The 71,866-nt window shown below is 41.7% G+C and overlaps 4 protein-coding genes across 4 annotated transcripts in view; 1 reads left to right on the top strand and 3 right to left on the bottom strand.

Moving 5' to 3' along the window:
• The first annotated feature begins 4,695 nt into the window (after positions 1-4,695).
• On the top strand, positions 4,696-5,265 carry ASCL4 (achaete-scute family bHLH transcription factor 4). Its single transcript, XM_085321662.1, has one exon. The coding sequence runs from the start codon at positions 4,699-4,701 to the stop codon at positions 5,263-5,265; it is 567 nt and encodes a 188-aa protein (XP_085177788.1). The 5' UTR covers positions 4,696-4,698.
• A 23,858-nt stretch (positions 5,266-29,123) lies between these two features.
• RTCB (RNA 2',3'-cyclic phosphate and 5'-OH ligase) lies at positions 29,124-41,887 on the bottom strand. The gene is made up of 12 exons (XM_085321635.1): positions 41,657-41,887; positions 41,478-41,556; positions 41,086-41,153; positions 38,342-38,441; positions 36,949-37,105; positions 36,210-36,366; positions 34,961-35,120; positions 33,772-33,947; positions 32,986-33,174; positions 32,398-32,508; positions 31,361-31,480; positions 29,124-30,250 (listed from the first exon to the last, which is right to left on the bottom strand). Exons 1-12 carry the CDS (start codon positions 41,747-41,749, stop codon positions 30,143-30,145), a joined length of 1,518 nt encoding a protein of 505 aa, XP_085177761.1. The 5' UTR covers positions 41,750-41,887; the 3' UTR covers positions 29,124-30,142.
• A 1,008-nt stretch (positions 41,888-42,895) lies between these two features.
• Positions 42,896-60,555, bottom strand: LOC146586203 (BPI fold-containing family C protein-like). The gene is made up of 15 exons (XM_085321660.1): positions 60,450-60,555; positions 59,864-59,975; positions 57,955-58,083; positions 55,363-55,518; positions 54,478-54,541; positions 53,627-53,687; positions 52,614-52,705; positions 50,534-50,707; positions 49,717-49,770; positions 48,307-48,477; positions 47,693-47,760; positions 46,249-46,291; positions 45,362-45,425; positions 44,456-44,532; positions 42,896-42,937 (listed from the first exon to the last, which is right to left on the bottom strand). Exons 1-15 carry the CDS (start codon positions 60,553-60,555, stop codon positions 42,896-42,898), a joined length of 1,413 nt encoding a protein of 470 aa, XP_085177786.1.
• A 7,491-nt stretch (positions 60,556-68,046) lies between these two features.
• Positions 68,047-71,866, bottom strand: part of LOC146586202 (BPI fold-containing family C protein-like) — a 20,275-nt gene continuing 16,455 nt past the window's right edge. The window contains 4 exon segments of the mRNA XM_085321636.1: positions 68,047-68,175; positions 68,712-68,788; positions 69,863-69,929; positions 70,923-70,965. Of these exon segments, the coding sequence (XP_085177762.1) occupies positions 68,047-68,175; positions 68,712-68,788; positions 69,863-69,929; positions 70,923-70,965 (316 nt within the window).

Genomic DNA, 71,866 nt, shown 5'->3' with positions numbered 1-71,866 from the left:
ACTGAACGAGAAATTAATCTGTGTCCACAGAGATATATTCTGCATGTCCAAGGTATTGTGATAAAACATATTTCAGAAATACTACTTCTGAAAGGAAATACATTTTTTATAGTAAACACTTRTATCTGAAACCTTCATAAGACAACTGCACTGTGTCCCCGAAAACTTAGATATGCTACCTCTGTAGCAGTACTTGCTGCATAAGGAACAAATCAGTGCACTATTTTTCAAGTTGTCTTGTCTTCAGATCCTGGAGACATACTGAAGCATAATGGAGACTTTCAGAGTCACARGGGAAAAAAATGCAGTAAGCAAACTCCAGTACTTCGTAGCATGAGTGGAAATCCCTGTTGGACCATGTATACATCTCATAAAACAGTCACTAGTTCTCTTCTGCTGCTATTGTGAACCTGCCATTGGTTTGTTTCTCAGGGTGAGCAGGACTACACTGGACAGAGATTAAGCAGAAAAACAGTAGTTGAGGCCACCTCTTTAACATCAAAAACAAACAAACAAACAAACAAAAGAATTCCTTTTCACCTTTCATCATCTGGTCAGCACCTTGCAGGCTCACCTGTACCTTGGTGATGGTCACAGTATAAAACCCTCCTTCAATTAGATAACTCTTACTTCTAGGTATAAAACCGGGGAGAGATGGCCCATACTGAAGGAAAAAACAATATTAGAAATGCATGGAACTCTTCAGTCTTTTATTCATGAGCCTCAGTCTAACTTGTTATTACTGTAATTCTGTGGTGTGCAGATAACGAGAAGCTCTTAATTTCTCATCTTTTGTAGGTGGATAAATTGCAACATCCTAGACAATCTATGATACACATAATAAATACTAGAATTCAATATAATTATAATGCAGCCAGATATAAGAAATGAATAATTTTAGGAGGGTTTCTTTAAATCCTGATGTATTTTATTTTTCCTCCTTGGTAATATGTTCACAGATAAAATAGCTGAGACATCTCTTGGGAAACAGGTGGACCTGCACGGTTCAGCTGACTCTTGTGTTTCTGCTACAGCATTTCCACTGATGATTTTCATTTCAGAGAAGAGTCAAAGGAGCATGGTGTCATGGCGAATCTGTTGCTTTGAGTAATTCAAAGTCATTCAGATTCATCAGTGTTGGTAGTCTTATACATGATTCTTGTGRGAGTCAGAAAAAAATGGAAGTAAAGTAGTAATATAGGTAGTTGAGGGTTCTTTTGTAAGTATAACACTGCAAAGATTACATTCTTTTTCTCGTAAATATTGTGTTGGGATATATGCAACCGCAACTAAATTATATCTGRAAAGAATATGCCTCAATCATTTATTTGTATCTATGTGGGCAATGTTTTCTATTAGTTTTGGCTGGATAATTAAGAGTACATCATGAAGGAGAAAGAAGAAAACCTGTTAGAGTGACATAAGCAATAGAGAACGTAAGGAATGACCCAGTGTCCCRGTTAAACTTTATATTGAAAAAAAAGCAAAACATATAAATAGAAACAGCACTACTTCCAGAACCTCAGAGCCTAAATATCATCTTGCAACAGTTCTGTAGTGGGACTTTTTTGCCATTATACAAGAGTGAACAAAGCTTGATCTCTAAATRCGCAACCAAGCCCTCTGCTTCCTTTCAGCTTGGAGGATGTGGTGTTCTGGGATCAAAGCTTCAYGCAGGCAGACTTGTTAAGGAAGGGGAGTTAATCTGAGAAACAGTCCAAGAAAGAAGATCAAAGGCTTTTCTTAGAAGGCAAGCATAATCCATTTCATCTTAACCTACTCTTAAGAGGAAAGCACCTTAGCCTTACACTATAGTGGGTCAGTCCTGCTTACTTTCACTGAGTCAGCGTGCACGCACAGATGCGTTGAGAAGGGCCTGCTTTGGGCAGAGGTCCAGACAAGAAATRTGTGTTACTTTAATCCTGCTCAGTCTCTCCAAAAGGACCTGCAGTGGGTGTGTGGGGCATTGGTTGCCTGCCCAGGGGAGACCCCCCCTTCCAGGACAGAAGTATTAGCTTGTCAAGAAGATAACACATTCAACAAAAGCTCATGGCAGGATTTTCATTTTTCTCTTGTGCAGAAACAAAATGTGCCTACAGACTCCATTTGATATGAGGTCAACTCTTTCAGTCATTCAGATTAACAAATARCATTTACCCGTAACATTTTTTCATGTATTTCTGTGAAGAATTACCAACATGGATTTTTCTGTAGGAAAAACAGGTGTCTGTTTGTTGCAGGTGGAATTCTGATGCTCTGGAAGGTGCAGGTGACCTACATTTACAGTAAACATGGAAAAGAGGTCTGGTGGCAAAGAATAGTGCATTTGTCTTACCAAACAGAAACATTRTCCTCTCTCTTGAACAAGGCTAAACTTTTGGTAAAGTCTCAGAGAGACGTCTTGCATTTGAGACACCCAAGAGGAATGCTTCAATATTGTCACTGCAAAAATCATAGAAACTGGGAAAGTGCTGCCTATGATAGATAACAGCATTTCAAATCAAATAACAATGCAACCAAATGTCATTTTCCTACTTCAGGCATCTACATACAAGTCAACATCCTCTTTACTTTAAGAAGACTTCTAAATCCTAGCCTACCTCAGTGAATGAGCTATTCTCATCTAACAAATCATTTCTGAAAACATTTCTACTTGAGACCTTTCTGACAGCAAAAGTTACAGTGCAAGTCATGCTGAGAAGCCCATGATGTTCGATGGTTTTCACAGATTTTTTAATGGCATGAAGAGTCCCTCGATCATTTGTTCTGAAGTGAATTGCATATACTATGGAGCCTTCTCCAGAATTCCTGCTTTGCACCCCTATGTTCCCTCTAAGCTATGGCATATATTTTAGAAAGACATTTAGTTGTGACTGAAAAAGGTCTCAACCCCTCGTGAAATGTAATAGCTGACTCTCAGGTAACGCTACAAAACCTTCAGCTAGAAACACCAGCTCTTGCTAAGTGATGCCAGTGAAGGAGGTGAAAGTAGATGGATACTGAACTATTTTGATGCTGATCCAACCGCTAGCATAAATCAGAGTCCAAAATTGTTTTCACTTACGTATTTCTAGAACCGTCTCTATGTTTATCGTACTTTGAAGATTAAAATCTAGGTTGTTCTTATATCATTGCTTTCTGAAGCTGCAGAACAGGCCAGCAAAGATACAAAAGCTGCCTTGAAAATGCAAACTGACATCATTGCTGCTGGTTTCTGACTCAGCAGAGACATAGATGTATTTCTTACAGTGGAGGATGTTGTTTCAGTTATTCACCGTTCTGAGACAGTTTGGCATGAAACACTGAGAAGGGCGGAAACTTTCACTTTGAGCAAAAGAACAGTTTTAATAGAGCCTACATGCCTGTACCTTTTCACGTTCTTCCCACAGCTCTCCCAGACCAAAAGTTCAACTCACCAAACTGAGCAGATTTGTTTCACTGCAAACATATTTCTGGAAAGATTTTGTAACTATGGAACCCTTAAATATACTCCATTTACTGCAGAAGATGATCCTAACACATCTTAGACATCTTAGAAGCACAAGTTGGGACATTATGCCCTTACACTGGCAAAAATCCTTGTCTTCTATCCACCTCTTCTCTTTGGCAAGCAAATTGGAGGATACAGCACAGGTCTGGCACAGTCAAGAGGAATTTTCCGCTCCCAAATTAAAGCAGTATGCAGGGTCCATCTGGTAAGCCAGTATCTGTGTAAACAGCTAGTAATACCTACACTTCTGTCTGGAGGCAAGCAATCAGAGCATAACTGTTACATTTGTTTTCTTGAGGCAGGTGTTCATAGTAATGACCAGAACATCTTTGCAATGAATGACTTGGGCAAAATGTTGAAGATTTTTGAAAACACATATTTTCAACTTATGAAACTCATACTTCTTGAAAAAGCCTCTGTTCGGGTGAAAAAAGCAGTCTCTTATGCTTGCACGTATTCATTCTTGATCTGACTTGACTTGCAACCACAAGAGAGCACTCTTTCCTTTGATGATTTCTTAGCTTCCCCAGAAAGCTAGAGAGATGCCATATAAGTTTTGCAAACTGCATGTGAGCTGTTTCAGTTAGACCAGAGCAGCAGAAACAACAAAGCTTGCAGTTGTCTTTTGGATTTCATTGTGAAAAGCCTTTGGGTAGTTTTCAGATGACAGAAGATCCTTGGTTCCTGAAAGGGAGGAGTTCTGCCAAAACTTTGAAGATCCATGTAAACTTTGCAAATTACCCATCTTTTGGAGACAATTATATCAAACGATACTGTGGATTACAATACATGAGACGTGTTTAGAGCCTGGAAGATTATTTATGTTTGGCATTAACTCTTATGGTCATAATTTCAAGTGGAGAGAAAAGGAATACACAGGAACTCTCTTTTTATCTTTTGAAATATGAAGATCAGAGGAAAAGCAAGGTTGAAAGTGTGGAGTGATGGTCCTCAAAACCTGTCTATAAATTAGCTGGCATCCTACATCTATAAAAACAACAAGGCTTCACGCTGATTTTCAGGCACAGAGTGGACCTCATGAATCATTAGCTGTACTAGAAGAATTGAATTGTTTTATACCACAGGAGGAAATTGCAGCCTGCAGGGTAGAGTACCTGTACAAATGTTTGCTCTTTACTTGGACTGATACGAAATTTGGAAGCCAAATTCGGGAACTGACAATTGCACTGGTGAAAAAAAGAAAAAGCATGGACAGCAGCAAAGATGATGATGGACTACTGAACCGGATTGCATTTTCAGGAGCTATGTCCCTGGCCAACAGCCATGGGACTCCCCACGGGGTCCCCCTGAGGGAGCCCTTTGGAGTTCCCTTCCACCTGGACCCGTCTTACTGGGACCAAGCCTACAGCGGGCACGCAGGTCGCATTTCCTATATCCCGTTCCCGGGATACGTGGGCATCTATGACTACTCCTTTGAGCCTGCCTTCATTCGAAAGAGGAATGAGAGGGAAAGGCAGCGGGTGCGCTGCGTGAACGARGGCTACACGCGCCTGAGAGAGCACCTGCCCAAGGAATTTGCTGACAAGCGCCTGAGCAAAGTGGAGACCCTGAGAGCTGCCATAAATTACATCAAACACCTGCAGAGCTTGCTGGACTGTCATCCCTTAGGGTCTGGCGGTAAGGAAACGCTTTCCGCCAAGGAGATCACGGAAGCTCCCAGTCCTGGTCCCTCCAGGGAGTGCAACAGTGACGGGGAATCTAAAACCTCTTCAGCGTCGTCCCCCTACAGTGAATTTGAGGAGCCGGGCAGCTAGGAAACATCTTCTCGGGAAACAGAAGCCTTCAAGATCGACTGAAAACTGAATCTAAAACCTTGGGGATTTTGTTACAGATTAAAATGAATACCAAGAAAGGAAACAAGCTAGGAAGAAATAAAGGTATTTTCAGTCTGTCAGGGGACTTTTAATTTTGTCTGCATGAAACCTAAGGATGCTTTGTAAGCAAGCAGATTTCTCTCAAATTGCTTCAGCTGTGCTACTAAACTTTCTTTAGATTGTAAAAACTGAAGCAATTTTTACCATCCAGCTTTTACTCTGCTTATTTTCTTTTGCCTTGTACTTAGTGAGACAAACAGATAATTTAATTTCAGGAAATCCTCCTCCCCTCTCTCCTGCTCCCTCCTATAACTTTTATTATCTATTTTTCCTGACTGATAACCTGAGATACACTGGGTCATAAACAATTGGACTAGGAAAGGTAAGATTTAGATAAAAAATTCTTTCCCTAAAATTTTTAGAAAACTCACAGAAATGCTTCTATTTCCAAAGTTTTTTTTTCCTTATAAATAAGCCTATATTTGTGAATGGATTTCTTTTGTGGCATYTTCCAAAGTGAAAGAAACGACTCATGCTTTGGAAAGTGGGCTATACGGAGATTATTTGAAGGATTCTTTTCAGGAAAAGAAAGTAAAAGTCTGGTGCTTTCATACCAATCAATACAAGAAAGTGGTAAATAGTTTTTTAGAACTGCACCTATAAAAGCAAAGTTCCACTAATGATACCAAAGAAATGTTTCCRGCCTCTTTCTTTCTTTTATGAAAACTGAGTTTGCAGACAAAATATTATTGATTGTGGCTTTTTGACAGGTCAGAGTTTATACACTTAGAAATATGTTCCTGTAGTAGTGGTTAGGTACTGCTGTGTACAAAAAGGGAAACATTAAATATATCAGTTTACATCTGCATGAAAATGTAGGTATTTCTCTCTTTTTTTTTTTAAGAATATTGTATTTTTTAAAAGACTTTTTAAGATTAATATTTCAAAATCTATGAAATGCTGTTAATTTGGATCATGTCTGCTTAAAATGAGATGCAGATTTTTTCTCCAAATTTCTCTAAAATCTTCCTTTTCTCCAAGGCCACATTTAACCAAACACGAAACTATCTGCCTATATTTAAGTATCTGTCATCCTGAATTAGGGAAAAACTGCTCTTTTCCCATATGCTTCTCACTTATCTTTCAAACTTCTTTTTAGGCCTCATATTGGAGAAATGGTTTCATATCTTTTTTTGTTCCTRTCATGATATGCTGACTGAAAATCTGAAAAAAAAACTCATGTAAAAATATGAACAAATACTGATCAAATACCTCAAAGCATGTCCATGAATTTCATTTAAATAAAAAGTGGAATTAATCCTGACTCTGTTTTTTTTTTTTCCCCACTTTCTATTGATAATCATGAACAGGGCAGCAGTGTTTGCAGGAATAACAAATTTTCAGGAAAGAATGAAGAAAATTATTAGGAAGCAAATATGAACTGCTAATTATGCAACCTGTAAGGATTTTTAAATCTAGAAAAGGGAGCAGAAAGAAAGGTCTGTGCTGTAGGCATCTAATCAAAATTATTAGGTATGAAAGTACTCCACTGCTSATTTCTAGGAAACTACTCTGAAAGATCTGATTGTACACTTTTAGCTATTGACTGCCTACATTCAAGCTCATGCAGCAAAAGTTTCAGTCTAACTATCACTGAGGCTCCGAACCCATTTTTTTTCCAAAATTTTCAGCCAATAATCTTGAAAAGCAAATACATTTTAGGCAAATYGCACAATTCACAAATGGAAAGGGTCTAAATGAGTTATCCAAATGGCTTGCTACAAACAGCAGCACTGTTAAAAATGTCAATGCAAGTCACATGCTTCGTTCTTTATGTAGTAGCGAGGTTCCTTTTATAATGATTTTTTTTTCCGATAAGGGCAGTTACTTTTGTGCGATCTGTTTCCAGGGCTCTTAGAGTGTATGTCCAGTTTCCTGGACAATTATCTCTAAGGATCCAAAGTTGAAGCACTTATTTTGAGGTGCACAAGTGTTTGCTATTTAAAGAAAGCAGAGGAGGGTAAGGTAGTAATCTGAATTTCTGSTTGGGTTCCATTACTTTTGGTTTTTCTTCTTCCCTTTGTGGTCTCTCTCTGGCTCAGTTTTTGGACTTTTGGAAATATAGTAATGCTAGTGATAACTTTATTAGTAAGACTGAATTGCATTCCTCCTGCAAAGCAAAGGATAAATCGCTGTTACCTATGAAAAATGTACGCTTCCTCGGAGTACCAGAGATGAATTCGATGAGGCAGAGTTGTTTGCAAAGCTCCCTGAAGATGAAAAGCAGTTAACATAGGTATAATTACAATAAATTAGCCAAATCAAACCTAGCCACAAAAATAAAAATGACCGTAAGGTCCATTACTTTGCGGGCAGAAGGCATCAGATAACACCCCACAGAAATGTTTAGGTCAGATGGTTATCRCAGACATTTGGCCCTTACAGGAGTATCCGAGAGCCGTGCTCTGATTTCCCCACCCCAGAGAGAGGGTAGCGTGTGCTGCCTTCTCTGCAGCCAGCCAGGTCAGGCGGCTCAGCCGCCTTTCAGCTTCGTTTCGTGCAGGATGTRGCTCAGTGGGAGTCTAACTGAGTGGGGACCATCCCCTCTGCGGTGCCCTTCCCGCGGGAGACGCGGCGGACCCAGGGCGCTTCCAGGTGGTTCTCTTTTATCTGTTGTTTAGCCAAAATATTCTGCGGTCAGAACCAAACCTGGATTTTGTGAAATAACATTCGGGAAAAGACTTTTGTGATTCAGGTCAAGGAGACAAGTTAAAAATCTACATTTTAGTGAAACTGTAGATTGTTTTCCTTTTTTTTTTATTTTAAGACTGTACAGTTCATTCTCTTTAAAATATCTGAAAGTTTTCTTAAAATATGTCCTGATACAGCCTCAGTGCTGAAGGTTCAAGAGCTAGAATTTTATATGTAGATTAATTTTATTTTAAAGGAAAACTAATTTCTGGGTGAAAAGGAAATTCTTTCCGTGGGAAAAGTCTGTCACAGGTTAAACTACTCATAGGAGAGAACATTCTACATTTTGTTTCTCACAACTTCTGTTGTCATACAAACCTCTTGCATAGTTTTAGCCCTTTTAGCACAAGAAAGTAGGAAACAACAAAAATTTCCCAAATATGGATCAGTTTCCTACATACATCAACAAAGATTTTAAGTAAATGCTACATTTCAAAAGCTTTCTTAAGCTGTTTCTGTCTAGAGAAAGGTTTTCAAAGCTTCCAAAGTGTATCATTCTCGACTTTGAAAGCAGACAATGATCCAACTTGTCACCTGGAGAATCAAAGTTTTAATAAAAATGTTGACCAGAAGAATTGTCTCCATGTGGCGCAATTATTATTTACAAGGAAGATGAACATTGATATCCCTAGGCARCCTTGCTGCAGCTTTATCAAACTCCTGCACACCAAATGCAGACACTTTAATCTTTCTATCAAATGTGAAAAAAAAGCATACTTCTGAAGTCTTTCCTCTTCTGCCATTAAATTACAAATCCATTTGCTCCTTGATATTATCAGCATTTTAAAGATGTGTAATCCTGGCCATGGGATTGCTTTTAATCCTCTAATAGCTATTTAGCTGATTTCTTCAGTAAAAGCCCATCCACACTCCTTTCACGTCATATTATCCAGTGTCAATAAATGGCCAAAGGAAACCAGAAGATTCTGTAGAAAAGTAATGTTCAGACAGTAAAGCAATCAGGGCCAATTTATCCCTCTGGAATGAATGAACAGGGAATATTCACACAAAAATAAAGAATTTCTGAAGACATTTGTCACTAACATGCTAAGGAAGAAGGCAAAAAAGATCCAAATCATTTTGAAGAGTGGCTCAGGCAGTACCAACGGGAGAGCCCTGCTGAAGTTAGGTGATGTCAATCAATGTAGCTGAGCAAGGGCTATACAAATACGGATTAAGCAGATATACCCCAAGCAAGTATCTCAGTCATGATCCTCAGCACATGGTTAAATTGCTGTAGAGAGAGCAAGAAATAGATTTACTCCAGACAAACAGAGAGGAGTAAAGCAGTGAGACTAGCAATACTTAGCTCTCAAACGTGGCTGTCCAGCGGTAGGTCTCAAAGCCCTATAAAAGGAACATGAACAACATTATCAACCTGAAGATGTGTTCGTAGGTAAAAATGTCATAAATGCTCACTTATACTTCCCGCATGATTTTTATATGTTTTGTCTACTTTTCTGTGAATGTGTCCATTGGCAGAGCAGTAGAAAAGTTCTGTTAGATGAGCAAGCCTTGCTGGGAGAACAAAGTAGAGGAGAGAAGATGTTTCTAAAGGTGAATGTTTCTCTCCGTACCTCTTTTACRCTGAAATTAATGGGGGATCAAAAATAGAGAAAGGCTAGGCAGTGGTGCTGTTTAAATGAGCACATACGGCTAAGTGCTTTTGTTTGCAATTTACAGCAGTTTGCAAGGTGGCACTGCTCAGAAGACACTCCAGAACTGTCTGAAAACATTGTGACTAGAATTCATTTGACTCAACTGAAAACATACTTCTTTCGAGGACTGATGGCAATGATCTCRAGCCAAGACCAGGAAATGCAGTAGGAACCACTGTGCTCACTTAATGTGCTGCGCGCGAGGCTTGTTAGTGCTCAGGAGTGAAAGGATCACCTCTTTGGCCATCAGACTGCCCTTCTCCCTTCCCACTCATATCTACGTTGCACAGGTATTCCTGATGCCTGACTCTGGTGTCTGAAGATTTMGTAATTAAGAAAAACATCCTTTATACTATCTAATGTGGCAACAGTAGCATTGACCTCTCAAGTGCCTTTTCTCCCATGTGAAAACCTACCATTGCTAACTGGCATACTTAGCACAGCTAGCTTGTGSGTCATAGGCTGGGTCACCTGGTAGTGCTCACGTAGCGGTGGGATCAAGGAGAGGCAAATGATGGCAGCATAGGAGAAGGCTGTTGCTTAGCACAGGAAGGAGACATTTACCTAGCTGTGGATCGGGGATTGAGATGGGAGCCAGCTGTACTAACTACCGCTCTCTAAGGATGGGATTTGACAAGTCCTGTTTTAACATCCACTGTTTAGTAGGTTTGCCCTGAAAAAAATTTTGTTTAAAAGTCAAGAAGTGGGCTTCTTGACTTRGGAAAAGACAAAAGTTACTGTTTGCAATGAGGTAGGACTCAGCTCTGCTAGGGTCTTACCATGAGCGCTTTACAAGAACAAACCTCTCTCAGAAATCAGCTGGGTGTTTTTCTCTGGATTAAACTCTAAGTGAAAGGCATCTGGTAGCACATTTATGTTTGATTATCATGCTTGTTGCCAGAACTCATCCCTCCTTGGCCTGAGCATGCAACATGCACTCAGGGTACAATCAATAAGAAGGCAGCTACTTRGGAATATATGAAAGCTGTGGGTAGTTGCCTCTACCAATACCTGGACTGAGAGTAAGGATGAAGGTTCAGAGCTCCAGTCTGGCAGTGAGGTCCAACCTCAGAAGACAAACTTTTCCCAGATTTGCAAAATGAGTTAAAAAAAATAACAACAAAATATACAGAATAACAACAAAAACCTAACTCCTAAAGCAATAGCTCAGGTATGTGCACAGGCTGAGTTCACTGGATACACTTCAAAGGAAAAGCACAAYAAAAGATAGGTTTAATTGGTTTCCCTTTATTTGTCATGGCTTACAAAAGAACCATTCTTCCCTAACAAACATGGTAGCTGCACGCTCTTGAGATGGAAATGCTGGGGAAGCCCATGGCTGGGCCCTGGAGCATAGCTCTGTCATGGCACTTTTCCTGTGGAGACCACGAGCCTGTGCATATGCACTCGTGAGTCCTAAACRTAGTAAACCCAGGACAAAGCCCATTAATGATTTTTAGTTTGGTTTTCACTGGAAAAAAAGCTTAGACAACACTCTGACAGAGTGTTGGTGGCCTTAGATCCAAAAGCTTCTGAATCTCTAACTAATTTTCAAGCAACCCTCACAGGCAGAGGGTCTAAAACTACAAATCAAATTTCTAYAATTTTTGTCAAAGTAGGTACTGGGCAGAGGAGGGAAGCCCAGCTGAGGACTTTTGCCTTCAGCTGGTGAGCTGTGGTGCTTGATACTAGGTCAGCTGAARATGTTAATGGCCCCAGATTACCATGCTACCCAACTGCTGTAGGCCACAACCTCTGTGACAGATGCAGAGATCAGGTAATGAATCTGCTTTTTAGTCACTACCATTCATGACTTGGTATTCATATAGCCTGCGGGTTTTTTTCAAGGTCAGTACTCCCATCTGTGAAGTTGGGTGGCTAAAGACTCTGGCTGATTATCACCGTTGTCTTTAGAAATGTCTAAAGGGGCCAATACCCCCATAGCTGGGGAGGTAGGGACAGGGAGCAGCCAGCAAGCCCATATTTCAATCGGAGTTCCCTCCCTCTTCCTTAAAAGCTTTGAAGCCAGGCTTGTTGGACTCACTTTCTCATTTGGGAATGAGTCTGCRTTTGAAGAAACACAAAGAGTTAAATCTGTGTTACTGTGGATCTCARTTTTTAGCCATTATGTGTTAACAGGTGCAGGAAAGGAGAAGATTTATAATAATAAATGTACAAGTGAGTAAAGTACTTTTTAGCCAGGCTTCCTAGAAAAAAGAAGTTAAGGAGTCTAAAAATTTCTGCTGGTTTCCCCGTTGAAAATCTGGAGCTTCCTTGGCTCCATTCAGATTTGACAGGAGACAGAGGTCTCAAAGACATGATCTCCAAGGTCCATGAAGATCAATGGCATCATGATGGAAAAAGACTCCCAATTAGAGGCCTTAGGGAGGAAGAGCTAACACCAAGCTACCTTTCCAATTTGACCTGCTCAATGGCCAGTCAGCCCGTGGGTACCAGCCAGACCATCCTCAGGCACACCTGCTTTGCACTAATTGTAACACATACTACTCCTCACCCAGTCTGCGGAGGACAAGGGATGAAAGTATGTGCATTCTGAGGGAGTTCTGGATTTGTGAGGGGGAAACTGAATAGACTGTGGGAGACTGAAGGGTTGAAAAGGTGGGGACGGTTTACTGCAACAGAGCATGGGAATGTATAGCACAAAACTAAGTCAAGCCACGCTTCATTAGTTCTGCTGTTTACAGAGCAGCTTTTTGTCACAGTGATTTTATCACGATGCTGTGAGGTTCTGGGCATCAATAGAAGATTTTTGTGTTCCAGAGCTGTCAGTCATGGGCACTGAATCCCAACCAATCTCTTCCATCTGCCCTGAGTTCACAAAGAGAACAAGTAGTTACAAATATAYGGAATTTTCAAGTCTTTTAATGTATTTGCTTTACTGTCAGCACTATATTATATTGGACTGCTATCTAGATGGAACTATTTAAATTTAAGAAGCACTGAAGAAGTCACAAACTGCAGCAGAGGGTTTATCCGAAGGGAACACTCACACTGAGGTAGGTGGTCTATACATCGTCATACCCAATAGTGTTAAATCTCACTGGTGCTTAATGAATAAAATTGATAACAAACTGTGTAATGTATAGAAGAAATAAATCAGATATGCATGTGTGCATAGGATGGAATAAGGATGGAAGTGAGGAGGGAGAAATGTGTTTTTGAAGTGTAGCACATTGTGGGGTATCAAATCAACCACATGGCTGAAACCAGGGAAATAGGAACAAATTAGAAAAAACACCTTTTGGGGAGGATTAATTCATGTAAAAAAAAKGACTTAAAGGTAACATATTGACRGACAAACCTTRTGGAGATGTAAAGAGGCTGAGAGATTTTGCATAGTAGAAATGCTAGTAGGAGCAAGCAGAGCAGTGACTTCCATGGGCCAGGACTTACAGGAAGCAGTAGGCAGAGCTGGTGTGAGGCACGACTTCTACCTCCTACCACCCAGTGTGGATGTCTTCCTTCATTTAACCTGTATTTCTCCTTCCCTCAGTTTACTTATCCTACTCCACTTAGAAGAAGTGCTTATGCCCCTGGAGGGCTGGCCTTACGTTTTTAGCCTAGGGGTGCCATGAGTTTAGGGAAGACTCGGCTTTGTCCCTTGAGATATTGCTCACTTTGGCAATCCCTCATAAGCTTGGCCATGAGCTGCTATGTCTGCAGTCTGTCATGGGRGTCCCACAGGGCTGATAGTAGCCCYCAAGCAYGAGTAGCTCCCCAGCCATGTGCGGGATGTGCTTTGGTGCTCGTGGCTCCCTCAGGRCTCAGCTGGGGATTGCTGGCCTGGCTCCAAACAGTGCACTTCAGGTGCAGCACTTTATTCCAAGAGGATTTTTTAGAAACGTGAGTGTCCAGCAGAGAAGATAACAGGAGCCTAGCAGCATGACGAGAGATGTGACAAGAAGCCTTGGATATGAACAGGAGGTTAAGCACAAGAGATATATCTCTTAAATGAGGAGTTGCATCACTGGCACCAGTCTTCTCTCCTCTTCCTCTATTCCCCACCTCAAGAGCCAGGAGTGCTCCTGGAAAGCAGGGGGATGTCATGCTGGACATCACAGAGGAGAAGGAAAGTGCTTGCTCTGTGAACATGGCAGGGAAACAAGGAGCAACGTCTGCAGCACTAGCAGGATCTCAGGCCACCTTTGGGCATCCAACTCTACATAGAAACAAATCCTTTACAAAGAGGAATCAAAGGACTCTAGGCTAAGTATGCTCTTYTGGTTATGATGGAAAGAATAGGAAAAACTGTTCCTTTCTGTTAGTGTTTTTCAACGGGTGAATATAAGTTTATATCACAATGGTAATACCCATTTCTTTCCATTTTACCAATCCCATAGTTCTCTCTTCCCTCCAATCTGCACCTACAGCTATGGCTACTGCTAAAGGGACACAGGTAGAGAGGGGCATGTCCTGACTGTGTATTTCGTGTGCTTCTCATAGCATCACCTGATTTTAGTGTCTCTTCTTGCTTACACCTCTYTACTGTTGATTGCACTAGCTGCTGCCCTTGATGAGGATGGACATGTCTCCCTGCAGCTRGGCAGGGAGTTGTTTCATAAGCAAAATAATAATAATAAAAAAAACCYTAACAGCAACAAAAAAGCAATACAATTCTACCACCAGCCATTGCACAAAGATGGCTGAGACCACAGCATTTACATGACAGCTCATCTGTGTGCCTGCACCTCAAACATGCCCTCTCATCTACCTACCATTGCCTCTCATTCATCTTTTCTAGTTAATCACTGCAAAATWTCTCCAAGGGTATTTCTTATCAAAGTGCTGAGCAGTTGTGAGCAGGTTGTGCTCTAATTGGGGAGCAGAGATGATGATTACAGTGCTTAGCCCACCTGCTGTCAGGACTGCCTGGGAGCCTAGCAATAAACTCAGTTTATTTTACCTCTAAGTTTCCTCTCCTATCTTCTTAGCAGTATGGCCCTTCTCTCAGGTCTGTGCTGAGAACACCCAGAGATCCTGCTCCATCTCCCTGGAAAATACTGTCTAGACTGCCTTTATACCAGTTCACAGGAGCTGGCTGTAGCTGTTGTTGAACCCATCTGGCTGCTTGTTCCTTGTGTGAGTGGAAGCACAGGGCTCTGCTTAGCGTTGGTGTCCCCTTAGCATATAGATAAATGCTTTTGCATGTTACCAACTCTACCTGCATGGTACTTGCATATGTGCTACAGGATACAGTGAGGCTGGTGGGGATGAAGATAGCTCTTTGCAGGTGATGTCTGCTGTATAACCCCAATGACACCACCAGAGTCGTCTTTGCCAAAATTCCCTCCTGCTAACTAATGCAAATCATCACTGAAGCCAGGCAAAAAGCCATAARGAAACCCAAACTCATGCTCAGGCCCTGCCCAGTTCCACAATCAACCCTGTCTGCCCCGAAATCCCTCTGCGTGCAARTGAGGGGTGCTGCTTCCCTGCTCGGCTGCTAGGCTCTGGAGGCGCCTGGTCTCGGTGTGTGTGTGTTTAGTGGAGAACTGCCAGCACATCAGGCAGGAGCCGCAGCTCWGCAAATAGGCCCAAAAGTTTGGCTGAGGCTGGAAGTCCTTTGTTTGTGGAAAAGGCTGAGGTGAAAAAAAAATGGGGTTCCCTCACAGGAGGCAAGAGAGAGAAGCTAAATCTCAGCCTGGATCTCAGCAGCAGCCAGTTCCTGGAGGCTGAGCAGCCAAACATGGCCTTTCCTGGGGCCAATGGCAGAGCCTTCACAGCACCTCAGAAATTTAGGGTGCTCCAGATTTAGTCAGACRTAAATAAGAGCTGTGCTGCTGCCTTCAAAGGGATTGATTCTCTATGGGGAGCTTACACTGCTGGCCTACTGGTCCCACACAACTAGCACTCACCCCACCTRCCTACGGAGCCTCCGAAATTGGAAGCTGAGAGGCCCTGGGGTCCTTGGGAAGAGAAATGGCTCCTGGGGTCCAGATGGCTGGATCACCTTCTGTGGGCACCCATCTCCACATGTGAGACAGTGCTCTGCCAGGCTGGGCAGCATGGAGGAGACATGGCACAAGGTCCATGTGGAGCGAAGAGGTCACTCAAACACAGAGGGGGCTATGAGCTAAGGGATGGGATGTGGGTTGGGGGATGCTAAAGGCTAAGTATGCAGCTCTGCTGCTGACCGTCTGCATGGCCCTGAGGAGCCATTTGCTTTCTCSTTGCCTTGCCTGTGCTTCCTCTTGCTTCCCTGGGAAGTGCTACAGGGAAGTAACTGTCTTTCATTTTATTTGCATGGTGTCTTTTGCAGAGGACTCTCTAGACCAGACACAAGCGACAGTCTTACAGGTCAGGAAGGAAAATAGGCTGATTTACAAGATTACAAKAAGTAGTACCCATGAAGGATCAGCCAGACAGCAGTTAAGGGTTCTGCCTTCCTAAAGTCACCTTTTTAGCATGAGTGGAGTAGGATTGCCCCCTGACGCCCATGCAGACAGACACTCATGCTCTTCCACGCACACCYAACATGGCTGGCTGGTGTTGCACCCCCATTTCACAGGGGCTGTTCCCCATAAAAGCAGAGGCTGTACATCCCTAGCGGCCTGTCTGGACAGATCAAGCGTGCATAAAGCATGTCAGCATGGGTTGTGTTATACAAATGCAAGGCTTTGTGTCTCTGTGTGCAGCATGCTTCATAGCTTTGCGTTTTGCAGCAGTATGAAAGCTTCAAAAGTTCCACTATTTTAACAAGCCCATAAAGAATAAGGTTATTAAATTTTGTTTATAGTACCCTGAGAAGCTCATTCAGTTACCAGCTGGTTCAGTTTTTACTAAGACGAGTTTCATAAGGGCGCCAAGTCCTATTTGCTTGTATTATGGGAGCTTGTACTGAATGCTCAAGATACTGACAATGTGACCAGCACACAAAGGCTGAATTACTCTGCAGTAGGGGTGGTCAACATCAAATCAAAGGCTAATGAAATGTGTTGGATTTGTAATTGAAAAACATGTTCCATTTAAACATTTCTAAATTTATTTCTGGTAAAAATTATTTTTCCACAAATGTTACTGGAGTTTTATTGAGGTCATTGTCTTACAGAACACTTTTCATATTTGCACCTTCTTTGTTAAAAAGTCACAGTTTAAGTCATTTTATTGCCTAATAATTGCCACAAAAATARTGAAGTTACTGCATATCTGGAATAACGGGCATCAAAACCTGTAGCTGGTCAGGAGATGGTCATGCTAAGTGAGGATTATGTGACAGCAAAATAGTCAACATGGTGCAGTGTGGCACAAGCACTTGCAAACAGGAGCTGGACAAGAATAGTTGAAAAAAAAAGGATTTAGATTGCCTGAGTAAAGGGAGAAGCCTGCTGAGGTGCCAGGAAAAGACTCCAAGGTTTCACCCATTTGAGCCTGAGTTAGACTACTGGGAAGGTGGCACTAAGACCGAATTCACTGTCTCATGGATTTTTTCCAAGAAGCAAGTCTAAAGCAGGGTCTCTGGCCAGGCTTTCCTGTGCTGAAGTACAAGGTAAGAAGAAGATGTCCACTCCCAGGAAAGTTACCCATGAATTTTCTTCATGGTTCTTAATTGCAGGAGATAAAGTAAGAGGTTAGTAATCAAGTCTGGCATGCAAGTGTAGGCAGATATACACGCAGCGAAAGTCACAGAGCACCTACTATAGCTGACTGCAAGGGCTGGCAGCTGGGAACGTTGGAGCATGGGGCAGGGTAGGTGGTTATCTGGTAAAAATGCCTGGTATAAATTGGCATTAAAACATGACAATGGAAGGAGCAACCTGTGTCCAGGAATCATCAGGATGATGTATTTTCTTTTATTCCTAAAATCTAATTTTAGGGATAAGAAAATGTTCCAAAATATTTCCAAAACCATTTTTAATGTAAAGGAATACAGTAGAAAATATTATAAAATTTAATTTATATTGAACCCTGCCTGTGAAAGAGGGGCAGCTTTGATTTTATTCTCTTTCTGAAAGCATTTCCCTCTTTTCAGTTAGTCCTAATTTTTAATATTGAGAACAAAGGCCCATGCTTATGCTTAAATATTGATAGTGACTTGATTGCAATGATTAGGAAATTTACTTGCAGCTTACGCAGATCTGAAAGTTTAAGACACGCAGACATCAAGAAAAGTGTGAATGGAAAACTGTTGGACTTATAAATTACTTGAGGAGGTTTAAGGAAAAGTGATTTGCAGGGCTGAGTGAAAAAGTTGAAAAGCTTTGGAGAATCAGAGGGATCTCTGGAAGATTAGATACTTATTTTTTTCTGAGACTCCTTAGGCTGGAACTCTATAGAGATTAGGCTTTATTGAGAAATTTCCAGTACATCTTGGTTTCAGCCAGGTCATAAATATCAAGAAAATTACAACACAGGCACTTCAAAAGAAAAATGTGTGTATAGGACAGACTATAGGACAGAGCTAGAAGTATATTCTGCCTGGTACATTATGGATATGAGACAACACTTATATGATTAAATCATATTCTTCCTTTTCTGTCTTTCTCCTAGATTCAATGAGACAAATTCACGCCCTGAAGAAGGATCTGGCAGCTCCCTCCAAGTCCTGAACCTTATCCAAGTGATAATTATATCTGTCTGAAATTCCAGGAGCCGAGAACTAGCCTCCAGCAACTCAACAAAGGCTTCTCTAGTGCTCTGAGGAAATGATGCCGACACTTCCCTTCCCTTCCTCTCCATCTACCTCCTGCTGAAATGTATTTGCAGTTTCCTGAAGCCTTTAAGGCTTTCAAGAGATCTGGTGGAACCAGAGCTAATATCTCATGGAGTATCATCACATACAAAGACAAAGAAACACCCCCACAGGCATAGTTAATGCAGATAAACCGTAATAGCTTTTTTTTTCTTTCTTCCAGTTGGAAATGTATAATTAATCTCAGTTCAAATTTACATGTTTGATCTGCTTCTTTTAGGCATTAGGCTTTAGATGTCTTTGAAGAAAAGGGAAGATCCTGTGATTTGATCTGGAGTGCCTAAAATATGCTCAGTGTTTATGTGGGCAAATCCTGCGCATCCAGTGCTGGATGGGTGCTGAGGGCACAGGGGAAGGGATAGGAGCCTGTGCTCACCCAGCTGGGCTGGCTTAGCTCARTGGCTGAAATAGGTCCACTGGATGATAATCCAGCAGCTGCTAGGCCAGCCCGGTTTTAAAGACCATCGAGATGCAGATATGGAAATTAATATCTCTGAATGACAGAAAAAAAGTCTGATTCATCTCCTGCTTGTGTTAGTGAAGGTCTATTCACTGGGTTCAATGGGTTTGGATGGTGTCTCTAAAAGACTCTTTATGGTGATTGTGATGGTTGATTAGTCCCTCCTGACCTCTCACTGTATAGAGTAAGAATCTTCCACCTTTTCAGAGTTGTGGTAAAACCTCCCTCAACACAACTTCCTTTATAGAGCCTTGTAGCAATACCTACTCCCATGAAATTCAACCAAGTAAAACCTGAAATTGATGTACTAAGTGGTTCAACTGCTTCCTCAATTTATCTGAAGCCAAAGAAGATCAGCTCCACACAGCACGAGCATCTGCAGAACAACCTGCCATTCTGAAAGGACTCCCATCACACCTTGCCATGCCTTCCTCGCTGACTGCTCGCCACCTTCTCCACCAGATGAGAGTCTCCTACACTAACCAGGATGTGCCTGCAGCTGAGCASTGACAGATCTCCCAGCAGGGCTATAGTTCATAGGCACAGCTCCACATGGGGCCTGCGGCAAGAGGAAGAGGAAGTGCTGCAGGTGAGACGTGCGGGCACCTGTGGGCTGGCGGTGAAAACCTGAGCAGAGGTCTCCTGCCAGCTCTGTCAGCCTTTTGCAGATGCAAGCAGCAGCAGGAGCTAATTCTCCTGCAAACAAAACCTTCAAGTTCTCTCTCCATAGTTTAAAAGAAAAGAAAAGAAAGAGGTAAAGATGAAAACATATCCACTTCAAAAAGGGAAATTTCCATTTGAAGTGCTCAAAATTCAAAGTTCAAGTCAAATCCTCCCCAGCAGCAGCATATTTTTCCTCAGTAGTGTGTATCAATTTCTTCTGACAACAGTTTCATGGCTTGAGGATAAATAAGCCCAGCTTCATTGGTATTATATTTTACAACTACAGACAGACCATGGAGATTAAAATTCTTTGGATGAGTCACCAAAGAAGGGGGAGGTGGGACTGTTGAAAAGCTCATGTTGTGAAACACGGATTGAACACAAAACAAACAGAATTTAGCCTTTCATCCACAGTGCCATGGAGACTGGAATTTCCCTAGCACTAGGAGAAAGGCAAACACATGAGGTGGGTGATGAGGACAGAGGGAAGGAGACACAAGCACAAAGGGTCACACCACTGCAGGCTCATGAAGATTGTCCTGCATACTCATGAAGAGGAGATACATGATTTCTCATCCCTGGCTGGATGCTCACTCAGCCATTAGTTAAAAGCTGGAGAAGCCTCAGAGCTTTTCTCACTCATTCTAGTGCAATATTAATTTTCTGATTCCCTGGTCAAAAAAAGTAATTAAAAAAGAAAATCATTTCTGGTTGATCCAAAAGAATTTCTTTTTGTTTTGTTTTCCCACTGGAACCGAAAGCCTCCCTTAAATTTTTTCTCCTCTGAAGTGCAATGTTTTAGTTTGACCTCAGGATTTTTTGAAGTCTTTCACAAACTGAACTGAAACAAAAGCCAGCATTCTAAGACAAATTATTGAAATGTTTCCTGTTGAACATGTCAATCATTTCCCCTTTTTCCAATCCATTCTCATCTCTCACCTCCTAGATGAAGCAATTTGATGTGTTTGACRTGAATATACAGATTGTTCTAGATGACCCACATATGCTTTATCAGCAAAAAAATCACCCAGCTCCATTCCAACTTGCCCTGGAAAATTGCCCTCACCGGGAGTGTGGCCAGAGGGAGTTGTTTTAGGCCGCTGGAGGAATCCTCTCTGCTTAAGACTCCCTTTAACACAGCTTGAATCCTTTTGTATAAAGGGAACTTGGGCAAGCCAGGAACTTCCACCTGGTTATTTTCTCTTGGAGTATTTTATACGCAAGTTTATTCAATCAGATTGTTACTTTAAACCTCAGCATCCAGCCGAGCCAACTGTTTTCCACACTAGGCTTTCTACTTGCAGGTTAGAGAGACAGGGTACCCTGTTCAGACCCAGCACTATGACACTCAGGSCAAGTCCTCCCTTGAGCCGTTGCTGTTGGCAAAATTGAAGATGTCCAAAAACTTCTCTAAATTGCTTCACATGCAGAACCTGTMTAGGGTATAGATAAAGAAGTTCTCAAATCCTCCAGGATTGCCACAACCCTCCTTCCTGACTCTTCTGCTTCAAGCAATGTTGGTCTTTGCTGATGCAGGCTTATAGAAGCATGGTGGGAATTTCCTTAGAAGAATTCCCTACCTTGGCAGGTCTGCATTAATATTAGGACTACTTAAATTATGAGTCTGTCTGGATTTGCTTTTCCTCAGCACCAGTGGTAGAGCAGGACAGAGCAGTAACTTTGATATTAGTGATTCAAGATGACACAGTCGCTGACCCTTGGCTAGAGCTAAGATCAAAACAGAAAATTTTACAAGCAAAAGAGTAGTTGGCGATTACCTACTGCCYGTGTCTGTCCTGCATCCTCAAAGGGAGCTCAGCTACACGCTTAACAGAGACTCAGGCAAAGCAGCGCACCCACTTACTCAATACATGTACAAGTATTATGGAGTTGCTGTCATACTGCGTACCAGCACTGAGCTTCTCTCAGCTGTGCTGGATGCAGTTGTTTTCAAGCATGAGGCTCACAGCAGCAGTTCCTGAACTAGGCATCAAACCCTCAAGTAGGATCATGAGCCTGGAAATGCAAGTGGTAGGAGAATCACCACTGAGGAAATGAAAGAAATTTAGCGATCACTGGGTCTGTGGTTTCTGGTTTTTGCCTTGGACTGGTGGCTCCCGTTTCTCCCTTGTTGATCTGCTTGCTCTTARCCTCATCGCTGGTTTGTTGGGCAGCAGCAGCACAGCCTGGATGCTCAGCAGGGCACTTGCTTGAGTGACGGTGGCTTTCCCCAGCAGCTCAGTCAGCTTCTGACCATTGCGCATGGTGTACTGCTGGTCGCACGGGACAGTTCTGCCCTCCCAGTACTTCTTATCTTTGCCTAATCCCTCTRCTAGCTTCAGCCTCCTCTCATGCTGTGACCTTCTCTTGCAATGAGAAGTTGATGCGGGATATAGATATCCTCAAAACACAAAGGAATTGAGGCACCTCTTTAGCACTGAACTCAAGGTAAGAGTCTGGCTCGGACGGTCAGACTTTGTTGCCAGAGTACCATGAAAAGTTTTTCTAAATTCTGTGGTGAATATTTGAAACTTTGTGCAGCTTACAAGCTTCTCTGCTTTCAATTTAGTGTGCAGAAGGAACGAACCTGTTTCCTCCAGCTGTCCCAGAAGTCATACGACACGACTCAGGGCTGCTGCACACTTGCAAGGCTGACACTGAGCACAAGACTAGCTGGAGCTGAGGTCTGAAGAGATGCRTCACCCCAAGCATCGCACATATATACAGAAGAGATGGTCCCTGAATCAGAGCTTGGTATGTGAATAGGAAAGACAGATTAAAAAGCTAAAAGAAAGAAAGTGATTATCTCCATTTGCAGATAGGGTACCAAGACATAGGATGATTTAATACTTGGTATAGGTTGGACAAGTCTGTGGTAGGAATAGCCCTGAAAACTGCTCTCTGGAGACATACCTGAATGCCTCAGTCTTATACCTAGTTTTCCTCTCCAGTAATTGTTCTGTGACAGAGGATTCACTTTCTGCCAGAAGAACGGGGAGGAAAGAGGACAGCAATGGTGCTCGTCACTGCTATTGATAATCATCAAATAGTTTGAATTCCTTCCCGGGARACAAGGAAACGAATATTTGTCTCACAAACAAGGCTTCATGTTTCTCAGTCAAGATAAAACTTTTTCCTCATCCATTGACCATTAATGGAAGAGCTCACAGGGTCTGGTAGAAACAGCAGCCATAAGCAYGTATTTTCTGAACTAAAAGGATTTTTTAGGTCTTGCCCAGGTCATCTGAAGTTCTGGGAATGAGACAGAATGAGATGGAAGGAAAAGGAGAGAAGATTTCCCTCCAGAGCAGCATGCAGCTCCTGGCCCTCAAGGAGCTGGGAGAGGAAGGCTCTCGTACGAGCAGGGATTTCCCTCCCTGCTTTCCCCTCTGTGACCCCATCTGGCTGGCATGAGGGAGCTGTAGCCATTCCTTCCACACCAACAACCGTTGCCCTTTCTAAACTCCAATGAGCACCATAAGCAACCTCTGCTCCTTGTTTACTGCTCTGCTTGCCCAGGCAGCTKCATGGGGAACGGTGGCTAGGTAAGGAGAAAGCAAGTCTTCTGGCATCCCCTTCAGCATACTCYTCTTCAACTTCTTACTTGCTCTGGCGGTCTGTCCCACCTGCAGTTGCTCCCCTTTTTGGCGACAGCATGCTCTCTCCTCTTTGATAGCAGAAGTTTCCTCTTGCTGCACACCATGTGGGGGATCCTGGCCTGCAGTMAGAGTGGATAAAACTCTTGTGACAGCACAGCTATGGAAACGCAGGCTAGGGGTAATGCTGCTGGAAAGGACCTCTGGTCCTGGTGGACAGTAGGTTAAATACGAGCCAGCATCATGCCTGGGCAGTGATGAAGGCTAACAGCATCCTGGGCTTTATCAACAGGACCATTGCAAATAGACTGAGGGAAATGATGATCCTCCTCTGCTCAGCACTTGTTACATCACATTTGGAATACTGTATCTGGTTTTGTGGGCCCCTAAAGCAAGGAAGGTTTTCATAGACTTGAGTGAGGCCAGTGAACAGCTGSTCAAGGGCTGGAGCACTTGTCCTGTGAAGGCAGCTGAGGGAGCACCTGGAGAAGAGGTGGCACAGTAAGAGAGTGAGAGAGTGTGGTCATAAACTGAATCAGAAGAGGTTCTGACTGGATGTAACTGAAAAAAAAAAAAAAAAAATCACTGTGAAGATAATTAAGCTAGAAGAGGCTGCCCAGAGAGGTTGAACAGTCTCCATCCTTGTAGGTTTTCAAGACCAGACTGGATAAAACCTTGAGCAACCCAGTCTGATCTCAGAGCTGACCCTGCTCTAAGCAGGAGGTTGGACTAAAGACCTCCTGAGGCCCCCTCCCTGCCGGAGTGTCTTTGCGCAGTCAATATGCCTGGCAGCTACRTGGGGTCTTGGAGGAGAAGAGTGCTTGGTGCAGCCTGGCAGCCCCACAGCTTGTGCTCCTCAGGGGTGCCCYCAAACAAAGGCACCCTGCTGCCAACAGAGTCCCCACTCTCTGGCCTTGTGCTGGGCAAAGGGGTTTCTGTGATCAGAAATGACAGATTGCAGGATTCAATTCCTCAACCACAAATGGGCTACAGGTCATGCAGACACGTATGGGCTTATGGCAGGAAGGAAATGGACAAAATCCTTTCCGGGACAGACTCAAAATGCACAGCCTAAATGAAGAAAGTGCTTATCGTATCCTTTTTTTGTATCTACCTGATGAAAATACGCCTTATGAGAGGTGAATGGAGAAAATCCCTGTAGTAACAGTTACAACATAAATACCTCCTGGGGAAAAGTAATTTACAGTAATAATTTTTTCTCCCTCATCCAAGAGGTGGTTAAGGATTTGGCAGGGAAACAGTGGAGGAACTGATCACTCCATCTATGATTTTAAAGCTTGGTAAGTTGTCTGTGAATGCCACAACTTTATAGCCGAACAATAATAAGCATTAGTCAAAAATAAAATAATCCACTTTTTAATCTTTTTTTTTTTTTTTTTTTTTTTTTTTTTTTTTTAAGCGTAAATAGATTACAATTCTCAAATGTCAAGAGCTCAGTAACCAGGTGATTTTTCAGTAAGACATTCTTCCAGCAGGGAAACCCAGCTTTTTGTTCTACCTGGAATTCTAAAAAGGGTAACAAAAACTTATTGGCAGTACAATACAGATGCTCTTACCTGAGCACTGAAATRGAAATGCAGCCCAGTGCTGCTACTCCAAGACCTGCATACTGTAACCCTGATGGCTCCTGGTCACTTCCCTGCAGGGATCCAGCTGGCCACAGWGTTCCAGAAACCCATTGTAAAGCTTGTAGCATTGGAAGAAAAACTTCCTGGAAAGATGTCAATGAATGAACTCAAGAGTTACAAAGTCTGGTTAGGTTCTGGTGGCTGGTTTAAGTTTTCCCTTGCTGTGGTTGGGGGCTGSTCTCAGTCACCATCAGGCACTGTTCTTCAGGAGCCAGTGGTCCTGCTGCTTTTACAGCGAGCAGAACACTGCATTGCCCATGAAAGCTACTTCTCATTCACAATGGACCATGCACCAAGTAAGGCAAAAAGCAAGTTCAGGGTGCTGGTGCTGACATAGTAGAGGTTAGGCTAAGCTTTAAGCAATCCCTAGCACACTCTAGGCTAAAAAGGATTCAGAGATCCAGATATTTCCTCTTCCATTATTTCAAGTACTATATTTGCTTGCTTTTCATCTTTCCCTTTTCTCCCCTCCAATTTGGTCATAAAATCCTAATGTCTTGTCCTCAAGCATGTATACTCAACTACTGGCAGCCAGCTSTTCTTATTAGGCAACTCTTCACTACTAGTGTGCTCAGGTTTGATAATCTCCTACCACTTAATTAACTCAAGTAATAAGCTGCTGTTCTAATGCATTAAGGTTTGGACCTTATCGTGCACACACCTACAACTGTATCTTCATCTCCAGGAGCTACAGCCCTCCTCCTTCCCCTTGGGTTCGCACAGGCCCCACTGACCATCTAGTCCTCCTAGCTCTTGACACATGGCAGGGAGAACAGGTTCCCCAAGTTTGCACTTCAAAAGGGAAGAGCAGAAAGCCTGACTTCCCACTGCACGCTGCTGGACTGAGAACAGAAGGAGCCCAGTCTCCCTACCTTGATTCCCTACCTCAAAGCAAAGCTTGTGCGGAGAGAAAAGGTGTTGGTGCCTCAGTTTCCCCAGTCACTGAGGCWGGTGTGAAAGAGGAGGAAAACACTTCCCTCCCTTCTGACTGTACCACAAAGACAATACGATTAACATTTATGCCATGTTCACRTGTGCTGGGCAACCCAAGCCCAAGTGGAAAGCATACTGTTGGCTATAGCTCAGTTGGGGGAGTAAAGGCRGGGGGGAGAAATAATTCAGGCTTCACCTCGCATCTCCACAGATAAGGCTCCATCATAAGGCTGACTCAAACACCATAGTATCTAGGTGAGGGTAGCCCAGTCCCTGCACTCTTACTTTTGCTAAGCTAGTAAATGTTAAAGATTAAACACTGGCAAAAAACTCCGTTTGCTGTTCCTGGTCCTAATCTCYGCAATTAAGGCTGGTGATTATTTTGGTTTCTAAGTTTTATATACAACACAAATCAAAGCACAGTCTTTTAAGTTTTGGGAATGAGCTGCAGGAGTATGTCCTCTACAGGCATCAACGTTACTAAAGGCAGCAGCAGCACAGGCTGGTGATTAGTTTAACAGTGCCCAAGAAGCCTAGCTGCACCTTTGCCTTGGCAGTTCACAAGGCTTTTCTGTGCTGTCTGTTCTCATGCCTTCCTCCACTCTCACACCACTCAGCGCTTCCTCAGCTGCAGGAAACAAAAGGACAGGGAATAACCCCCACCCTCCTTATAAACCACAGAGGAAAAAAAAAGTAAAACACACAAACATCTGAAACATGAAGTAATTCTCAGTGTTCTGCGGGTGCCACAGCATTACTATTTTCCTCTCCTTTCCAGTGCAGGAGGCACAAAGCACCTGCAGCAGATGCATTAAGCCCCACATCACCTCTGGCTGGGGAACTGCAAAGCTCCTGTTTCTTTTCTGCCATAAGCCTCCCACTGCCACCTCTCTAGGCAGAAAACCAGAGGCGCTAGCAATCAAAACTGCTCAACCTGGGACAGAGCTCAGAAGTGCAAAGCAAATGCCCGCTACAGCCCACTGCTTGCTTGAAATCTTCCTTCTCAAAGTAAGGGAGCGTGTTGGCACATGCTGCAGGAGGGATATTGCTTTGTCTGATTGCTTTGAAGATTTGGGGGTGGAGAGGGAAGAGAAGAGGCCAGTTAAGTGTGTTTATGTTTGAGAGGAACAAAGGAGAGTGGAGGAGAGGCTGGGTTGCCTGTGCCAGAGATGTGTCAGAGATCACTTGTTCCTCCTGGGCCAGGACAGCCCAGGGACCACCAGCGGAGGAGGAAGCAGCATGTGTCAGGAGCTGTGTTTAAAAGAGGGAGGGGAAAGATGTAACAGAGAACCTCCTTCCCCCAAGACGCTTAGGATGGTGATAAACACGACACACATTAGACGCTGGGCTCCTAAGAGCTGGGGAGCATGATACAGTGCAAATACAGCACAGCAGACACACTGCAAGCATGCACCTTCCAGGGTCCAGTTAACTATCGGCTTTCCTTGAGGGAGGATGAGTTAAGAAGTCAAGGAGGCCTGAAGCAGATGAGTTGATCTGAATCAAAAGATCAGGGCCATCAACTACATCTCAGCTCTGTTGTCCATGAGGGCAAACAGCTCACCAGCCCCCCCTCAATTTTCAGGGCAAAAAAGGGGAACTGCCTTCCCTGGGGGAACACTCCCATGGCCAAGTAACAAACTCAGCGAGCTATTTGTTCTCACTGAAAGCAGAACTCTGCATCCAAGGACCGATTTTATTGCACTTTCTAAAGACAGGTATAACGCAGACACACAGTGCAGTTCCTAAGGTCAGCAAACCTTCTGCTGCAGGTTGTCATGAAGAAAATAACTAAATCAACTACAGTTAGGCAGGAAATATATGAGTATCTGCTGTTGGACAGATGTGTTCAACAGCTCCAAAGACGTGGCATAATCCCAAATCTACCAACCTATGGATTCCTATAGAAAAAAAAAAAAACAAAAAACTTCAGAAGAAATTAAAAACCTCCTCCAATTATCCATCAGAGCTTTTTTGGTTTTTGGAGGAAGGAAGGAAGGTGTATCATATTTTAACAGATATTTCTGAGTTCTCAGGAACCTTCCACGGGAACAGAGATAGCTCAATAACCACACTGTAGAAATATCTCAGCAACACCAAAGTCAGATTCACCTGTATTTCAGCATATGAATTTTAATGCTTCCTCCCTCATCTACATTATTTATCCCAATTACTTTTTTTTTTTTTTTCAAAAAAAAAAGAAGATATAGCTGAAGAAAAGAGCCATTGAGGAGCCCTATTTGGAAAACACGGACAAACTTAAACTGGAACACCATCCCAGTTTAAATCCTATGTTTTAAGTCAGAATTTGTACAGCTGATAACAGAACTAAGAAACATCTTACATGTTTTACTCTTACTTTTGGGAGGGACAAGGAGGGTTAGGAAACCAGCACCTACTTCTGTACCACACAAAACACACCTCAAACTAGTACTGATTTGGTAACAGTAAATGAAAGTTGTCAGCACTTACTGCATYCATGAATGCTAATGCATAACAGTTAATGTTCAGAAGAGACTTAATGAATACATATGAGAGCACCTATGTGAGACAGAGGATTTCTGATTATTTCAAGAAACTGAAATTTGTCTACTGTTGTCATAACAGCAGCAATAGGTAAAAGTTGAAGAAAGTTTGAGAAATACTTCTTTTTTTAAAAAATACAAGTGTTTTAAGAGTTCCCCTGCATTTCACATCAGAGAATCCATAATAGACAGAAAATGTTGAATGAAACTAAAAATCCTGCATAAGACTGAGAAGAACATTTTGTTTTTCAGTCAYTGGTTCCATTTAAAAATGTGCATGATTTTTGATGAAATTCAGCAAGTCTGACTCCGACCTTAGAGATGCTGATCTGGAGCAATTCTACTAAGACAGCAGAAGAATGCAAGACACAGTCTCTTTAAAGTCACAGTCTACTAGTAGTCACTAGTATCTACTAGTAGTCACAGCAATCCCTATTACAGCATGTACTGCTTCTGAACCTATAACAATGCAAATTTTAGACTTAGGAAACCAATAAAGTGACTATGACCACAAAATGCCATTATGCATCCTGAGATCAAAAGGTTTTTGCTGAGATTCTAGACCTGAAAGGATGTTCCCCCCAAAAATGTGATTGACTGTCTAGCCCATCCATCAGTATCTGCATCCTTCCACATGAAGTCCTAGCAGGGCTGCACTCTWGCTTTCAGGTTTTATTTTCCTCCATTCGCCCTCTTGTGTCCATACACAGGCTTACAGTCAAGCTCCATCCCCTACCGAGCTAGGTGGAACCAGCAGTCACAAGACCACAAAGGTGGATTCCAAGCCAGTACACATACTTAACAGGAYAACAGACATTTTGGCAACATAATAACCATGACACAGACACACTACAATGTTTATCTTCCCATTTTATTTGTAAGTCCTCCACATATTCCAATTTTGATGGTCAGCCCCCCCCTCCAGCCTTAGCTAGTGAATGTGAAAAAAAATAATTGACTGAGAACAGTCAAACCATATTGGGCCTGACCTTGCTACTGGACTCAAATCAGAGAGCTGCAGGATGCAGCAATATTCTCTGATCCAAATTTTACATGCTTAGGTCTTTGCAAAACGTTGGATTAGCCCATCTCTATCAGTTGTTAAGTCACAACTTTTAACAGGGCAAACAAAACCTTTCAAAACAACATATTCAATCCTACTTGCATTTCCACARGACTTTGTGGAACACCTTCCTGTACTGAGTCAGTACAGCAGGTGATGTGATAAAGCAGAGATGGTGGGGGAAGAGGAGAGGACTGTGCCTCAAGCCTAGCTAGTTGTTTTCAACTGGGAGACCACTCCCAAGTTGGTATTTCTTACTCAGTTACCACAATACATGCAACAATGTAGACCACACATTGAACCCTCTACAAAAAGAGCAACCTCTCCCTGCCCAAATGGGCTATACCCTACCTTCCAGAGTACTTCTATATGCAGAAAGAGTACCAGACCCTCAGGTGTGGAGGCAGCAGATCTGGTTCATAGGCCCTCTTTGCTGAAGGAGGTGGTCTTGCAGCATAGYAATTAGTGACAACTCGAGCAGCCTGAAGTGCCACCACTGGAATCATCAGGCACAGTTTGTACCATATACAAAACCAGATTTTCTTTTCTTTTTTCTTTCTTTTTTTCTTTTTTTTTTCCCTCTTTCCTCATAAGAGCATCATATAAAAAAGGAGGTGGAAGCAGGGGGGGTATTCATTATATCTAGGAGTGGTTAAAGATAGGGACATCCTCAATTGCCTGTACTTCCAGAACAGGGATGTGATATCTGACCATCCTATAGAGTCCAAGAGGTGTGGGAAGATGATGATTCTAGTCAGTTTTGTGGAAGGCWTGGAGATATCAGTAGGTTTCTGCTGCCTTGTCAGTTCCTAGCCTTTAATAACAGCAATAGGTCTCAATTTAATGGCTTTCTTGCTGATGCCAGCTGCATGGCAGGTGTTTACCACATCTGTCACATTCTTATAAGACTCTGGTGCCTGGAAAGGAGGAAAAGGAGAAAGAAGGAAAAAGAAAAAAAGAGAAACAGAACTATAAACAACCAAGAGCAATAGAATGTAAGCTTTTGATATCCTTTCTTTTCTGTGTAAAAGYAGAACTACATATTAACTGAGGGTCTAGAAGTAAGGGGAAGAAAACTGAGAATCTCAGCAATTTTACATAGCTAAGAGGTCTGTCAGATGCTTGGCTTTAAAAGCAAGGTTCCATGATACTCCACAAAATGCTGATATTTTGGCTTAGTTTTTCTGGTATCTTCAGATAATCCAGCCCACCAGCAGGAGATAACACAGGCCTTAGTATCTGGCAGGAAGTCACTCCAAATATCTGCTTACAGGAGACAGCCTTAAAGATCTTCACAGTCTGTTTGTGACTGGAATAGGGCTTGGACTTTGGAGCTTCTGCCTCAAGCATTCTGACAAGGAAGCTTTTCTTGAATAGAGATTTTAACACAGTGAACATGTTCGTACAACACTAAAACCCATAAGAGCATAGTTATAAATGATTAGCTGGCTTCCACGAGTGAGGCTGTGAACAAAGACGACATTCTATGATTTTACTACAGAAGAACTAGGAGTCACAATATTCATGGTTTCCTAGTCATTCAAAGTTTTCTTCTTGAGGAAATATAGGAATTTGTCTTAAGAGAGCGATCTCTCATACACTGCTAATAAGTTATGGGACGGCTACAGTGTACAGTGAGTTTAAAGCTGGGAGAGCATCACATAAGAAGGAACTGAATCCACAAAACCTAACAGTTTTTGTGATGCTCTTTCATGAAGTCTTCCCAGTATGGAGAGTAAGTTATCCCTAGATAACCAAGAAAACCCAACCAAGCAAAACCACCAACACCACCAAAACCACAACATCCCCTCCCAAACCTGTCAAATACGCATTTTTTTTTTCAGCAGGATTTTGGGGACAGGGAAAACATGATATTAATTCCCAGAAAACAGGACAGCTCTTTAAAGAATCACAGAGCTGTACATTTAGCATACTAGTGATCTCAACACTGCCAAGAATCAAGTCTGAATCATCCAGCCAAGGTGCAAGACTCTGTTTCCCCTCTCAGATAAAGCATTAAAACTTACTTCTTCCATCACCAGTTTGGGAGAAGCAACACGGATGGCAATGCCCATGTCAGCCAGTTTGTCCAATACATCCTGGAAGTCCAAGTTACGTCGAGATTTGGCTCGAGACAGTGCACGGCCCTAGACAATAGTCTTAAGTTAGTTCTGCTTTTTGTAGCCATAGGGAAAAGTCAGAACTCTTTAGTGTTAAAGGAAAACAAAAACAAAACCTAACAGATRCATGCTAGAAGCTAAGCCATGTTCTCAACTGTCTTGAGTGAAATGAAAGAGCATATATCAGAACAACYACTAATGTAAAGTGACTGTATATGCTGACAAGGAGGTAGATTCCTGGGACAGAACCCCTAGAATATTCTTGGGTGAAGTTCAACACCTATTGCTACACTCAGCACATGCTCACAAAGTCAATTTACATTCAAAGCAAATGCAGAATGGTTTGAGGCACAAACACAAATAGTTTTAAGCCACAAAACGGGATATGAATTTAGACTTTAGGTGATGGTCTCCTGCATAACTGCACATCTGGTATGACGACTTGGAAAGTTCCACAGTCCTAACATACTAGTGTGCAAGTTTCTTTTTATCCAAATCACTTGTCAGACAATATTCACAGTCCAGAGTTTTACTGGAGCATTTGCTATCTATTTCTCTTCCTCRAACATCCTTGTCTCAGGCTATAAATAAGAGGGGAGACAACATTTTCTTCTTCTTCTTTTTTTTTTTTTTTTTTTTTTAATATAGGGCCTCAGGACATTCAGTCCTTCTTGTAAACTCAAATATCAGAATTTGGTAATAGGAGCTCATCCTCCAGATCTCCATCTTAATCTTTGCTTTATATAAGGAAGCATCCCATAATTTTATGCAGGAGTAGTCAAAACTAATCAGTAAGAGACAGACTTTCAGCCTACATTTCTCCTGGGCTAGGATTACTGTGGTAAGGTAACCACAGATGAACCTCGCACCAGATGACCCTTGAACAAACCTGTTCTTTGGATATCAATCCCAACCCMACCCCTTCCTGAAATGATTTAACTTACAGCTCCATGACAAGTAGTTCCGAAGGTCTCAGTCATGCCTTGCTCTGTGCCAGTAAGAACGTAGCTACAGGTACCCATAGTCCCACCAATCAGAACAGGCTGTCCAGTCAGCTGTGGATGCAAAATAGCCTTAACTAAACAAGCAGTCAATAAAACTCTTTCTTAATAAATACCTGAGGGGAACTGCATCTCTACAAAAAGGAGGTCAGGCTCACATATCCTCAGAGTATTCCTACTTGTCTTAGGTATCCAGTATCAAGGATTCTGGAGAACTAGCCACACTGAAGGATGCAGGCCAGCATAGGAARAGACTTGTGGCCAACAGAGAGACATGACAAATCACTGCAGCCTGCTCTAGTTATGAAACACTCCTTTGTTTGCAATCTTCCAGCTGTTCTGTATGTGTAGGAAGAGGGAGTCCTGTGTCCCAAAGACTTATACACAGATAAGCAGAACATTGCATCTTATTAGCGTTCCAATGCTATTAGTTCAAAACAGGAACACACAGCATTTAGATCTGTTAGCAATCCTAAAAGTGCCCATTCATCCAAAAGCCTTTTCTGATCTTTCTTCAACAGTTAAACTTACTTGATAATCAACAGCAATAAGTGGATGGTGAGGAGGGAAGGCCCTAGTTGATCCCTTCCTGTGCACCAGCAGTGTCCGCTCTTTTCCATCTACTACATGTTGCTCAACTTTGGCAATGTTGTGAGATACATCATAGATGACGTGCATATCAAGGTCATCTGGGGTTGTGTTGAAGACTTTAGCAAAGGCCTAAAGAGAGAGCAAACAGGGACTTAAAATATAAGAATATATGCTATGTAAATGAGGAAGATTTCTAATACTTTTAGGAATACAAAGARAAAAAAATTCTTGAAAGTATTTCTTACTGATAAACCAGTAACCTGAACACTTGATATTACAAATAAGAATCCTCAAGGAGATTCAGCCATGATGGAAGTGAATGCAGCACTGCTGAGGATCTTGGAACTGRGCTTCACTAAGCCATTTATCTGCCCATTGACAGTTGTAATGCTGGAATTTAATCAGGTATCAACTTCATGAATTTTTACAACTCTGAAAAGATGGGTTCAGCAGTGTGGAAACAATTTTATTGTATCCTCTTCTAGTTTGAGGCAGTATTTCTGAAAATGCCTTAGTGGCTTCTGAAAGTGCAATTCAGTGATGTTAAGAGGTTCTAGACTGATTACAACGACTGCAGCTTTCTGTAAGTCTGTCCAGTAAACAGCATAAAAAGCACAGAAGCAAAAATTATATTCAATATTACAACTACTGAGTTTTTCATGTGTCTAGGATAAAGCAGAACATCTCTACAAGCACCAGAATATTTGCAGAGAACTCTGCTCCTACCTGTCTTGTTAAGAAAGTCATAGAAGAGCGGTTGACCCATGCATAGTTCCCAGCAGCTGCCATTCCCTTAAGGTAATCCTGTCCTTCTGCAGAGGCAATTCTGGCACATGCCAGCTGGCGATCATTCACTATGATTTTGTCTCGTTTCATAGCTTTTTCCATAGCCACCAATGCATCTAGGAAATAAACATATTAAGTAGAAGTCACTTCTTAATACTGTTTCTGTCTATGCAATGAAACATGAATTTCTATTATTTAAAGCTGAACTCATCAGGCTGATGTTCAAACTTACTTTTGCATTTAAGAGGAAGCTGTAAGTATGTGGCAGAATCACATCAGCTGTTCACAAATAGGACACCTCAAGATCATTTTTAGAAAGAAAAGTTAAGGAGTTTGGGTGTACTTTTGGGAATTCTCTGCTTCAGCAAAAGCAGTTCACCTTAGTGATATGCTCTAACAATCTGAACACTTCATCTGGGTCTTAGAACAAGAAATGCAGATTTAATACCTTCTTGTGACCTAAGAATTTACAGACCCTTTTCCTTTTCTGCTGCAGGAATGCCTACCTTTGTTATAACAGAGATTAGGCCTTACCATCCTATGCAAGTATAGATAAAGAGAGCCCCTGACATAGGTTTAGTGAAAACCTCCATCCTCTCTTGATGTTAGAATAATTTAGCTTGGAAGGGACTTCTAGAAGTTACCAGGTCCAACCCCCACCCCTGCTCGAAGCATCTCTAAATAGATCAGGTTGCTCAGGGATTTGTTCAGTCATATTTTGAGCATCTCCACAGATGCATATTCTACAATATGCCTAAGCAACCTAACATTTGACCATCMTCATGGTTAAAAAATCAGGAACAAATAAATAAGAACTCTTTCATCTAAATGGAATTTCCTGCATCCCAATATGAGTCTGTCATCTCTTGTCCTGTCATCATGTGGATGAATGCCAGATCAATACTCTGCAAGACCAGAAACAAGTGACATATTGATTTTAAACTTTGCARTAAGAAGCTTTAAAATACACCCAAAAGCAAGCAAAACTCAAGTCAATCCCTGTCAAAGCAACTCAGATCCAGCAAATACACTGTATGAAACACTATTCAGTGCTGGAGTTTACTGTCAATGAAAACACCTCACTGAAGAGTTTGCCTCACTCCAAGTACCTACATGAGTCAGATCATACCTGTTGCAACTTGGTGACCCAAACCTCTGCTGCCGCTGTGGATCATCACACACACCTGCCCCTTGTGGTCAATGCCCATTTTCCTGGCAGCATATTCGTTGTAAATGTCATCCACAACCTGGATCTCAGCATAATGGTTTCCTGCTCCCAGGGTTCCCAGCTGGCAAACACAACRTATTGATGAGCATCAGTTAGCCAGCCTCTAGGAGTACATGGGAAAGCCACAGAAATGTGACGTAGGGCAAAACACTACAGCAAGGTTTTTAGTTTTAGAAAAGCTTTTCCAGGGGTGGTGGTGGGGAACATATAAACTGAAAGGAAATAGAAAATAGTAGCATCACCATGGTTCCCTTTGATCAGATTTCTAACTATTTTTATTGTTGGAACAAGACTGTCATCAATCTAAAGGACCAGTATCTACAGACTGTGATACTACTTTTTTGTAACTTGCACGTCACTGAGAGGAGGAACAGAGTATTGAGAAACCACCTTCAATTTGTATAGGCAAGGCAGACAGATATAGTCTTATATTTGCTTAGAACTCCAGGAAGAAGTTACAACATCCTGTTAATTAAGTTTTAAAACTTACCAGCAGATTAAAGCAAGGTATTTCATTTCCAAGTCTCATTTTTTTCAGTTGCATAAAAGACAATTACTTATTTGCAAGGAGAATGTGAAAATTGAGGATGTAAGATTATTTTCAGGTTAAAATGCTGTAAAACGCTTGCAGCATCATAATTCATAAACCTCAAGAAGTCACATAAAAAAACAGYAACAGTAGTATTAGTACAGCTATCTCAGAAGTGTTACAGCCTGAGCAAAAAGATACGATTTACAGAATTGGAATCCAATCCTCAAAACACATTCTAAAGTTCTGACTTAGTCACATTCAATCTAAAATCCTTACTTGCTCTGCTGTTTGCTCAGCCAGTTAAGAAGGAGAAAAGTTATAGAAAATTTTACTGTTTCTTTACAAAACGTTATTTGGATGGGGAAATGCCAGCAAATATGAATTCTAGTACCAAGTGTTAGCTGATGAAAAACTGATGGCCTCAGGGACCTTGGGTATATCCATATACTCTGTTCCAGTTCTGTCAAGACTTGCTSAGAACCACATCATCATTTCACCTCTCCTTTTCCCAGTAAGGCTAGACAGTTTCAAGATAAGATACAGTATTAGAGAACTACCTGCTATCTTGTACATATGAACYTTGTGAGCACTCACAATCCTCCTGAAACATAACATTACCTGAGGGAGGCCTCTTTTCTTTGCTCTTGAAGAAACTTTGTTGGGATCAGCCTGCAGCATTCTTCCATACTCCTCACAGTGCTCCTTGTCCTCTGCCCAGGCATAGCCTTCCCGGAGAGACCAGTCTACACCCATTTCTAGAGCCTCTTCCAAATCTCTGCAATTATCAAACACCCACATAAGCATTATCCTTGGATATATTCAAAAGTCAATCGGATTCGGCCCTGAGCAGTCTTATCTAACTTTGCAGTTGGGCCTATCTTGAGAATTAGCCATTCTTTAACCAGGGGCCTGAACCTGAACTGTTCCAATTTTATGATGGGTCCCCCAACTCCTCTAATAAAAACGTGTGGCTTCCTGCCACTTCATGTAACATCTACAAAGACATTAAGATGGAAAAAGCACTGAATAGATTATTACTTTTTCCTTTGTTCTGTGAGGGATACCTTGCTTTCTCTCTCTCACCCCTTTCCAAAAATAGCTCTATATTTAAGGAAGTTTAAGGGAAAGTGTGAACCTTTCAAGAAACCTTAGTTATTTTAGGGTTTTAAGTGAAGGAAGGAAACAYTGACTTCATGCTGTAACAATTATGCCAGTTCCCCTAGTGAAACATGCATGTGAACAGAATGGGAAAAGGTTTAGAATTTGTTTCTCTTTCTTGAAGTCTCCCATTGATGAATCTTTCACCAAAATAAACACCAGAGATATCCCCTCAGCTGACATGAAGTCATTCTCTTACTTGGCATTCATGGGGATGACACCCTTGGAACCAACACCAACAGGAATATGGTCAAACATAGCTTGGGCAAGCTGCTCCTTTACAGGCTGTACATCACTTTCATCCAAATTTGTACGTAGTAAGCGGACACCACAGTTGATGTCAAACCCGACACCGCCTAAAAGTGTAGAAAAAGTCACAATGTTAATAAAGAGTGTATGCTGATGGCAAGCATTTACTGCATTGATCTTCAATCGGTAAGCTTCCTGACAGGGAGTGTGTACTGAATGCTGGGATCTGATACCTTCTGTCTGACACAATACTGGAAATTAGGCAGAACAACTACACTAAGCTTAACATTAATAAGGCTATATGAAGCCCTCAGATTCCAGGACAGCCAAAAATGCAGTCCTGCAGAAAAAGTAAACCTGGATCTCTTAAAAAACTTATTTTTCAGTGTCTCCAGCAAATGCTCTACAAACACAGCTGTACAATTCAGAGCTTTCATGTTAAAAGTTGCTCCAGCAAGAAGACAAAAAAACMAAGACAAAAGAAAAGACACATCTATAGAGTAAATGGTTTACAGAAAGTAAATAGGCATTTCCTGTTTCCCTGCTTAAGGAAAGTGATTTGTGATGGAAATTCGAGCATAGCTACCTCAAATAAGAAGTTCCTAAATCAAGTCTCTGAATCAAGTCCCTGAAAATTATTCCAGTAAAAATTCAGAAAGGACTAAATAATAACTAATTAAAACCAGCAATAAATACTTACTAGGGATATTAAACTTCATTGTTCAGTAGTTAGGCCAATTCTTAGCATTAAAAGGAAAAAGAGTGACTGCACATGGCCTAGCATAGAAGATCAATTACACTATCTGATACTAACCAGCATCASAGAGGGGATACCAGACTAAGACCACCTTGGGTTTGAATTATGTACGAACACTGGAACTGCCTACAGAAACCTGAAACATGGCTATCAGCCACAACTACAAAAGCCTCTCCAGACATCAGTAATGAAAAACTGAAGTGTTTGTTAAAAAGAAAGAAATATTAAGGTAACATTTTTAATAAAGTGTAGAAATATTCTAAACAGAGGTTTTCAAATGTTGAAGAAAAGAACCAATTCTTTATCTGCCTAGCCAAACCCAAGTTCACTGCTTTGTGCCATCTCTTCATGACTGAGGACATCACAAGCCCAAGCTAGAATAACAAGGGCAACCCTGTCCGCAGTGTTTAGGTTTTTCAGGGCAACTAGTGGCTCCATAAAGAATAAGGTTCTGGGTGCAAGAATCTTAATGCTTCTGTATCTTTTTTTTGGCTCTGTACTGTAAATTCCTGGCATCCCAAGAAAATATTTAAGTCACCACAGACATTTCTCAGTGCAGATTAAGTCAGTCCTGAAGTAGCCTTACCTGGTGACACCACTGCTTCAGGATCATTCATATCRAAGGCAGCCATGTTGCCAATGGCAAACCCATAGCCTGAATGGACATCCGGAAGACCTATTGATCTCTGGAAGAGGACAAAGCACATTTTAAAGTCTTATGAAACTCGGTACTGCAGAGAGATTCATTTTAGTTATGCTCGACCTTGTGATGGTGGCTGTCACAGATAAGTATCCAAACTCCCACCATTAAAGGAGACATAATCAAGGGAACCAGAGAAAAGTTCTATTCTCTCTAAAGTAAACACCTAGTGAAGTCAGCTGAGCCCTGTCCTTAGCTGCATTGACCAGATTTCAAGAAACCTTAACAGGAGGTCAAATATCTAAAATGTAGGAAACTTAATGTCAAAGTGAATTTCAGCTTAGCTTTTCTCTGAATTCAGAATTCTTGTATTTAAAACCTACATAGGTAGCAGCTTATGGGTAGTGTGATGCAGAGTCGTAATAGTGAAGATAAAGTTGTCTTTATCAAGTTTATCTAGAGATACCTACAATGTTTAAACAGTGCAAATGTAACAAGAGCARCTGAATGTTATGGAATAAGATCATGTCAGCATTTTCCCGTTTTAGCTGTGTAACTGAGCACTGACCGAAGATTGCGCCCTGTAGGCAAAAAAAAGTCATGTAGCAGATAGGAGTCAAGTCATTTTATTTTGTAAAAGAATTATTTTTACTGATCCTTTTCATACTACTACATTAAAGAAAGTGCATGCTCCTACACAAAATACATGTAGCCTGGCAGACTGAGATTAATACACCACAAGCTCTTAAAAAATACTCAGAATACTGTCAGAAATTTGAACTTTTCAGATGTGTTACCTGTTTAATTGAGTATTAAAACAAAAGAATATTTTTCAGAGGATTACGCACTGAATTCTGCACTGATTCTGCCTCCCCTCATAATCCCAAAGGAATCTCTTGGTTCGAAACAGAGTGAAGACTGAAAATGAGATTATCACAACATTGTTCCTATGAACTACCAGCCAAAACACCAACTTTAACAGGTTAAAGTTATTCTCTCTTATCTCCTTTTTGGTTGATCATTATAATAAAATATTTTTAAATATTTTTAAATATTTTATTTAATATTTATTTTTAAATATTTTAAAACAGCATGACATGCAGCCTTTTACTGCAGCAAGAAATTCTGAAATTTTGCTCAAGTAACCAAACAGACAATAATAAAAAACTCTTCCGTTATTTTTTATTATACAAATAATATTAAATATGAAGAAGACTACTTCCACAGTGTATTTAGAGCTTCTTGAAAAGTGATCAAGTCTACTATGATGTTTCATTTCGAAAATGCATGGGGCAAAGGAATGGAGTGCTGAATACACAGGAAGACTCACTATCAACATCAGAATCATAGTGCAGACAAGATCAGATTAAAAGCAAGGACAAAAAATAGAAAGCTACCAAGCTAAAGCAAGCATTTAACATATACTCTGCCTCAAACTAGAATATACATACCAAGTACGGAGTATGCTCTAACAAAATCAATAACCCTAGTACTACACTTACTTTTCAGTGGGCTTTACCATAACTGTATCCTGGGCAAGCTCTTTCAAGGAAAAGAAAAMTGCCACTGAGCTTTTACCCGTAAATAACGGGAAAGCCTGTATTTCACAAGAAGGGTGACGGAATTAAGAAATGAGAACTCAAATGCACAGCAAGTTTCCCTGATAGTTTACCTCAGGCACATTAATGGTTCAAATTAAACTTGACAGGAGAAGAATCTAATTTAATCTCTACTGCATATAAATAAGAGAAGTGGAAGAGTGGCATCTCCTCAAGACCAAACAGCCTTAGCGAGAAACCTCTTGAGGCTATACATACTTTACAGTCTTTGTCAATATTAAATCATTACATATTCCAACAGACAGAGGGCCAAATGGAATCTTAGCTGCCTTTAAACATTTCTCCTGCCCAAGGAGAATTTCTAGGCTAAATTTTCTACAATGTACCCAGGATGCAGATCTGTTTTCAAAAAACTTCTAATGATTGAGAGCTTAGGAGGAAGTCAGCATTATACTCCTACCATCACATGCTGCAAACATGAGTATACCACAACTGAATAAAGAGCTCCTGTTAACACCAGGAAGAAATGAACACAATGGAGAAATTGAAGAATGAAAAGCTTTGAAAGCTAGGGAAAYACACAACAGAATATCATTTTTCTTCCTTCTTTTATTTAAATCTCATTTGCTCTGATTTCCAATTAATTTGAAGCACTTGAAATTGTTTAAAGGTAGGAAAAAAACATCTCAAGACATATATAAGCATAGAGTTAATAACATCAGGACCAAATAAACAAAGAAACTGGTCCTCTCCCCCTACAACCCCACCACTTTTCCTCTCCTCACTCCTCCATACCTTCCAGGTTAGCAGAGACAACTTAAGAACAGCATAGACTGTATGAGCTGTGGAAAAAGGATGGCTCAAGCAAAATAAACAGCATAAAGCAAAGCTCAAAAGCCTAAATATCAAACAGCAGTTGATGAAGTAAATAAATACTTCCACTTCTGCCAAATTAATTTTGCAAGCTGGTCTTGCAAACACTTCTTACTCAGATACAGGTTCCTAACGCAGAGTATGGACCAAAGCTCATTTCTGTACAGTTTACGTCACAAGACGATTCCTACATGGAAGGCAATAATCACTGGCAAACAAGAACAGAAAAACAGTATTTCTTTTAGAGCACCTACTCACATGAACAATGCCAGGTAATGCAGCCACATTCCCAATCTGTTTCATAGCAGGCAAAAAGCCACCTGCACCTGGAAAAAAAAAAAAAAAGAAAAGAAAAAAAGTTGAAGGATTACATAAAAGACTGCTGATTTACCCCACAGGGATCACCAAAGCCAGCGAAGCATTTTCTAAACAGCTGGCTCCAAATACTGGCAAATTGCTAGCCGGGTTAAAAAAAAAAAAAAAAACAAAAAACAAACAAAAAAAAAAAAAAAACAAAAAAAAACAAAGGAAAGGGCCAACCAACGCTACCCACAGCCCGCAATTCCGTTAAGTGGGAGAGTTCTCCCCCGGCCGCCCCCTCCTCCGCCCGGGGCGGAGGGCCCGGGCCCGCTCCCCGCCGCCGCACGCACCTCCGCCGCGGCAGGCGTTGCGCAGCTCCTCGAACATCAGCTTCTCCAGCGGGTCGTTCACGTAGAAGACGCCTTCCACCTGCGGGCACAGCGGGGACAGCCGGCCCGTCAGCCCGGGCACCGCGCACCCCCCCCCGCGGGCCCCTGTTCAGCCCGCCCCCACCCCGCCACGCACGCACATGCATGTTGGGCACGAAGCCCTTCTTGATCCGCCAGCAGTTCTTGTCGAGCTTGTCCAGGTACTGCAGCTCATCGTTGTAGCTGCGGCTCATGGCGGCGCCGGCCCCGTGTCGAGGGGCTCCTGCCGCCAGCACCCGGCCAAGGCGGGGGTGGGGGAAGCGAAGCGAACCAAGCCGCGCCGACGGGGGCCGCCGAGGGCCACGCCGCCTCCGGAGCGGAAGTAGCKGACAGAAGCCGCTGAGGATCAAACCTCCTTCGCTGGGCTCCGGGGGCGGGGGAAGCAGCGGCGGCTCCGCCCCGCGCTGCCGGCGCCGGGCGCCGCGGCCTGGCGGGGCTGTGCAACGGCCGCGCCCGCGGCTTTAGCTGTGCAATGAAAACAGTTTCTCAGGTYAGCCCGGCTGCCTGTGCCTTGAGGCCTCAGAGGCAGCCCCTCGTTTGGCAGGGGCTGCGTTCCGCTCCCCTCTCCGCCCTCCGAGGGCACGGACACCCCGTCGCTCCCTCAGCTCAGGCAGCAGCCAAAGCTGAAGGAGAGACAAGATGCAGCGCGGCAGAGCCCGGAGCCCCTCGACCTTGGCGGGGACGCAGAGTCAAGCTCTTTCCCAGCCCAGGGCGAGGGGGCCGGTACCCACTGGGTGGGGGCAGGAAGGGGAGCACTGCCTCTGGCCTCCCTGCCTCTTGCCTTGTGGATAAGGACCGGTTTTGACCTGGACCTGCTCGGCTGCGGGATTGAGGGGGAAACAGTCTACCCACCGACAGTCACCACGTTCGGCAGGAAGTATTTAAGATTGTTGCGGTAGGAAGAGAAGCTTAACTGGAGTGTCTGCGCTAGCCGCATTTTAACAATGCATTTTTCCTTTGCTTGAAAACAAACAAAACCCCCAAATAAGCACACCTTTCTGGAAATGTATAAACAAGATTTTATTTTGAAGAGAGGCATTAACCTTACAAAAAGAAAAAACCCACAGCTTTGCATCGCTAAAAAAAGAAAAAACACCACTCAGAATAAATAATGCCAAATGTGTCATATGTTTCCTCTGAGCCTCTGCTTGATACCACTCTTGCACAGCCTTAAGCTTTCCATCAGCRTCCTTTGGGCTTTCCCTCCCTCCACAGACCAGGACAACATTGCTCTTGCCAGGGCTCAGGTTACAYGTTTCAGCAAAATGGGACTGTGCCTGACCTTCAGAATCACATTACTGATTTGAAGTTTGTGATTAACAAATGGTCTCTCTCCTCCWTTAGTGTTTGTAGTGAACATCAGTAGAAATCAACAGGAAACCCTGAAGGGAGAAGAACAGTCACTGAAATGCTGTGAATTACAAAATAAAGGTTCCCTCTCACTCCCTATTTCAATTCTTTACTAGTGTTAAATATCATAAAATCTACTGAAAACWGATGAAACTTGAAAGTAACATGTTTGAGAAGTTCAAAGTACAGAGACTTTGAACTCATAATAGCCCCATCTTCTGCCTCAGGTCCTATCACTTTGCACCATGCTAGCAACAGAAGGTACAGCTGAAGATCATATAGTTTACCCAGGGAAGTTCATCTCAGCTGTGAGGGAACAACTATCATCAAGGTGGGATTATTTTCACCTGAGTAACCTAAAAATTAACCATTTTATCTAAACTCCTCCTTTAAGGCTTCCCCATTGTCAATGCAAACACTGCAATGAACCTCTGCAGAACAGTCAATCACAGTCTAACATGGTATCTTTGGAAAGAGTTACCTGTCTATTTTTATTGGCTATAGCCAATAGACTGGACTGGAAGAAGAGACTATAAAATTAACTTTTAATGGGAACCTTGTTCATATTGATAAGGTAGAACAGTTCTGCTGTGTCCTCTCRCATTCCTAGTTACTGATGAAGAGGTAATGGCTTAAAAAAAAGTGGGGAGTGGGCCCCACAGAACCACTGAAATCCTTGGCTTATATTTAGCCTTTAAGGTTGCTGGCAGCTTTGGCAACTGCAGGTAGTCTCCAACTTCTATTTTGTAGGGAACTAGGCTGCCTCTAGATAAATGGAATACAAAGAAAGATTAAAAAAATCATTTGCATTTCTGAGTTGTGCTCTGTGCTTGAGCACAAGCAAGGGTCTGGAACTGTCTCTGGAGAGTAGAAAGTGACTGAGAAGTTAGAAGACAAGTGGAGAAATTTAATTGCCTCACCCATTCTCTACAAATTCTCTCTACAACTCTATTTTCTAGCAACATACTGTACATTCAAACTAAGGGAAACRGAGTGCTGCAAGATGCACAGAATACTGCATGAGTTGGAGAAGAATAATCATGAGGCAGGGGATKTTTTCTGAGAGCTCAGTTACTACCTTTGGCTAATAGTATTATTAGATTTTGTTAATAACTGGTTACCATTGGCTGAGGCTATGTGCACAAAAATCAAGTTCACTTCTCTCTCACGTTTCAGCTATTCTACTGAATTCAGGAGGACTGCATGGGTAGGGGTAACTAGTTTCATTTGATTAGCCAAGCCAATTTTGAACAAAAATTTAAAAGGCTAGTTTGTTTTCACACTGAATTGGAACTTGCAAAGCTGAGCAAGCTGTGTGGTCAATCACTCCAGGCTTATGTATATAACTTAGTTTTATTTTCTCCTCCCTCAAAAAAAAGAGGGGTTGTTTCTAATGAGATTTTACTGGTATTACAGATCTCATTTTAAACGTATAGATTTTTGCTACTTATCTAGCTGAAGATCCAGGAAATCTGTGCAAACAGAAGGTGAATATCACCCTCCCCGCCAAAATAGGAATAACTATTTCATAAGAGTGTCAAAAATCTCACCTGCACAATTGTAATATGAGGTCTTGTCAAGGTAACATTGGCCAGATTAGGAAGAGGGAATCCTTTTGACAGTTTAGCTTAAGAAAGGACAAGCACAATGAGTTAGGTATGCAGTAAGAGGTTAATAAATATCCACCCTCCATCAACACTGYTTATCCAGAAACCCACTAGGTTGTCTGTTATAATTAACCTCTTAGTCTTCCCAAGCAGCCCTGGGAGGTAGGTGTGATGCTCATCCTACCAGCAGGGAAAGAATTACAGATGTTCTTCTCTTGGCAAAGTGTTGCCGTCCAACTAAGACATTTCATGTTCAGCACGTTATGCATTACATTCTGTGATTTGTCTTAATTACCTGAGGGAGTATTAATACAGCTCTAGTCTTCACTAGAAGCTGTTCCCATTTGTCTCCATTAACTAAGGAAGGTGAAGTTCATACTAGTATAGAAGGCTGACACAAAGCTATGTCTCCCTCTTTGGGGGCTTAAATAAGATTTATATAAGGCCAAAACCTTCTAGCTCTAAAGCCTTTCCTCTAGAGAGGAAARCATTTCACCTACAGCAGTCCTCAGGCATACAGGTATACAGACTGGAGAGACACGCTTCCAGTCTGATTCATCAGCTGCCTCAGTTATGACTTTCAGAACCACCTTCACTGATGTRAAGGTGGATGAGTTTCCCAGTCCTTTCTGTCTGGGCTTCTCTGCCAACGCTGCAAAACAGTGCCAGCGAGGGAGTGTACTCATACYCCTACAAAATCAATCTCTGTTCCATGGCTTACTAGTAAACAGCCATTTTCCACTCAAGTTAATGGGAAGTGGTAACCTAAGCAGTAAAAGTCAGTGGAAGTTACTAGAACCACCCACTGTGCTAGAAGCTTTTAGCTGATCATTAGAAATGTCACCTTACCATTAGCCGATGGAATTACTTCAGTCTGTAAAAYATAGGACAGGATGTTCTCTAGAAGTGAGATCTATCACAGATAAGAAAACTGAGTTAAAGATTACTTCTTGGTAGTGGTGGAATTGTCAAGCCCTAATCCTGGATGGAGTTTATAGGCTCACATTCAACTGTTCAGCTCACTTGGCCCAAGAGAGTCACAAGTTAGTGACCTTTGGATCTTAAGCCTTTGAAATGATGCAAAGGAAATGAAATGCAAAATGCAAATGGTTCTCATCATACTTGGGCAACATTTTCAAAAACTGTCAATGTCCTTTACTTGTAAGATAGTTTATCTCCAATAGAAAAGCAGGACCAGAGCAGTTTTAATCYTCTCTCCTCAGCTTCTCAGAACTGATTGATTGTCAACAGAATTAAATGACTCTCTATGGAGGGAGAGTTTTCCTTCCTAGTGCTGTTACAGCACTATTTCAGCCATTTGAGACTAGTTTTGGCTCCCACTCCCTACTGTAATTATGAGCATCTGTGATGAGTACCACTGCACAGAGTGCCTCTCGCTCAGTCATGCATGTATCACTTAAACAGCACACTGCTCTGTGTATTACGTTTCAGATTACTGCTGTGTGTTTCATGGTTATGATCTGAGAGATCTTTGTGCTCACTGATGAAGTATGACACACCAGTCAAAGAGACTGCAGAATGTTTCATTTTCAGAGCACTTAACTTGCCCAAAGAATATACTTTAAAAAACTCACAGAAGAAAGGTAGCTGCCAGGAGATGGGAAGAGCCATTCAATAAATGAAGCCAAATGATTTCAAAATAATATAGACAGAATTCAGCTGCTTACTCTCAAGCCTGGCTATCACTGAAATTCTTGGTTTGAATATCAGCTTACCTCAAAAAAACCAACATTAGAGTGGGTTAGGGAGTACTGGAGCCTGAGGGAAAGAAAAACAAGATGAGCCACTAGAAAGGACAGATAAACATTATCCTAATCATGTACAATTACTGCTGTAGGGCTCCAGGCCTGACAAAGCACCTGTAGAGAGATTTTTCTGAAGGATTTCAGAACCTTTGCTTAAAACTTTGATGTGAGCCCTACTAGGGCTGGAAAGAAAAAAAAAAATCAGTTCATAGTCTGTAGCAGCACAGACGGCAGCAACAGCATGTTTCCATATTCAGAGTTGTTTGGATAAACATCTATTCAAAACAGGATTCCTGATGTTCCACAGCACTAGCAGGCCAGCTCTCAAGGCAGGTTTCTAAGCACACCGTGGGTTCTCCTCTCTGAATGCTGCTGTGGGAAACTGATAACACTGTCCTCAGATTTTTAACATCTCACTAGTGTCCTTAAGCTCCTGACAGAGTCTGAATATCTTTAACCCTATAGCTAACTCCCTAGAAGGGACCTCTGTGAAATCAGGATCCCAGTTTCCAGCTATGAGGTCACAGTGTGCGGAGCTTCTCTCTCTAAAACATGACATGCTAGATTTCTAAAGTCCGGTCACCATCTTTGTGGCCTTCTGGAGGCTGCAATGCCTCAGCTTGGGAATCTCTGCTATGAGAATATCCACATAGGGGGAACCTGCAAGGGGCCAGATTCTTTCCTGTGTCTTGGACCACTCCGCACTTAAGCATCTGGTGCCACATCTGGTGACACAAATGGGCTGGAAAGCTGGCCAACTGGAAGGGGATGAGGAAAGCTCTCTAATGATTCAGGGTCATCATAACTGCCCTCTGCATACTACTTTTACCTCCCCTCGCGGGGAAAGTAGACATCAGGAGCAGAGAGGTCTGATGAGCACACAGTCTTGCTATAAGCATCAGTTGATGAACAGTCCCTTGGGGACTGTGTCAATTGTCACAGAAAAACCTCCTGCTTTAAACTATACAAGCACACACAGCCACAGAATTAAGGAGTCCCAGCTAAATCTTAGCCCAGATGAAAATCTGTATGAGTGATTTTAAGAATAAATTGAGCTACTAAATCAAATATAATTCCTAGAATTGATTGTTTCACTCACTAATTGCACTGGTTATAGCAGCCACATTGCCTCAGGTTGAGAAAGTCTGTCAAGCTCAGAGAGATGGATTCATTACTGAGGATTCATGAGCTACTGCAGCTCAGCAGTAACTGACCTTTATCCCGTCACAAGCATGAGGAAAGATATGGGAGCTCAGAGCTTTTTCCTGATGGGATTCCTCCAGGTGAACTCACCCAGAGAAGCACAATCATTAAGTCACAGTAACCTGGTCATGAGTCTAAACAGTTAATGTTAAGACTGCTAACACTGCTTTGTGAATGACCTTGGGCCATTCTGTCCCAAAGGTTGAATTACCTGTTCAAACATAGTGAGCCCATCAATTTCTGATCAAATATATTCACAGAAATACTGGTATTGGCTGCCTGCAGGAGAAAGAAACCTTGTGTTACCAGGCAAAGAAAACAAAAATCCTTGCTTAGAATTAATCACAAATACAAAAATATCATTTTCTTGGTTATATATAGAAGCTGTTCTATATAGTTGCACCTTTCTCCCTAGCTCATGGTTCATGTAGCTTGCATACAATAAATGTCTGGTTATCTGAATGGCACTGACAGGAGCTGAAATGCAGGTAATAAGATTTCACTAATCAAAAGACATTTTTAGATGAATGAGCAAGATGTCAAGAGATGTGACTCATGCCTGTAGAACTGGATGTTTGGAGAAAAAACTTCAGGTAATCGAAGCTAGGATATAATTGGATTTTTGTTCATCTATAGGAAAAGATTCTTTCCTATAGAAATTTCCTGTAGGCTAAGTTGGCCTACATGGGCACTGCCTGTGACTGAGGTGAATTTGCATGTTTAAACAGAAGAAATCTGGTCCTCTCTGTTTCTATGACAGACTTAAAAGGAAAGAGCAAACATATTTAGATCTGAATTAAACATAGCACTGTTCATTATACTTACTATGTTCATTGTAAACAGCAACTGAGTGGTTGAGTCTGGCAGAACAGCAAATACCTCCATGGAGCCCTGGATCTCTAGTGTAAAGGAATCCTGCTGTAAGCTGATGATAGGTGTTTCCGTAGCCATTAGCTTCAACATCACTGGGTATGGCATAACTGAATACTGGGCTACCTGTAAGGAGCCAAGGCAAAAGAAGTCTGAGAAATGCTTTTTTGTAGAACAGATCAGATTGACACATTTTCCTCATTCTCCAAAGCAAGCATTTTGAAGTAGCTCCTTCAGGTGAGGTTTTAAGAACAGCTGCTAACATTAGATTCCTTGAGTAAGCTGGAAATAGAAAATTTCCTCTGGTGGTAAATCAAGAGTCTTGGCCATATCAAGAATGCAGTGAAAGTTCCTTTTACTCTAGGAATCCTGTTTTCTCTGAATCGCTTCCAGAAAAAATAAACATTAGTTGTGAACACAGGAAAGAAATGGAATGTGAATGTGACATTTAAGTAACATAACAAAAGAGCTTAGGAGTCACTTTGAGATTCACCCATCTGATAAGGTAGCTTTCTGCTCTGGACTATCCTCAGAGCCTCATCTGTCCTTTACCAGAGAAGGGAGTAGATTTGCCAAATAAATTAGTTACTTAGAGCAGGGGGATGGAATATCAGCATCAGAGCTCAGGGCATTTTATGGAGAAGACTATATTATGCCAGCCTTTGCAACAAACTCCTCAGATTTGGAGGAACCTAGTATCATCTTGTAAGCAAACAAGGATATTAAGTTCCTGGAACCCCAGGTCTAATTTCATCCATCCTTGGAACTCAAAGCCTRGGACCTCTTACGCTCATTTTTGGTTGCTCAGTCTGTCAAGTCTGGTAGAAGCCGCATATGCTCGTACTTTCTCTCCTGTCCTATTCATTGTCTGTCTTGAAATAAATGGCAATATGTTTAGTCTTTTCATAGATGCAACCATTTCCTGCCCATCTGTCAGCTTGTCTTCTTTCTGCTAATGAGTCACAGGCTGCTAGTGAAGCAAAGGCAATCATGCAGCAGGGGCATGGGCAGGGGAAAGGAGTTATTCCTGAGCTGAGCAAAGCAGGACTCTTGACTGAAAGCTTTTTCCTACCCCAGACTGGTTTTAGGTGGAAAGAGCAACGGCTTTGGCCCAGTACCCAGAGCAAAGATTTATGTGCAAGGTTATGGGCCAAATTTGGTAACAGCTTAAATAACTCGATTGCAGGGGTTGGAGTTGGGAAGGCCYATCTGCTCTGCTCTTAGGATGCACAGATATTCCCACTTCTCCACTGCAAGAGCCCCACAGGCCTTGCAGTTTTTGGAATATACCAGTGTTTAGGTGTCTCACACCTACAGGGGCCAGGGATAGTGGTTTCCTAAGTGAGTGTAAATGACAATACTCACCTCAGGGATGATACTGCCAAATATCTCTGTGCTTATATTAAAATAACTGCAAATCTGCAAAAAGAAAAGACAGACATGAGTTTACTAGACATGATTTTTATGCCCAACTTTTCTTTAAACGCATTATTGCTGTCATTTCAATGAATTTTTGATTTTGTACCTTTTTTTTTTTTGCCTCAGAAATATCCTTAAAGAACTCAGCACACCTAAAGCTGTTCCCCAGTAACATATGCCAAAACACTCCCTGGGGAAGCAAATACTTAATAAGGCGTTCTGCAGAAGTACAGGTGCAGTAATATTCTTACAGTCTGGGCTGCAGACTTGGTGCTTTGGGACTTACAGAACCACCTGGAGACAGGATAGCCAAGCCTAGCTGGCCTCCAAGCCACAGCTGCTGAGGTTGGTAATATATGCTCTGCTTCCATGGCCCCTATAGCACTTTGAGTAGGCAAAGACTTATTAGAAAACGGCCACTAAGACAGATAATTCCCCAGGGTAAATCCTCTTTGTCCATCTCTCTCTTTTTTTTTTTTTTTTTTTTTTTTTTTTTTTTTTTAATTATGGATCTGACATAGAGGCCCATTATTTTTGCAGGAAAGTTGCCAACATTTGGTACTTTGCTCAGTGGAACTGGGCACCTCTGGCTATGTCCTAAATAATCTATATAGCACAAAACAGCATAACAGTACCTTTATGTTTATGATCCACCATCACAGGACTCACAGGCCAATTAGTGAGTCTGCCACTGCACTAACAAGTGGCATGTTTTGGATTACTTGGACAACTCTGAACCCATTCCTCTGTGAATCCTACTCACCTCTTCTGAAATCGTTATGTTGAAGGCTCCTGCTGTGTAGTAAGCAAAGGAGGAGGTCTGAAAGAAATACTCAGAGAAGGCAAGGTAGAGCATGGAGTCGCTTTGGTCTGGGACAATGAAGGGAGCTGCCACAAAGGGAGGAGCAATATAGTTTCCACCTGGGTAGACTATCCCCTGAAAAGTATTGTCAGAAACAAAAATGAGTACTGCTCCAAAGTTCTGACTTCCTTTCCCTTGTTCCAACCCACAACAGGGCTATTCCTTTAAGTTATAAATGATTACAAAGGCCTTGTAGCACACCCCAAAACCCTTTCAAGCAAGCTGTGAACACAAATTTCAGAGATGAGATTCCTCCACAGAAGACACCTGAGATCTACCTTTCAAGATGCAGATCACCTTCTGAAGGCAGTTTACCCCTCAGGCAATAAAGTCTCTTATTTAAGGACCTAAATACTGAATGAAGAGCATGACTAAGCATAACTATATTTCCTTCTTCTAGAAAAGCTAAGAAGCTTTACTTTTCTTTCCCCACCTCCATGGATTGAAATATGAGAACTGCTAGCCCAAGCTATCCAATAGGCTCAATTAGAAGATGGATCTCTAAAACCACAGAGGCCTTTCTAGATAAAAATGAAGACCATATTCTACCCAAAAGCAAATGGGTAACTTGTGCAGACAAAAGAATGCCAGTGAGATAAAAAAGAGAGACAACAAGACTTGTTGTCAACCAACACCTGTGTTGTCTTTTGTGCTACCCATGATATTAGCCAAGGCTTGCAGATCTAATACTTCCAAAAGCTTCTAGACAAAAAGTAAAATCTATTTATAATGGGGAAAGTTAAGAATCCAGAAGTTAAGATGACTTTTTAAAAAAATTTATTCCCTTTACCAGTTTCTCCTTTCTGTTTCAGCTCAAATGTATTCTGTGTGTCTTTATCAACCCTTCCTCATCTATTTCAATATTTCTGTCACCTCTTAAGGACTATCAGAATACTTACAAAATATTGGATCTCTTTGCCAATGATCTCTACATTCAACCCTAACTTTTTGAATTTGATGGTTGTTGACTTTGTATTTTCCCATGTTACATCTTACATGGGAGAGTAACTCTTGTAAACACCTATGACATTACCATACTAGTCTACCTTAAGTCCCTCCTTAAAAACTACTTTGCCTTAATACCCAGAGGAACTCGATAGTGATCACAGAATTGTTGTGCTGAGACTAGTGCCTAGCATACTCACTGACATTGCTCTTTTGTGTTCCTGTCTGTTTTTTCCCCTGTTGTCTCTTGTTTATACTTAATTTATAAGATCTTTGTGCCAAGACTGTATTTGTTCTCCCTTTGTAGAATACTTAGTACTTAAGAYCCTTAACGAAGTCTAAAACTCCTTGTGCTGTGGTGGTGATGATAACTAACCTCAGCTAACTCATCCTTTCACCTTACATAGTGACAACTGAGGCATTCTAGAATTAGAAACTTGTCTAATGCTGGTCTGAGTGCCTAAGAAGAGTTTATTTCTTTTTGTCTTTTTCTTTGTTTGAAGGAAACTTGCATGGCTTTTGACCTCATCAGCACTCCTCAGAATTCCATACTTTTTCCAAGGGTCTTCTCTCTTCCCATTCAAAGTGAGAGGCTTAATTCTTGTTTCTAAAGGCTTGCTCTGTCTTTTCCTCTCTTCTGACAGCAGACTCATCTAATTTACTGAGATGCATAGAAATCTTCCCCAACTAATTTAAGAAGTCCCAGATACTAATCAACAGTGACAGAGCAGGAGGAAGATGGATACTTCTCTCCTTTCCCTTTCTCTTTTTTCTTCTAACTTGCTCAATTTCTACTGCTCTCTACTTTCTGTAACCAATTCACCAGCAATTAAAAATGAAAAGGATGTAGTTTTTGAATAATTTGTTTAACATCAGGATTGCTAAAAATGATCACAATAACAAACGTGATAGTGTCTTGAAATGTCTGTCTTCTCTGATATTGTGTCTTAATATTCGAAACAGCAATCCTATTCATCTAGAAATAAGATCATATCATAATAAACCAATCTTGGCAAATAGCACTGCAGACAATTACCTTTAAGTCCAGGTCAATGTGTGGTCGGGAGACTGCTGGCAAGCTATTTAAAGAGTAGTCTACTTCAACCAAATCGTCAATTGGCATTAGGACTGTAAGGGTGGCAAATAAAACAAAATACTTGATATTGCAAAAGTACAGAAAGAACTGTACTTTACTGTACAGAAAGAAGTTTAGATTTAATTAAAACTAAGCCATTTTTTTTTGAAGAGAAATGCATGAGGTTGTCCCTAAAGAGGAGAAGTTAAAAAAAAAAAAAAAAAAAAACTATATATATCAAGGGAGGATCTCCTAACATGCATTCTAACTGAAGGCTTGCTGTTTCTACTGGCAGTTACTTGAGAGCACCTTCTTTAATTTGCCTAGCATTATCCCATTGTAGAAAAATAGGTTTGATGTAACCATAAAAAGGAAATGACTGTAACAGTACTTTGGGACAGGAGGAGGTACTGGGCTTTCTTGTCAATCAGGTCTGCATCCAAGGAGCCTCTAGCTTCCAGATGCTTTCCCAGAAAGGCTGGCATCTGACCTGTCTAGGCACTTCTGTGTTTGCATACAGTATCTGCCTAATATTTTTGGTGCCTAAATACTTTTGCAAATCTAGCCCAAAATGGTTGCAATGAGAAGCTTTTTTCATTTTGCCTTTGGCAAGTCAGATAAGCAGCTAAGAAAGACCTAAATTTCCAGGCAGGCTAAGAGATCTCGCCTCAGCTTTTAAAAGGCAGATACATGGAGAACACATGGAGCATAGGACATGGGAAGTGAAAGCAGCTTCATCATCAATGTTGCTTGCTAAACAGCACTTTTGACAATGGATGTGCTGACTGCCACATTTGCAAGTTGAGAATCACTCCTGAGTTCTTGACTCCTCAGAAGCATCCTGCAAGCAAGGCAGAATGTAGAGCTCATACTGCTTCTGGAGGCTTTGCTGAACAGCTGCTGCTTAGGGAACTACAGAATCTCACTGAGTAGGAGACAGAAAACACAAGGAAAGGATATCACTAGTGACTCACCATTCAGTGATTGGAGGTCTTTATCTATCAGCTGGATCCCAGATCTGATGTTGGGACATGACTGTAAAAGCACACTCAAGTTAGGGCTTGATTAGTGTGGGCCTGTACCCACCACTCTACTGTGTGCTGGCAAAACTGTCTGCATATGTGACATACATTGCAGCATTTGTCAAAGCTCCCGAGCTAGCTTGAGTTTAGCTATCTGGGTCCCCAACATCAGTATTTGCTGCAATGTGAGCATATTCTATGTCAGAGCTGCCTTTAGGCAACAGTCAAAATAGGAAGTTGCTTAGGGTAGCACCCTAATACAGGTGACAAAACTAGCAGTTTAGTACAAGAAAGGACAGATCTCACCTTGGTCTCACAGCAGAGATCCTCATTCCGAGGTAGAAACACAGCCATCTCAAGCTGTCTTCTCTCAGAGGCCGTGGGCAGTTTGGCGTCTGAACTACTCACCTCTTTGACACAGATTTATGTATGTCATACTATGAGCTACCATACTACAAGATCTGTATGTGCCACCCAATGCATGTTTTTTTCCCCTCAATCTGCTGAGTCCAAAGATTAACAAATAACTAAAATACTTCTAGATATATAGGCATATACTTATTCTGGATTACAATGGGAAAATAACTACATGCTACTGGCCCTGCTACTGCCCTGATTGAAACTAACTCTGCATCAGTCAGCATCTTGGTCATGAACTCAGCACTTTGTCTGGAAGCATTTCTGACTGGCAAAATGCTGATGGTGCTCTCAGGTTATATTTTTCTAGTTCTTTTGCCAAGTTCCCAGCACTGACTTGTGAAAGTCATTTCTTAAACCCCTCCCGCTAAGCAACTGAGACTTACATTAGTAGCTAAGCTCCTGTGAATGGGTTTCTTCAGATACTTAATAAAGAAGTTATGCAGGAAGCTACAGGAAAAGAAGAAAAATGCAATTCACAGGTCAGATACTACAGTTGTTGACAGATTTTTATACTTCCTGGGTGTACTTATTTATAAAGCTGTTTCTGTAGGAAATCAAGCATCTCTGCACATCACTAATTTAACGGCCTCAGAGCTGATATTTGAGTTCATACTGGGGCTTTCTGAAACGTAAACACCGTCAGAGGGCCACCATTTAAAAGAAGAGTTTCAGCACTGTTCACCTCAATGATTAGACTGGACAGGTTATATTACTACCCCTGTGTATATACAAACACAGAATAAATAAGCAGTTGGTGCCCCAGGAGCTTTCAGTGCAAGTTTTTTTTTCTTTAAAAAAAGAGACAGTAGTTGAATTTAGACAGTGAAAGATGTGCAAGAAAACAATGAAGTAGTGGCGCACAGGGTTGTATCCAGAGGCACAATACACAGCAGCCTTGTTGCTGTTTTGGTAGTGTTGTGACTACAAGTGCTTAAAGCAGACTACAAGCATGCAATTCCACCTAGGGTTGAGGATGAGAGCAGCATTTGGAAAGAACTGCATGCTGAAGGAGCATGAGGAATTATTTGTTCTGAGTAGAGGACAAACAGTGCAATTCTAGTCAAGTGACAGCATGGACAAATGGCACAATGACATTGGTCAAATTTGGTCTGAGAAAACACATTTTAACGCTGGGTTAAGACTCTGATTCTCACCTGTGGTGCAAGCACACTCCTAAAAGCAATTCTGGGTGCCCTATTTTGTGAAGCTGTCTTCGTGCCATTTACATTTAATTTCTCCCTGAGTATATACAAAACTCTTGCACTTACCCACTTTTTCCATTCAATTTGATGTCTATATCACCAGAAGTCGTCCGGCAGCTTGTAAGTGATATCAGTGTATGACCCATGTTATCCAGAGGTGTTGAAAAGATTGCAGTAACAAATATCTTTGAAATGTACACTGTGCTTCTTCCAGTGTCTTTGCTGCATAAAGTAGAAAAATATAATAGAAAGAAAAATCTATTTTGGGGGAACATTCAAGACTCAGATTAACTGTCAAACACTTTTTTGTTCATTGAGGATGAAGCTGTTTATCTGAATATTTTTACTGTATTTCTTATAATGAAAATAGATTCTAATAGAATCTGCAAAGAGTCAAGTTCTCTACACAGTAGTATACTAACACTCCATGTTAGAAGTTTGGAGAGAAAAAGAAAAGGATTTGGGGGAAGTTGTTAATTCATCATTTTACAGTAATTCAATCCAGTTACAAGACAAATGTATCCACCACAAGGGGAACTACAATATATCTGATATGTCCTGGATCTGGTCTGATGCTAACTGAGCAGAGTCTACGCATAACTGATGTCAGAAAGCCCGGCCTGCCTTGACAGGCTCTGCRGTCCTATCTCACCACCATCCCAGAGGTTTGATGGTCCATGCTCAAGACCAGCTCTAATATGGTGCAGCTGTGTTATCTTGGATCAAACTGTTGTGAAAACAACTCAGTTGTGAGAAGGAGCTGTGAAAAGCTTCACTGAGGGTCTCTGTCCCTTGGCTCAGGAGCTAACATTCAAAATCAGTTCCTTGCCTGAGCTGTGTGTATAGCCTTGTACTGTATTAATCCTGATGGTGTCTTGCTAGCTTACTTCCCTGCTTGGCCTCAGACCTGCCTCATCCTTATGGGCTTATTTTGCAATTTGGAGTGGTGGCCGAGCCTGAGCCTGTTGCTGATTTGCTCTGCTTGCCTTTGAGTTTYTTACCCCTGCTGCTGTGCTGTCACCCTCACAGAGGGTGCTCCCCTGCCCTCACAGTGTGTCCAGCACTCCCTGTCCCTGACAGCATAAGTCTGGAAGAGCAGCTCAGACTTTGGTAATTCAGTCAGTTTAGCAATACAGATAATGAGATTTGGAGGAGAAAGAAGAGGAAAGATTTCTTTCCTCTGAAGCGGCCCAAGACTGGGAAGGTGAGGAGACTGATCTTGCTGAATYRCAGAATGGTTGAGGTTGAAAGGGACTTCTGGAGATCATCTAGTCCAACCCCCCTGTTCAAGCAGGGTCAYCMAGAGCACATTGGACAGGATCATGTCCAGGTGGGTTTTGAATATCTTCAGAGAAGGAGACTCYACAACCTCTCTGGGCAAGCTGGTCCAGTGCTCTGTCACCCTCACAGGAAAGAAGTTCTTCCTCACATTCAGACAGGGCTTCGTGTGTTTCAGTTTTGCCTCTTGTCCTGTTGCTTGGCACCAGTGAAAAGGCCCCATCCTCTTGACACCCTCCCGTCAGGTATTTATAGACATTGATAAGATTTCCCCCCTCCCCCCCCAGCCTTCTCTTCCCCAGGCTGAAGAGGCCCTTCGCAGCTGTTCCTCACAGGGCAAGTGCTCCAGCCCTCTAATCATCTTCATAGCCCTACACTGGACTCTCTCYAGTAGCTCCATGTCTCTCTCATACTGGGGAGCCCAGAACTAGACACAGTACTCGAGATGAGGCCTCCCCAGGGCTGAGTAGAGGGGCAGGATCACCTCCCTTGACCTGCTGGCAACAGTCTTCCTAATGCACCCCAGGTGCATTGGCCTTCCTGGCCACAAGTGCATATTGCTGGCTCATGCTGAACTTGTCATCCACCAGCACTCCCAGGTCCTTCTCTGCAGAGCTGCTCTCCAGAAGGTCAGCCCCCAGCTTGCACTGGTGCCTAGGGTTATTCTTCCCTAGGTGCAGGACCCTGCACTTGCCCTTGTTGAACCTCATGAGGTTCCTCTCTACCCAGCTCTCCAGCCTGTCCAAGTCTCTCTGAATGGCAGCACAGCCCTCAGGTGTATCAGCCACTCCTCCCAGCTTGGTAKCATCAGCAAACTTGCTGAGGAGGYACTCTGTCCCTTTGTGCAGGTCAGTGATGAAGCTGAACAAGACTGGACCCAGTACTGACCCCTRGGGAACACCACTGGCTACAGGCCTCCAGCTACACTCTGTGCCACTAATCACAACCCTCTGAGCTCTGCCTTTTAAAGTGTTTGTTCTTTTTCCATTGGCTTCTGAGCTGCTTCTCTTGGATAGTTTCTAACAGTGAGGCTGCACTTTTAGTATCAGTGGGTTTATTACACTAGACTGATCCACTGTATCACAGTTTTTCAAAATGTGTAATTAACTACAGGCTGGACCATGTCAGGTGTTCCACCAGAACTTCAATCTTTTACTACCCACAGAGATGCTTCTTTATCAATGCTACAGATTAGTGGACTGGGGCTATCTCCCACCAGCAAACTGGTTGAGARGGAACAGTCTACTCTTGGGTTACTGGTGTTAGCTGTTAAAGAGCAACTTTGTCATAAACAGGTCATAAGGAAAACTAAAACTTGCTTTTTATCTTCACATCCTTTTTTATCAAGAAAACACCCAGGATACATCAGCYTCTACTTACAACATCCAGGTCCTTATGTTCCAGTTCATATCAATGGTTAAAGAAACATTTCCAATCACCAGTTTTATCCCTGTCCCRGGTATAAAGGAGATGGAAGCACTGGGGAATTCAACAGCAGTGACTCTTATTCTTTAACACAAGGGAGAAAGAGAGAGGAAAAAAAGAATATGAATAAGATCTTTTTACTCCAAGATCAGGATGAAGCCAAAACAAGGTTTAAATTTCAGTCACATACAATTTCCCCTCAGAGAATGAAATGGTAGGATATCAGGATAACTTTGACCTTTTATGGAACCAAACTGAATGTTTCTGTTTGCTGCTTCTATGGYTTGCATTGTCTAACAATTGATTTTCTGGTGAGAATATCATAGAATGGTAAGGTTGGAAGGGACCTCCRGAGGTCATCTAGTCCAACCCTCAGCATAGCCCATACAGGGATTGAACCCATGACCTTGGCATTAACAGCACCACGCTCTAACCAACTGAGCTAAACCTGCCCCCCCACATATTTTTGTGATTAATATTAAATCTATTTTCTGTAGCGTTCCTGAAGTATCTATTTACAATTTCCTGCAACTCAKCTGGTTAGTAAACAAAACAGATGTAATTATAATACTCAATAGAGACATGGATACTAATTGTACTTTGAATTTCTTTACTCTCAGTCATTGCAGCATTTATGAACTCAGCTATCAAATGGAGTCATTCCTGCTCCTGTTTGCACTTTTTTCAGGCTTCGATAGGTGTAATCTCACGCCTGTGTCCTGACGTAATTTTACATTCACTTAGCACAACTRAATAGGCAAATTAGTTAAGTGCTTGTCTGAGCAATCAGCAAGGTGCCTAAATTAACTTTGTACACATGTTGCAGACCAAGCACTGAAGTGCAARATGTTGCACCTATGCAGTGGTGCTCCTCCATGCACAGATAGGTGCTTCAGTGTTCAGAGTATTTTACATGAACAAATTCATAATAGCCAAGTGAGTGTRTTTAATAATAATTTACATATTATTGCTAGTCCTTTGGTTCCTTTAATTTTTTAGCTTATTTCAGCTCATCAGCAACTGTTTGATTTCTGCTCATTTCTCTCTTCCCAATAAATTTTAAGGGGATATTCACATTAACAACCTTTGTGCTAATGCATGAGGACTTTATATTTCAAAACTTTACTCTTTTACTATTTCAAATCATGTAGCATATTTCTGCATCTCTTGTAGATCTTAAAGGTGACTGCCTTTAAGAAAATTTGGAATCTGCTGTGCGGTATGTGTACTGTCAGAGTYATACTACAGAGTGTGATTATTTATTCAGATTCAAGTCCTGGTGTTTACAGCAACTACAACCAGCAGCAAGCAGAATACAAAGCTAACATTCTTTCTGTCCTGCTGTTAAAACATGCCTGTAAATCCAGGACCACTACCCAAGTTACACTGCATAGCATTTTAAAAACAATTCTTATGGATGTATTCCAGATCAGCAGCTAGTTCTGMTCCAGGTTCTTCTCTGGTCTACTTCTCTGGGCTCCCTCTCTAGTTGATGGAAAAACATCAACATCTGCAGAGGATGATCAATCTCGTTCTGAAATAGGTGTCTAAAAAGGAGGTGGAACTTCCCTCCGAGTATGTGAGCTCTCTCCACTGATCACAGTAAGAGCTTAGTTGACTATATTAGGCCAGTTAATTTCCATCTAGGAAAAAAAAAAATGAAAGGAATCACTATGTATGTTTGCTGTGACTTCATCAGGGTTTCGATGAAGGTCCCAGGTCACAAACGAGGGTGTTCTCCTTTAAGTGATAGTTACTGTAAAATACATTGACATTCCCATAATTAAGATACTATCACTATATGTAGCACTGTGCATGCATAATCTTAAATTAAAAAGAGCTATTTTGCAGGATTGTTACTTACCTTGAGATGTTGTATTTGACATTACCTAGCCCAAATTTCTCATAGCCAGTTAAATCAGGGAATTGCTCCTTCTCCATGTTCTGCTTCAGGATCTCAAGCCCAACCTCCTTGGCTGCAAAAAGATAGTAATTACTTCAGTTGYCTTTGGTGTTGACTGGGAGTTTATGCTTATGTGCTTCCAGTTTAGGAGACTTAAAATACTGCCAGCTTCCATTTGATTGGATGGACACAGAGACAGAAGAACGAAGGTGTCTCATTTGAGGCCYGGCAGTGCTATTTCAGGTCTCATTCTTGGTCACCACAAGAGCTGAACTGATTGGTTCAGTATCTGAACTSAAAATGAACCTGGATATGTTGTAGTGGGCTGTCAGTCACCTTCCTGTATGCCACAATCATCTCTGCTTTAGTATGTTCTTAAACCTTCCCTTTATTTATAGCCTCCAATCAGCTCATTTCYTCCCACTGCCCTCACTCCAAGATGTTTGTCATATCAGGATTCTGTGCAATACCACCACTGGCTCCTAAAAAGATACCCCCCCCCCAAAAAAAAAAAAAAAAAAAAAGAAATCACACAAATCACACATACCATACTCCAGCCCCTTCTGGCTGATCCTCACTTTGAGCCCAGGGTTAGCTTTGAGTTGCAAGCCAAGCAAACTTAAGAGGAGGAGATAACAGCAAATCTTCAGCATCTTCTTTGTTCTTTACTGGACCTATTAATAAATATTGGTARTGATAGTGGACACTCATGCAGAAAGCATCATAACTGATGAAGCATCAGCAACCTTTGTCACATTGTGGCTATACTCCTTTCTCCCTTGTTCTATCAGCTTTCCCTCTAGAATGGGTAAGATAAATACCCAGCAAGCATGAAAGAGAAGCCTGTTTTCCACAGATYATTTGGGAAATGGAGCTCCTCAAGGTGGAGGACACAAGTCAGCCAGTTCATCACCCTGGCTGGAAGTGAAAAGAAGTGCTTGAGAYGCACCCAAAAAAGGACAAAACCTTTTCAAAGGGGAGTGCTATCACATTTTTAAGGTTGTAATTCCCCCCCCCCCATACAAAAATAAGGAGTCTATTTTTCCCCAAATATGCAGAGCTGTAAGTGTCTGGTGGTGATTCAGCAAAAGTCACTGGAATGTGGCACTTTGGAAAACCTGTTTATCTCATTTAACTATAGAAATGGATACTCCTGCTTTAGGAACCACCTGTTAAGATCTTAGCCACAATTTGGAGAAGCCCTTTATTATCCCTCCTGACTGTCGACAGAATGAAGTAACTTTTGTCAGCAGAGAATGTTTTGTATCCCCCCCATCTGCATGTTAATAAATACATTCATTTTTATCCAAAAATTCTCCTTGCATACTTCATGTTATAATGGCCATTTATTTTCACTTTTATTTCATTCCTGTCAAACAGTTTTTGGTTCATGATGAAGTTTTATTTCTCATCCCAGGCTTCCAATGGATCCTTGTTAGTGTTCTGTGGGAAACTGGGAAAATGYTGAAACAAATCCAGCAGTTCTACTTTATCTTACATTTTTATTTTCCCCCCCACTTCATTTTGCTCACACCACCACTGATTTTTAATGGAGTTGAGTGCCAACACCTAGCTTCTCAAATTGGCAGTTTTGTACCTCTGTGTCACAGTCCAGATATTTTTCATGCCCCCCTCTTTCTTTTGGGGGGGGGGGGTGCCTATATACTTCTTCAGTAAAATGAACCTGAGATTTCCAGCATCTTATTGAAAGCTTGCTTTAGCCTGCTCCTCCATGCACAGATAGGTGCTTCAGTGTTCAAAGTATTTTATGTGAACAAATTCATAATAGCCAAGTGAGTGTGCTTAATAATAATTTACATATTATTGCTAGTCCTTTGGTTCCTTTAATTTTTTAGCTTATTTCAGCTCATCAGCAACTGTTTGATTTCTGCTCATTTGTCTCTTCCCAATAAATTTTAAGGGGATATTCACAGCCTGGGACAGTAACCTAATGCCCAGGACAAAGAAACCTTATTTACCATTCACAAATGRCTTCCCTCCAGGTTACACTTGGGTGGATCCAGTCTTATTTAATTAGAGTCATTCAAAAGTTAGAGCTCTCATATGGGACAGTCATCTTCATAGCAGAGAGATTCATTCCACCTATCTTGCCCTATGGGGAGTGCTGTCTTCCTTCTGTGACTGCAGAAGGATTCTCTGTTTACCTCTCTGAGGTGGGTCAAGGKAGGTAGGCTAAACCTGTATCAGTTTTAAAAGTCACATGAAATGTGGAATTAAGCGCCAGCTGTCACCAGTCACTATGGTTGTGGGTGATTCTTCAAGTAATGGGAGAGCCTCCCACACCTCCCTGCCTTCTTCACCGAGAACCTGCCCCTAAGGGCAAGAAGGTCTTCTGGAAGACACATGTCTTTTGAAAGCTGCCAGCAAATAACCTGTCAATAACTAAACAGATCATTGTGATGCTAAAGATTGCTAGTAACATTTTCCTAGAATACTGTGAGTATGACCTGTCATTTCCCTTTCTATTTGATAGCATGTTTAAAAAAAAAAAAAAGTACAGGTGGCACTTGGCCACAGTGAGCTTAGTGGGAGGATCAGTAGTCCCTGGTGGCTCTACATGGTTTATCACAGTGATAGTGAATGAATTAAGCAAATTCCCATTTGTGGGCTTTTGCAACTGGATTAAAAAAAAAAAAATCAGAATAAACTAAGCTTTGTGACCCACTGGCTGCATTTATTATGARAGTAAGAAGCTGTTGCTGTCAGCAGTTGTTGCTGACAGCAAGATCTCCCAGGACGAGCAGGAAAAGCCACCTTGCTGGRGAATTTTAAAACTGGGCAAAAATCAGAGCAGAAAGAGTCCTCTGTGGAGTTATCAGTCACCTGAAGTTCATAGCGTGAATGGCAAATAGCTCACCTAATGATGGTTTTCCTTTTTCCCAGCAGCCATGCTGCATTATGGACAGCTGAAAATACATGGGAATGTCTTTTCTGGCATTACTTTTATGTTAAAAAAAAAAAAAAAACTCTCTAGTTATGACAGGGAGTTGATGCAGAGCTGGGATGGGAGGCTGCCTTCATAAAACCATCTGTACTTACAGCACATTCCCCTAACTCATGAAAAATATTTTTTTAGTGTTGCTTTAATACCTTTCCATTATTTATTTCATTATCTATTAGAGATAATAACCCACTCAAACCTCTAGAACATTTTCAGTCATAAGTACAGTTTAAGCAATACAAAATGCAAAATTGTGAGATAAAAATCAGCCTAGTTTTTGTATACAATGTAGTTTTGAATAATATCACAGGACACCTTTGTCTCTTCATTTCTCTAACATTTTCTCCTTAGCTTTAACCAACACAAATTGAGAGAGGAAAGAAAAGCATGCTTCATATGTAGAATAAAAACAAAACACCAGAATTTTGATAAAGTGTTTTCTACCTATGCATAGTTATTATAATTTAATATCTAAAAGTTCAGCCAAATGTGGCTACTACTGTTCCTTCCCAACAAGTCACTCCACATCAAAGAACTATGAACAACGTATTTGTTATCCTACCTCTCCTCTGGAAACTGCAGAGAAAAGTCTTGCTATGACRAACCTGAGGGCTGAGGAACCCTCTTTTAAAGAGAAGAGCTGTGAGGCTGAAGATAGCCAGCTGCTGCTATCTCCACAATATCACACAGGGAGTGGTCTCTCAGGTAASGATGTCCCAAACTATTTTGGGTGTCACAGGTTAAATCTATCAGTCTAATTTCATTTAGGGACTAAGCAGGGGGCAGTGTAAACTGTTGGGTGTGGGCGTTCACAGGCTGGGATGCTGAGCTTAATCATGTTTAGTGGGTGTGCTGCCTTTGTGGCATACCACTTCTGCACTCGCTTTTCAGAAGGACTTGCAAGGACTGCCTGATGGAGACTGAATTTCMGTAGTTCCATAGGACTAATATTCATAGGTGTCTATATGAAAGAAACAAATGGATGTACGATTGCTAGCACAAACAGATGGAAAACAGCATTCTAGGTCCATCTGTTCTGAAATTGCTCAGGATACAGCACAAACTATAAATATGTGTATCAGATCCTTGCAGTTAATATTTTTCTGCTTCTTCTGCTTGCTTATCCTTCAGCTAACCAGTACTATCTGGTTTGTCAAAGAGGTGATTTAATCAATTAGCTCCCATGTAATCCAGGCAAATTCCCTCAGGCATGGTAAACTTCACTGGATAATCTGAGTCATTTCATTGTGCAATCCATGAATAGAAAAGCGTAGAGACAGTTGTCAGTCAGTTAACACTCATACTATACACAAATTTGATTTTCAGGTCAGAGAGTCACATGCATAATCATTCTATTATTTATATCCCTGTTAACTGAGGATGAAGAAAAATCACACCCTCAGCTACATAAACTTCTCTATTCTTTTTTGCCCAAGTTCCTTGATTCTGTCAAAGCAAAGAAAAAGCTCTACTGTTTCCATCCAGATAGATTTCCAAGATTTACAAATGCCTGGACGTGTGGATGTTATCTTAATTTTGCCCTCATCATATCCTTTTAACATTTTATGGTTCTTCTAATGCAATACCATCCAGTTTAGACAAAACTTTCAACAAAAGTTAACAAAGACAGATGGAAGCTTCCAGAACAGTTTCATCATTTCTTTCTACAAAYATAGCAGTAAAAGCCAGTTATCTGTTTACAGATATATTCAGGTAACATATTGAAATATGCTATAAATTATTTCTATATCCAAACTCTTCACCTTTCAAGATGTTACAAAGAGACTCTAAAAGCAATATTTTATTCTGATTTTCTGTTTTGAGCCACCAAGCATCTACTCCTGTGTGTATGTTAAAGAGGGCATAAACCATGAGCCTTTATACCATGTCTGCAAAGAAACCCAACTAGCTCATCAGCATGGCAATAGATAGAAACTTGTTGCTGCATGTCAGCAGCTGTCTGACTGTTCCCCCTCCCTGCCTCTTTAGTTCTCCCCTTCCTCCACACGCTCCAGTCTGCAGCACACTGATGGACACGTACAATTTCTGTTGTTCTGTCAACTAGAGATCAGTATCAGATCAAAATGAACATGAATTAACTTTTCTGGCATACAAAGAAAGAAAAAATGTGATTAGATCCTTCTAGAGGGTAAAAGATCTCTGATTTACATTTCAGTGAAGGGCAGGCATAAAAGAAAGAAAGCATCAGAAGAAATAAGGAGGATAGGGAATGGCAAAACAGATATGATCTTGCCTTGTGAAACATCACCTCTATTGTCCCTAAATCGGTCTCAGTGGAAATGTTCACAGAAGGGAACTAGAGTGAAGGATAAATGTCACCCACAGGTACTAGTGGCTCCCCTAAATTCCAAATGCTCGAGAGTGCCATGTACTTTGCCCACTCACAGCTACTCTGTTCTCACCCCTCTGTGCCTTCCTGGGAGAGGAATGAACAGGACAATGGAAGTCAATACCTGAGGCTCCTGTGATCAGATTAGATTTAGGGCAATTAGTGCCAGAAAGCCCCGCTAGGTAAATATAGGATGATATAGAGGAACTGTTGCTGTATATAGCAACAGTTGTTTAGTCCTCAGAGAAACAATTGCTTTATCTCTTTGTGAGYCCTCTGACTGAAGCTTAAGGAACAGTGGCATGCTATGGCATGGCCTGTTTTGAAAAGGYTCATCCAGCCATGGCACTGTTGGTCAGACCTGCAGCATATGTCCCACTGGAAKAGAAGAGAGTTGGAGGACCTGTGGGAAATTGCCCAGGAGAGCAAATCTTCAAAGCTGGCTAACCTTCAAGGACAACCTCCTTGGAACACGGGAACGATCCATTACAATGTTCAGACAGCTGAGCAAGTGTGGCAGAAGGCCAGCGTGGATGAACATGTATCTCCTGACTGAGCTCAAAAACAAAAAGGAAGTACACAAAAGGTCGAAGCTGGGACCAGCTACTTGGAAGGAATATATTGCCTGCACATGTAAGAACAAAGTCAGGAGAGCCAAAGCTCAGAGCTGAAACTAGGAAGGGAAGTGAGAGGCGACAAGAAAGGTTTCTGTGAGTATAATGGTAGCATAAGGAAGGGTAAGGACAATGTGAGACCATTGCTTAGTGGGATCAGAGACATARAGACAGCTGACATGGAAAAGGCTATTTTCACTGGTAAGGCTTGCCCTCAGGCCTCCCAGTTCCATGAGGTTCCCAGCAGTGTCTATGGGAGTGAACAGTACCCAAAGTAAAGGAAAAAAGTTAGGGATCGCTTAACTCACATGAACATACACAAGTCTATGGGACCAGATGGGATGCACCTGAAGGTGCTGAAGGCACTGGCTGGCCAATGTCATTATGGAGTCACTCTATCATCTTCAAAAACTGATGGCTTTCGGGGGGGGGGTTCCCGATGACTGGAAGAAGAAAGACACCACATCTATCTTCAGAAAGCACAAGGAAGGAGATCCAGGGAACTACAGACTAGTCAGCCCCACTTCAGTCATCTGGGAAGGTATGGAAGGAAACATCTTAGAAGCTATTTCCGAACACATGAAGGACAGGAAGATGATTGGGAGCAATCAGCATGGGTTTACCAAGAACAAACCATATCTGCCCAGTCTCATTGCTTTCTATGATGAGCTGACTGACACAGTAGACAAGGGGAGGGCTGAGGATGGTGGTATACTTTGATTTTAGCAAGGCCTTTAATGCAATCTCCCTTAGTCTCATCAACAAATTGATGAGAAATGGATAAAGTGTATGGAAATTCGAGCCAGGCAGTCCAACCAGTAAGTTCTGATCAGTGGTGCAAAGCCCAGTTGATAGCCAGTAGCTAGTGGGGTTCTTCCAGGATCAGTACTGTGACAAATAATGTTTAATGTCTTCATTGATGATCTGGATGATGGGGCAGAATGCATGCTCAGCARATTTGTGGATAACATCAAATTAGATGGAGCAGTCAATGCGAAGGCAGTYGCTCTGCCCCAGTTGCAACGGAAGGCAGTGCTGGTATTCAGAAGGACTTGGACAGGCTGGAGAAATGGGCTGACAGGAACATCTTGAAATTCAACAARAACAAGCAACAAATCTTGCATCTGGGAGGGAATAACCCCCTGCAAGAGTTCAGGCTGGGGGCTGACTGTTTAGGAAGCAGCTTTGCAGGAAAGGAATGAATCAACAGCATGAATCAGYAGCATGGCTTTGCAGCAAAGGCCACCAACCACATCCTCAGCTGCATTAGCAACAGTGTGGCCAGCAGGTCCARGCAAGTGATCCTTCCTGTCCATTCAGCACTTTTAAGATGGTATCTGGAGTGCTGTGTCCAGTTTGGGCTCTCCAGTGAGGAGAATAAAAAGGATATTACTTACTGGAGTAAGTCCAGCAGGGGCCACCAAGAAGGCTGGAGGATGGAGAATATGACATACAAGGAGAGGCTGAAAGATCTGGGCCTATTCAGCTTGGAGACTAGAAGGCTTATTGATGTCTACAATTACSTGATTGGAGGACACATAGAAGATAAAGCCAGACTAAGATAAAGCCGGACTCTTCTTGGAGGTGCATGGTGATAGAACAAAAGGCAACAGATCAAGTTGGAATATGGGAAAATCTGTGATTAGATATTAGGAAAAAAAATTTACTTAAAAAATGGTTAAAAGGCAGAACAAGTTGCCCAGACAGCTTGTGGAATATCCATTGTTGGAGGTATTCAAGACTCAGCTAGACATAATCCTGATCAGTTTGACCCAATTAGTCCTGTTTTGAGCAGGGGGGGTGGACTAGATGACCTCTAAAGGTCCCTTACAACCTAAATTATGATTCTGTAATTCTGTAACAATTCACTGTGTTTCATATATCTATTCCCACTCATGGTATCCATGGAAAAGTTGTGAAATTCTTATTCACCAACAGAAAGATCTCATTCTATACAAGAAGCCTTGCTAAAAATAATGGAGGTAAGCTGAATAATGCAAGAACTTTTCCCCAAAATTAGTAGCACTTGATGTCTATAATACCAGTAAGAAGCAGTCACTTCTCCGACTTTAAACACCCCTAATACTGTGCCAGCCACACCCACTGTACTAAAAAGCAACAGATGCAGTTGGTGAAAAGTTAGATTTTTTTTACTAAAACATTTAAAAGAATGACCAAAAGGCATGCAYCTAAGTTTATAGCATCTACTCCCTACAAGCTAGTAGAAGGAAGACTTCATTTCTGTTATTAAGGTTTGAATGTAAAGGGACATTAGGAAAGACTGAAGGTCCTCATCTCCCTCTCACTTTTGTTTGTAGTGGACATCAGTGGAAATCACCAGATGGCCCTGAGGAAAAAAGAACACATAAAATTACCTTAAATTTCAGATGGACATATTCAGGGTCAGTTCTCTGGGGCTAGATCCCAAGGGACAAGGGTGGCTTTATGCCTCATGAATTTAGTTGACTTTAAAGTAAGAATGGGATCTAATGTAACATAACCCTCCAAAAGGCTGGGTAGCACTTACCACAACAGCACTCAGGCTGCCTTTGGACTATCCTCCACTAAATGATGATTAGAATAACGAGGACTCAATCACTCAATGTTCTTCTGGCCTCTGGGGATATAAAAGCTGYCCTGTGGTGTTTCTACATTGCTAGCATTCCCCAAAGGGTTTGTGGATCGTTTATAACCTCCTACTGCTCAAATCTGCAGAGGGGCTCATTTTTGACCTAGAATTTGCGTTTTATATATAGTATATAGTCAGGTTTTAATATTAGCTACATTTAGAGCTACTCAACACAGGTGCACGCACATTAAAAAAAAGGCAAAAAAAAAAAAAAAAAAAAGCAACATTCTTTAACAAGAAATTGGGCTTCTTACCTGATTCATTTTTATTACAGGTCTGATGAGAACAGTATGGGCCAAGTTAGGAAGAGGAAATCCTTTTCCTAGTTTATCTTAAAAAAGGACAAATATAAACACATCTGTATATAATAATATACAGATATCTAATATACAGATATTAGATAAATAATAAAACACTTGCACTTCAGAAGTATCTTTCATTAGGAACTGAATGTACTTTATAGTTTCCAATTAAACAGCCACCACCATCCCCCGAAAGGGAGCCATTACTCATATTTGTTGAAGAGGAAAAAGTCCTGTGAAGAAAGTAGCATACAAGCCTCCCCAGTCTCCCCAGCTGTCTGACACTGGCATCTGTTTGCCTTTGCTCTTTTCCAGGTATGAACCCATGCATTCTGGTTCCTGCTGTTTCCTCCACCCAACTTGCCCTCTATCTTAATTTTCTTCTCTACCTGTTCCTCTAGTCCTGTTGGTTCTTCTTATTCTCACCTATCCCTACTTTCCTGGGTTAACCCCAGCTTGATTCCTATTTCCTTTTCCCAACATGTGACTTTTGCATTCCTCCCTGTCATTCCCCTTCCTTTCTCCTCATGAATAGCTCACCTTCCCCCGCAGCAATCTCCTTGTCCCTGTTAAACTTTATTGGCACTGTCTGCACTCTTTCCTGTTCACACATGCTTATGTTCCTTTCCAGCTTCACTTCCCCTCTTTCTTCATCAGCTCTTTGCATCTCACAGAGCTGATTCTCCTCCTCATCTTGCCTGAGGCAGCAGCGGGAGGACAGAAGCAGAGGAAAGGGATAATGTGACAGGTTAGCCCTAGACCCCAAGATACAAGCATGCTTCAGAGCTTCCCTGGTCAGGGACATTCTCTGCTCATGGCTGACTCCATGTCAGGATGACACAGGCATGTCTCAGCTCTGCTGCCAGTGGGAAGGAAACCCAAGCACAGTGTTTGGAAGGGAGCTGAAACATGCTCTGTTCTAGCCTCTGCTCCAGGCGATTTGATGACCAGGCCTGAAGATCAGCACAGCATAGACCCATCCAGGTATAGCCAAAGTGACAGAAAACCTCCCATAACACACAGTCCTTAAAATTGTGGACTCCCTTTTTTAATTTGTCTCTTTTTCCCACCAACTATGCTCAGGAGAAGGCCACAATCCTTACCATTGATTACTGGGATCGCTACACTCCGTAAAGCATAAGACAGAAAATTTTCCACCAGTGAGACCTGCTGCAAGGGGGAAAATATATGGTGATTATTTCTTGATGTCTGTGGGATTGCAGCTTGAGGGGAAGAGAGAGTTAGAGCTGGAGTCACATTCAAAAAGATCAGAACTTGGCAGAGAAAACCTCAAGTAAAAAAAAAAAATTCTTTTTCTCATCTGCAGCTGCATTAATATACACTGCAACAAGGTGTCCATCTTTCTTACAATACTTTAAATTGAAATCTTTTTCTTTCTTTTTTCTTTTTTTTTTTTTTTTTTTTTTTTTTTTTGTTCTCGTTAATTATTGAGGCTGAACCTTAGCTTTAGGAATAAAGTACATTTAATCTCACTTCCAGCTTCCAGCAGTCAGTTCTCAGAACTGAACTGTTCTCTAGAACAGGCAAGACTTGTCTCTGTCCAGATGCTTTGTTCTCCTCCCTTCACTTAAAGATGTAGTTTGGGCTGAGCTTCTGCACAGTTGCACTGACCACCTCTCAGTCTGCAAGTCTAACCAGTGTCATGGTGTTTCTTTTACTCCCCTTTTTCACTTGCCTTTTATATTTGGTTGAAGTGATTCATGATAACTCCTGAAACTGAGATTAAATCTGACTTTGGACTCATTCCAACTGCTATGCTTACTCAGTCCAACTGTGAATTCAGGCTGGCTGTCAGAAACTGCTAGAAGAGGAGCTATCCCCATGCCTCCCTTTGTGCTGTTGGATATACAAGCCAGTAGAATCAACTTGCTAGGTCACGAGGACCYGGGCAGATCCTTCTCCCTGTTTCAATACTGTAATAACTTAGTAAGATTTTGTCCCTCTGATTAGAGAAAACACTCTGAGAAATATTTTTTTCTTATTTAAAAGAAAAAGAAAAGCAGAGCATATACTGTTTTAAAGCAGAAAGCAGGGGCAGATGATATCCCCAGGACAGATTAAGAATTCTGCAAGCACAAAGTTCTGAAGAATTGTTTCTGTCTTTGAAGGGCTCAACTACCTTAACTGAAACCACTAACTTACCTCAGAGAAGCTAGCAATGGAGTGCAGCAGGGAGAACTGGAGCCTGAGGGAAAGAAATGAAAGAAAACGATTTGCTAGAAAGGATGAAGGCACACTAGAAAGGATGAAGGCACAAGTTATGCTCCATCACTGCTTGAAGATGTGAGGCCATATGAAATAAATTGTCTGAAAGAAACACAACTTCGCAGCCCACAGAAAGGAATAAATGTATCTTTTTCTTATGGTGCTGCTTAATGTACGTGCAGAAATGAGATGTAAAAGAATTCTATGCAGCAGTGTGAATTTGCATTTCCCTATAATTTCATTTTTGCAAGTTTTTACTGATTTCATGCTGATTCACACATTTGACTTTGCCACAGATTCTTTGAGTCACAATACCTTTTAATCAAAATTGATTCAACTACAAATCAGATCTAGAATCACTGGGATCTTTTGGAAATTAATCTCCTTCTATGGTCACATGTAGGCCGGGGCTGTGACTACAAGACTTGTAAAGAAAAACCTTCCCTTCACAAAAAGGCATTCAGAGAGTTGGCTATGGTGCATGCAAAGAGCTGGCTACTGTGGTTCAGTGCAGTGTTTACACTGTGGCAGTTCTGTTTAGGATTGTCAGACATAGCACAGAAGAAACAGATAAAGGGTTTACAATAAACTGGTGAACCTCATCCTCCAATATCAGCACAGGGGTAAACAGATGCCTTTAAGATAACTAATAAATTAAACACTCTTGTCTGTTCCAAAAACCTGTTCTAAATATCTGCAGCTGTTCCAAAATATCATTATATTTCATCTGTGAGATTTGGACTAAGCAATTGAAGTATCTTAGAGCCCCTGTGAGAAAGATGATAACTAATTTTCTTTTTCTCCTCGTGAAACAAGCACTGTCAGCTGACAGAATGAAATTCTGTTGTGTCGTAGTGCTAAGATCATTAATGTTGCTTTCT

This window comes from Rhea americana, unplaced genomic scaffold, assembly GCF_003343005.1.
Source record: "Rhea americana isolate MKP2758 unplaced genomic scaffold, rheAme1 scaffold_70, whole genome shotgun sequence".
Classification (NCBI taxonomy): Eukaryota; Metazoa; Chordata; class Aves; order Rheiformes; family Rheidae; genus Rhea; species Rhea americana.
The sequence above is the reverse complement of the archived record's forward strand: the minus strand, read 5'-3'. Positions and strand labels throughout refer to the sequence as shown.